Here is a 62,412-nt window from a genome sequence, read left to right as displayed (position 1 = left end):
AGGGAGCAACCACCCGGGGCCGAGAGTACCAGGGGCCTAGCATGGAGCAGTGATACATGGGAACTGGTCAAGCCCTTTTTAAATTATACTGCAACAAAAATGGATGTGAGCATGCCTCACTCGGCTTTTACATTTTCATGGGGTTTGCTTGTGTTTGTTTGTTTGAGACAGAGTAGAGTCTTACTATGTAACTCTAACTGTCCTGGATCTTACTACATAGACCAGGCTGGTCTCAAAGACACAAAAATCCACCTGCCTCAGCCTCCCAGGTGCTGGGATTAAATGTATATATGCCACCACCATCCTGCTCAGTTTGTTCTTCATTTTAGCTTTTATTTTATTTCTATGAAAGTCACACTATGGTACCCATGACAGTACCAATTTCCTGGGCTCCTTCAGCACATTCAAGTTATAGGCACAGAGTTTTAATCACTCCAGCCCGTCATATTACTGTTAGTATACCATTTTAGGTAAGGCACTTGCTACTAAGCTTTACAGCTTGAGTTCAGCTCCTCAGACCCATGTACTAGAAGAACACTGTACTGACTGGTTTTGTGTGTCAACTTGACACAACCTGGAGTTATCACAGAGGAAGGAGCCTCAGTTGAGGAAATGCCTCCATGAGATTCAGCTATAAGGCAACTAGTGCTCAAGGTGGGAGGGTCCAGCCCCTTGTGGGTGGTGCCATCCTGGGCTGGTGGTCTTGGGTTCTATAAGAGAGCAAGCCGAGCAAGCCAGGGGAAGCAAGCCAGTAAGTAACACCCCTCCATGGCCTCTGCATCAGCTCCTGCTTCCTGACCTGCTTGAGTTCCAGTCCTGACTTCCTTTGGTGATGAACAGCAATGTGGAAGTGTGAGCTGAATAAACCCTTTCCCCCCCAACTTGCTTCTTGGTCATGATGTCTGTGCAGGAATAGAAACCCTGACTAAGACAAATTAGTACTAGCATAGTGGGGTATTCATGTGACAACCTGACCATGTTTTGGGGAGGGCTGTGGAAGCAACTTTGGGCTAAAGAGCCATTGGGTGTTAAGAGCTCTGTGGGATGTTCTGTAGGAGCTTGGAGGATAGTGTTGAGAACAGTGCAGAAGATGGAGACCTGGCTGGTGAAATTTCAGAGGGAAGATTAAAGACTCTTTTGGGGGCTGTTGCTGTTTTGATTGTGAAGATTCTGCGGTTTTGGTTAGCTGGGGCTGAAGAATCAGCTGTGATTAACAAGATACCAGAACTACTAAAGTGAAACCTCTGTACTACTGGGACTGTTGATGCTGTCAGCTGGAGCTAAGAAATTAGCAGTGATTAAGAAGAGACCAGCATCACTGAGGTGAAATCTTCTGGGAAGTGTTTTCTGAGAGCACAAAGAGGCAGTGTTCCAGAGATAGCCAAGGTTGTAACTCATGTTGTGGCTAGACTTGGTAATGTATGAGTCACTCAGGTGGTACTGTTTTTTGAAGGCATGACCAATTTGTCTTAGTCAGGGTTTCTATTCCTGCACAAAACCCCAGGACCAAGAAGCAAGTTGGGGAGGAAAGGGTTTATTTAGCAGCTGAGGCTCAGCACTGTGAGGGGCCATGGAAGGCCATTGGTGAAGGTGCAGCCTCAGTTGTAGCTGATGGCCTAAGACTGAAGGACTCATGCAAAGAAGCTGAGGCCTGACACCATGAAGAGAGCCTGTGAGAAGCCTTGTTGCAGCGGAAGACAGCAGCGTTTGGAAATGCCAGTGCCATGAGATGACCACAAGAGCAGCAGCAGCAGCAGTGGAGAACAGGCAGCTGGAGCCTAGAAGACAAAGTGTGTGCTACAAAGGGCAGAGCTGGGAAGTGACCCAAGTCCTTGGAGGAGCCCAGAAGACTGTGGGTGGATCTCACACAGGATGGTTAGTTTGATTTTGCTCTGATTGTGACTGAACCCTGATATTTTTCCCTCTTGAAGGAAGAAAGTATTTTAGTGGAGTCCACAGTTAAGAGACTTTGAATTGAAAAAAGACTTTGAATTTTAAAAGATATTCGATATTTTAAAGGGATTGAAAATTTAGTATGTAAGAATTTGTAAAGACGGGCTGGAGAGATGGCTCACTGGTTAAGAGCAATGACTGCTCTTCCAGAGGTCCTGAGTTCAATTCCCAGCAACCACATGGTGGCTCACAACCATCTCTGATGGGATCTGATGCCCTCTGAAGACAGCTACAGTGTCCTTATATACATGAAATAAATAAATCTTAAAAAAAAAGAATTTGTAAAGACTATGGGACTTTTAAAGTTATTTAGATCTTGGGGATGAATAAGGAAGGGTTGAGGCTTCATAGTGATGTTTGTGTGTCAACTTGACACAAGCTAAGTTATCACAGAGGAAGGAGCCTCAGTTGAAGAAATGCCTCCATGAGACCCAGTTGTAAAGCATTTTCTCAACTAGGGATTAAGAGGGTAGGGTCCAGTCCATTATGGGTGGCGCCATCCCTGGGCTGGTGGTCTTGGGTTCTATAAGAGAGCAAGCTGAGCAGCAGGGGAGCAAGCTAGTAAGTAACATCCTTCCATGGCCTCTGCATCAGCTCCTGCTTCCTGACCTGCCTGAGTTCCAGTCTTGACTTCCTTTGGTGATGAACAGCAATGTGGAAGTGTGAGCTGAATAAACCCTTTCCTCCCCACCTTGCTTCTGGGGTTTTGTGCAGGAATAGAAACCCTGACCAAGACAAACACTCTCACAAGTTATTTCCCCCACATGAAAAAGAATAGAACGCAGGTGCTGGAGAGATAGCTCAGTGGTTAAGAACTTTTCCAGAGGACCTGGGTTCAAATCCCAGCACCCGCATGGCGGCTCCAACTCTCTAACTCCAAGACCCGACACCCTCCCTAGACACACATCTAACTCCCCTAGACACACATCTAACTCCCCTAGACACACATCTAACCCCCCTAGACACACATCTAACCCCCCTAGACACACATCTAACTCCCCTAGACACACATCTAACTGCCCAGACACACATCTAACTCCCCTAGACAAACATCTAACTCCCCTAGACATACATGCAGGCAAAACCAATGCACATAGAAAGAAGAAAGAAAAAATAGAATCTTCAGCTAGGCATGGTGATGCAGTCTCCAGCACTTGTGGAGAGGAGGAAACCTCATAGCTCATGGTCCTGGAGGCTGGGTAGTCCAAATGCCTACTCAAGATAAAGGGCCTTTTGGGATGGCACAGGGCATCACAAGGACAGCAGATGGAGGAGCTGCTGAGTCTCTCCCTCTTCTTATGAAGCAGTTCATACCACCAAGAGGAACCTTCATGAACCTCTCAAAAGACCCCACCTCTAGACACCACTGACATAGGAGCTTCAGGATCTTTCCCTTAGCATGGAGAGCGGCACATCCTCAGCTGTGTTGTCTGCTGCAAGCAGCTGGACTCTGCTGCCTGCACTGCTGTCCAGCCCTTCTTTTACTCCTGCCCCAGTTTATAAGAGTCTTCCCGTGCCCATAGAGTGTAAGGACTGGATACCCATTCCAAGTGCTAAATCTGCTGCCTCCAAACACTAATCTGGCCCAGGAAGCAGTGCTGGACTACTTCCTCCTGTGGAAGGCGCCAGGTACAATAATGTACCTTTTACTTCAGCAGGCCTCACTCAGAAGGTCAGATCCATAAGAAGATGGCTCCTGATGGTTCTCGCTGTCCTCTGGAGCAAGAGCATCTTATCCCATCTGCTCATCAGCTCTGTCCAACAGGACACCATGGTACAGTGTAGCAGTGTGCTGTCTTAGATAGGTCAGGTACCTTAGAGATTCGTGACGGAGAACAGAAGCATAGCTCTGCAGAAGCTGGATGAATACTGGTGCCTTCTCCCAGGGACCTATGGGTGAGCAGTGGGGCAGAGGCCTCATGGATTGGCAACGAGTCCACCTGCCAGTGCTTCATTGGACCCCTTCTGGACCCAACTGCCTTCACTCAAGTTCCTAGTAGTGCTTACAATCAAGACTCATTATATATTGCTGTCACGAGAAGGTATATAAGGAAGCAGGATGAGGTCAAGGAAAGTTCTAAGCAGAGCAGCTGTGAGGGAGGAGGGCCATACTAGTCAGAGTTCTATAAGGGAACAGTGCTTACAGTATGTATGTATGTATGTATGTATGTATGTATGTATGTATGTATGTATGTATGACTTACAGAATGGCTTCAAGCTGTGGTCCAGCTAGTCTAACAATTGCTGTCTCCCAACAGAAGCTCCAAGAATCCAGTTTTTCAAGACCAGTTTTCAGCTGGTCTTCAATATATGCTGAAATCCCAAAGAAGTAGGTTCTAATGCCAGTGATAGGAAGCAGACAAAAGGCAACAAGCTTTATTTCTTCCATGTACTTTTTATAGGCTGCTAGTAAAAAATGTGGCCCAGCTACGTAGATTTTCCACCTCAAAAGATCTGGATGAAAAGTGGATCTTCCCACTTCAAGTCATTTAATTAAAAAGTCTCTCACAGATATACACAGCCACTTGGGTTTTCGTTAATTCCAGGTGCAGTTAAGTTGACAACCAAGAATCGTCACCACAAGGGCCACAGACTTAATTCTGTAGGGGAGTGCAGCTTGAAGCCAAAGAAGGGGCTGGAGTGTGTTCTGAGACCACCGTGACCAATGGTGGAAAGAAAAGTTCCTTTGAAGGAAATCCCAGGGAACCTTCAAGCGACCATTTCCCAGATGTATTTCCTCAGATTCAAGCTGTGCTGGTTCATGTTGTTTTGCCAACTGGGGTATCTTGGAAGAGGACGTTTCAGTTAAGGAACTACCTCTATCAGACTGGTTTGTGAGCAAGTCTGTGGGGCATTTCTTTGAATTGTGATCGAGAAGGCCCAGCCTGAGGACAATTAAGATCCTCAGTCTTTGGGAGTAAGCCAGAGAGCAGCAGTTCTCCATGGTCTGTTTTAGTTCCCACCTCCAGGTTCCTGCTTTGAATTCCTTACATGTTGAACTGCAATTGGAACAAACTGAGACACACCCTTTTCTCTCCAAGTTGCTTTTGGTAATGATGTTCTGTTCTGTTCTGTTTTGTTTTTAGATCTCAATTCTTGTTAAAAAAAAAAAATGATGGCATTGAGTTATTGTAACTAAGAGGACGAGAATGCTTTATTTCATTTCTGACCATGTTGTTCATCCATTGATAGCAGCTGGTGTCCTGTTTTTTTGTTTTTTTTCTCTATTGCTGTGATAATGTTCTACCAAAGGACCAGAGTCCAGTCTCCAGAACTTGTAACAATTGTTTCACAGCTGAGTGTAACTCTAGGCCTGACACCTTCTGCTCTCTGCAGCCACCTGCACGTATTAACACACATGCATACATACAAAATTTTACGAACTTTTTAAAGACAGGATCTATGTATGTAGTCTTGATGTCCCCGAACTCATTCTGTAGCCTAGGCTGGTCTTGAACTCAGAGGCCTATCAGCCTCCTGAGTGCTGGGATTTAAAGTATGTCACCATGGTTAGCTGAAATTAAATTTAAAAAAATTTTGTATTTGTGTCTTTCTGCACATGAGTATGGTACCTATGGAGGTCAGAGGCCAGTGGCCAGCAAATCCCTTGGAACTAGAGTTACAGGTGGCTCTGAGCCATATGATATGGGTGCTGGGAACTGAACTCTGGCCTGCTACAGTCTGCTCTTGATTTTTGAAGACAGGGGTCCTTCTATGTGGTTGACTTATGTCATCCTATGTTACACCTATGCAGACCTGGCTGCTCTCAAATCCACAAAGACCTCCTGCCTCCATCCTGGCCAAGATTTATTTAGGGGTGTTTTGCTGCATTTACGTGTGTACATAAAATGCATGAGGACAGAGGTGGTTGAAACCCCCTGAAGTTATGGACGCTTGTGCACTATCACAGGTACTGGGTGCTTGTTTCAGTTTTGGTTCACCAGGTGAACACTTCTACACAGAACTCACACATAGTAAACCCTCACATCTTCACTGTATTTAACGGTTGTTAACTTTTTAGCGGGTTTGTAGTGGCATTATTACTGGGCATGCTCCTGGCCCCTTATAAGGTTTGTACAGTCAACGCTATCAATGATTTCTAGGAAAAACATTCCCCTCCCCACCACTCCTGACATAAGGCACATAGCACCTTTTCTGATCAGTGAAAGTGAAGCAGGGGACTATAGTGGGAGCTCTTCCATGGTTGTCTGCTCCAGTACTTGGTCTTATGGCATTCCAGCTGAGCTTCAAAAGGTTGCACATGGGTTACTACCCCCATAAGGTACATGGAGGTCACATTCCAGGTTAGGTTTTAGGTTCAATTATTGTTCAGGCCCAGCCAGCTCCTTGCTGGTTATTACAAGAACTACCACTGCACCTTTAATCCCAGGGCTATAATCTTGAACATTCAGCACTTTTTACTTACAATAAAATCAAAACATACCTTTTTAATATTAAAGCAGACAGAAATTTAATTTTATAACATTGTTTTAATCAAGTAATGTAGCTGTTTGAAACAGGAAACTTTTTAAGACACCTCAATAGAGCCATGAAGGATTACTCTTACCAGGTTAACCTCCATGAATAAAAACCCAGATTGTGTGAAATTTGAATCCCACTGGTTTGGCACCAGAATGAACAGAAGCCCAAGACCTTCCTAAGTGTCTAAGACCTGACCATTTCCCTTTAAAGCAACAGCTCTAAGACAAAATCTTGCCAACCTGAGGCCGAAATGTGCTGATCTACTTGAGAATCTCAAAAAGTAATGACATATGGATGGGCTGCCCATGCAACAAAGAGTCTGAAACCCAGGAGACAAGTGACTTTCCAAGTCCCACTTCTTTGGTGTGACACAGCACATTCCCCTGTTACCATTCCAGGTATATGGCTCCTGTTCCACGCCCAGCCTCCTATCAAGGTTTTAATTTTACCAAATGTTTGGTATGATTTTAACGCATACTTTTTACATTAATCAAAGTCTTATAATCTGTGAGATGGATGACACAAAGAATAAGATCCAAATAATGTATGAGCTAGCACGCCACACACAAATCAACCACATGGGTTCTTAACTCCAGAATGTACTTTTGTAGAAAGAAAAATGTGCTATGTTTTTTAATATTGAAGACAAGTATTCAAATATAGTCAGGACCCCAGATAGAGTTTACACCAGCAAGTGGGTAAGAAACTCACTTTTGTGTCTGAAGTCCAAGGCTCTGAATGGGCTGGTCAGGCCTTAGCTAGCTGCACCCACCCAGTGGCCATCACCAGACTTCTCAGGTATCCAGCTATATTCAATGTGAAGTAAAAAATATCCCAAGTCTTAACCAAAATACAGGCTCTGACTCAGAAGTATGAGTTTAACTTTCTCTTTAAATAAGACAATCAGGGAAGGGGATCAAGCTTGAAAAACAGTAACACTTATTTTGGCAAGATAGCAACCAAAATCTAAAGTACAAGCTATTATATCCAAATTAAAAGGCATTAAAGAATAAACCATAATATTAGGGAGGGGGAACACATCAAACACAAGATACAGTATGTCTAAACATCTTGAAATTATAATTTAAGGGTAAAAGTTGAAAACTTATGCTGTTTTAGATTAAGTGCACCTTTTTCCTGTTTCTCCCAAATAGAATCAGAGTTTACGATTTAATCACACCTCAAAGCTTTTCTCTCAGTACAAAGCAACCACTAAATACACACAAAATACTTATTTGTCATTTCCCTGGCTTATCCAACGTGCAATGCACATGACTCAATAGACTACAATTTGGGGTGAGTGTACACAAACTGAAAAACCACAACTCCAAGTTTCAAAATTTGCTCTTAAACCATAGGACACACAGGTCATTTTTACTTCTCATGAGGATGTCACACTGTCATTAAATCATCAAATTTCCTTAGAATGACAAGAATTGTCAGTTGCCAATCTCAATGGACTGGAGACACAACTTTCAAAATACTTCATTTCTTAATGGCTGAGTAAGGTCATTATAATTGTTTGCATTCTTCAAGTCTTCAGTACCTAACAATCTACCAAACTTAAGAAGTCTAAGTTATTAAATGGTGTAACATCCTAAAAGTAGCCAATTACTTCAGCATAAGCCATTCATAGCCCAAAGTCTGAAGAATGACCAAAATCAAATCTTTATTTTTTATAACTGTATAAATGTGATCCAAATGTGTCCACCACTAGTTTTTCCGAAAGAAACATGCTATAAATAAGCAAACTACAACTGCTCACTGATATGTATGGACTCCCTAGATGTCTCATTGGGCTTAATTATAGACCACTCACAGTAATAGCTTTTTAGTATCAAGTGTAGCATGATGTTAAACCACTTTAGCTCTTGCACATACATGTTGCACTTCTGGCTGATAATGGAGAAAAATTTGCAGCATTACACTGTTAAGCTAAGTTGCATCCATCCTTTTAAATGGCATCAATATCAATGTCGTCATCCTTGTTGTCAGACTTCACAGTTTCAACTTTTGGTACACTGGCAGTCTTCGAATATACCACCTGGCAATACAAATACAGGATTATATTATTTCCATTACAATTTTTTCACCTGAGACAATTACAGTATTTTCATTTCCCTTTATTCCCTTTCCAAGCCTTTTGATGACCTTCAGATTCATTTTTTTTTCTTTTTTTTCGGAGCTGGGGACCAAACCCAGGGCCTTGCGCTTGCTAGGCAAAGGGCTCTACCACTGAGCTAAATCCCCAACCCCCAGATTCATTATTTAAAGAAAAAAAATTTTTTTTGATTTTTTAAGACAGTGTTTCTTTGCATAACACCTTGATTATCCTGAAAATCAGGAGATCCTCTGCCCGAGTGCCAGGATAAAGGTATATGCCATCATATCCGGCTTTATTTACTTTGATTATGTGTAGGGAGAAAATGTCATCATTGAAATTGAATTAGTATTTCCAGGGCTCAAAAGGGCTCAAGGTCAGATAATGCTTGTTTACCTAGTATGCTCACTTTCCAGAACTACATGCAAAAACTGTCTCCCCCACTCACAGAAAGATTGCATTTTGTTGTATCCTTAAACTGAAATTTGGAACCATCCCAATTGTCTAGTCATAACTACCCTTCAATCTCTACTCCCTCTCCCCAGAGCAGCGCACACCTTTAGCTAGCACTAAGAGCAGCAGGCAGCTGAGTTCCAGACCAGCCAGGGACACACACACAAAACCCTATTCATGTGTGGCAGACCTGCAATACCCATTGACAACCAAGTACTCAATAACATTTTTTAGCATTTACCTCAATATTTTCATCTTCGTCTTCTTCCTCACCACCAGAAGATTCCTCCTCCGCTTCCTTCAACCATTTAATAAATGGCTCTGCTTTGACACGAATCTCTTTGGCAAGTTCTTTTGAGACATATTTCTTAGAGGCCTAAAAAAAGCCCAGAATTTTCTTGGTGAAGATTTGAAAAATGTAATTTAAGTCACATGTACAATGAATTAGCTATTTAAAGGGCTTGGTTCACACCCTAACCTTCAGTAGACAGAACACACATACACATTACCCAAGTATAGAATTCAACATCATAGAGAAAACTGCGTCTATTAGACACAACTTCCTCATAACATATGCCCCAATAGCCATTCTGATGCTTCTGAAGCATTTTAACATAACTTATGTGGTTCCTTACCTTTTCTGACCAGCTGATAATGACCTCTTCCTCTAAAAGGTCTGCATCATACATCTCCTTCAAGATATGTGGAATCTTGGAGATCAACTGAGCTTGATGCATTGCTACCACACATTCCAAACCATGAAGAAGGTACCGCTGGGCCTTTTTGTTGTTATGACAAAACTGCAGGTAGACAACATCAGCAATTATCTGCCTGTTCTATAATTCTTACCTATGTACATTCATTTTCTTAAAGCATAGAGTATGAAAGAGTAGCCCAAAAAAGTCAATGTACCCTTACCCTTTGCAGGTGCTCCCAGACTTGGTAAAGTGGGGATTATCTATTTTCAGGATAACAATAGTTGTCTGAAGCAATTTAAAGCCACAGTCCTAAGGTGACAATCAAGAATAATAAACCAAAATCTCTTACTCTTAAAAAATGGCGCCTGTATTTCTTGATTTGCTCTCTTATCTTCTCATCAAAGAGAACTTCTGTCAAAACGAGAGGGCCCATGGCTTTTACATCCAGTCTTTCTGCCTCAGCCACAATGTCTTTATCAGATGAATCAATAATGCCCTCTTCTTTCTTTTTCTGGAAATAAAGGATTATTTCAATATAAAATACAGGCATATTTTGCTATGTGTGAGAACAGTCCTTCTCCAGAATTTATACCCAATTTATCACAGTTCAACACCCATTGTACTACTTCTAGTACATTTCTTGCATAATCAAGGAAGTAAATACAAGCATTCCATTAATATTCAAAGAATGGTGTGGTGGGACATGCCTTTAATCTCAGCAGGCTCAGGTCTCTGAGAGCTTGAGGCTAGCCTGGTCTATCAAGTCCATGAAAGTCAGGGCTAGAGACCCTGAAAAAATGAATTCAAAGATACCAGAGAAAATGTTAACTATAAAAAGTTACCTTGGGGGGTTGGGGATTTAGCATAGTGGTAGAGCGCTTGCCTAGGAAGCGCAAGGCCCTGGGTTCGGTCCCCAGCTCCGAAAAAAAGAACAAAAAAAAAAAAAAAAAAAAAAAAAGTTACCTTAACAAAATCAAACAGGATGTTAACACGCTCTTCTACAGTTCTTTCCAAATCATCGCTAAGTGTCAGACCTTTTGCATGGTCACTGATTTCATCCATTCTGCGCCTTTGAGCTTCCTCAGTTGTATCCTCCCCCCAATCATCATCTTCCTCTTCTTCCTATTCACACAAAAGATCACAAAGGAATTAGTCATCTTGACAAGATCAAGCAAGCACCTTTGCCCACAAACCAGAAAATATTTATCTTTCACATCAGAGCAAACAAAAACAAAACAAAATGGCAAACAGGGAAAAAGGATCCTAAAAATAGTTTAGTTTAATTCAGTTTATCCACCAGCCAATAGCACAATGCTACAACTATATTAATACATTTAAAAATTTAACCAAATATCAGGGTTTTCAACACTATTTGAAGAACACTAAACTCACCACAGCATGTGGAGGACTAATTTCATTTGGTGGTGGAGGTGGTGGTGTCTCACTGGTGGATACAGAGCCATTTTCCTTGTCCTTGCCCTTTCTATTTTTCTTTTCTTTCTCTTTCTTTCCTGTACCAATGTCACTATTCTCTACAAGGAAGTAAGAGTTAGCTTACTTAGTCTCATGGTTTATGTATTACTATCAGACTTAAATTCCACCCTCTCACCATCGTAGTTCTCTGCAGAAAAAGCCAACATGATAAAACACAACTTCGAATTCTGGAGGGAGTGGCTGGTAAACAATAAAGAGGACTTGTTCCTGCATAAGAAGGAAGTTCAGGGGTTGGGGATTTCGCTCAGTGGTAGAGCGCTTGCCTAGGAAGCACAAGGCCCTGGGTTCGGTCCCCAGTTCCAAAAAAAAAAAAAAAAAGGAAGTTCAGATTCTCAGCACTCATATGGTAGCTCACAACCATCCATAACTCCAGTCAGTTCCAGGGGATTCATGCATGTGGTACAGACATACCCACACACAGAACACCCACACAAAAAAATACACTTCAATAAAACAACCCTGCATGCCTTTCATCCCAGCACTTGGGAGGCGGCAGCAAGCAGGTTATCTCTGAGTTAGAGGCCAACCTGGTCTACAGAGTAAGGTTCAGGACACCCAGAGATATTACAGAAAAACCCTGTCTTGCTTGAAAAAAACAAAAAAGAATTCTGAAGGTATTCAGACATCAAATAAATTCACTAACTACATTGTGCAGGCTATAAAATAAGGTGAAGCAGTACTGATACAGTATTGGAGCTATTAAAGATTAGGAGGTTTATATTCTGTAGTTTTCCCCATGAATTTAAACAAAACCACATCTAAAACCAAATCAGCAATTAAGAGTTTGTTTGAGCCTATATAACGGCTTGTCTCACAGAGAAGAGAACACCGGAATAGGTTAGACTTATTTGCTATAGCAAGCTCAAATTGTGTCAGACAGTTTTGTTCATCTGCCACAGAGTGTTGCTTGCAATGCTTTAAGGTCACTGTAGTGTAATATACAAGCCTTGACTCTCAATAACAGACCTCTAGTTTAGCACCCCCCTTTCACTTTTATAAGAGGACAGACATTTTTTAATGTCTTATAGTCAGTTAAAAGTCAATAGAACAAGGGATGGTGGTGAATGTTTTTAATCCCAAGATGTAAAATATGCAGAGACAAAATATGTAGACAGCCTAATCTACAGAGTTCCAGGAGAGCCAGAGCTATATAGAAAAACCTTGTTTTGAAGAACATACACGTGTGCGCACACACACACACAATAAAACTCACTTAGGACTAAGAGCTCATACTGTGTACTGTACAGTAACCAAAATCTTAATTTTTTAAAATTCTACTAGTCAATTTATTAAAAAGACTTACCAGGTGGGTTTTTGAGAATGAATGTACAGAGTTTATGATGTGTGTCAAGCATGCCTCGGTACCCACAGGCTTTACAAGAATTACCTATTGTTTGCTTCTTTGGATTGACATGCTGTCAAGAAAAGTAAAAACAAGAGTCATCTCTAGTTAAAGATGGAAATTGTACCTAAGTTTTGGTTACATTATAAAAGTGCCAGACGGCATCTAACACTAACTAGTTTTAACATAAATTTTCTTCATGGTAGTCTTGAAAAAAACCTTGAAGGAACTCACCAGATCTGTTTCAGGATTCTCACACTCAGGACAGAGAACAAATTTTTTAATGAATCCATCCAACATGTCTTGCAGCTTATTCGCCTCATGAGATCCATTGACAATGTAACGGTCATTCTTAACATCAAACTGGGTCTGTGCTCCCAGCTCACAACCAAAATATTTGGTGGGATCTATATAAAGATGAGAAATTTCATTATAGTTAACTAAAGCACTGGCTGCACACGAACATTTATACAAACTCACCGTGTGTTAAAATTACAGGGCAACTGAAACACAGCCACGGCGGTTTAATGACACCCAATCAATAGGTCCACGCAGTGTTCCACACTTGCTAATTAACATGACTGAAGAAAGATGTATAGCTTAAAGACTGTGAAAACTATATCCATAAGATACCTTTTCAGGCTTCTCCAAGCTTTACTTACACGTTGGAGGCCGATTAAGCGCCTTTGCAACGTCAACCATGTTGACTATAACTGTCTTGATTCCATTTCCTTTGCCCTCAACCTAAAGGAAATAAGAATTTCAATTTTGCACTGTCTTCCCTGTAAAATGCATTCTTTCAAAACCTATGAAGAGTGTGTGGGACCAACAGACTACTAAAATTGAAAAAAAAAAAAAAAAAAAAAACCAGCATTACCTTAGCAATCAAACGGGGCATCTTGTAGCGATAGAACTGGTCTGACACGCTGCGGTTGACGTTGACAGACATTTTGGCTTATTAGTGACTTTATCAATAAGATGAACAGATCTTTGATTGCAACTTTTTGGTATCTTCTGTCTGGAGAAGAAGGGATGACATAAACGACTGCAAGAGTTCTCGGTCTCTGACATGAAAAATTTTTCGCCACTGAGGCTGTAAGCTTCTTGCTTGTATGCTATGTTTCCCCAATACAGGTACCAATGGCTGCGCAACAGCTCTGAAAGAGAAAAGCAGAGAACACACAACAACCCTACGGGTTTAGTATCATTCCTACCTGGAATAACTTCCTACCCCCCGAGTAGCTCACAGATTAACACCCCTAGCTCTAAAAGTCCGAGTTCCTGTGAGAAAAAAAGCTGACATTCCCATGTAAAGAAGCACAACTCCGGGAACCCAGGAGGCCACCATTTTGACAAGAGTTGTGACTGTGGCAGGGAACTGAGAACAACACGAAACACAAACCCTGCTCCCTCAGCGGCTGTGAGTTTGTCAGCTCAAAGACCACCGGCGAGTCATGGGCTGCCCCTGCCGAGCGACCACGTTGTAACTGCCGAAAAGAGGATCCGGACCCTTCTCTCCCTCAGTTCAAGCCTGTGGGTCACCAACTTCTCCAATGGCGCCTTCCCTGGCTGCCATCGTTGGAAAACGGGAAACGTCGAGCCGGACCTGCCAACCGCGAAGTTGCGGCTTCGGCGACTCCAGTGGCTTCAGGGCGGCACGTCCAGGCCAGGAGCCATTGGCTCCGTCGGAGCACGAGGAACGCGGCCGAAGCCGCGCCCGGGCTCCCTTCGCTCGCTCCCTCAGCGCACGGCCGACCTTCGCCCTCGTCCCCATGGCTACGCGACAGTCAAGAGCCTATCGCCTGGCCTCCCTCTTCCGGCGGCCGGCGGGGCAGAGGTGCGGCCTCCCTGAGTCACAAACGCGCCCCGGGCCTGACTCAGCCCGGCCACAGCGCGCGCGCGCGCGCGTCCCCGCAGAGACCGGCCCCCCCAAACTGCGCCACACGCGCGGCAGGTCACGCGGCCGCGCCGCCATCTTGCCGCCGCCATGGCCCGCCGCCCGCGACTCACCGTTTTCGTCAAATAAAGACATAAACCCAACGCGGCTCGCCCGGGACTGGGAGGAAGAGGCGCTGGAAACCGGGTCCGGAGCGACGGGGCCGGCGGCGAGCGGAGGGGCGGCTGGGCAGGTGCCGCCGCCTAGCAGCGGGAGGGACTGTCCCAGCGACGTCCGCGTCCACACCAGCAGCGCCGAACCTGGCGACCTGGCGGGGACACAGCTGTGAGCCGCGGGCGGCGCCTGCCCCCGCCGGCGGCCCGCGGGGTGGAGGGGCGGGAGCGCTGGGCAGGGGCACGGGCCACCGCCCCCCGCGGACTCACCTCTGGAATGTTCTCGCTCTGACTGAACAACGCCGCCGCCGCGCTCAAGCTACCCTCGGCCCCGGGTCCCGCCCCCTGCAGCGGGCCGCAACTGGTTATTGGCCACAGACCCTCCCTACTTGTCTTGTTATTGGATTGGAGGCACGTCAATCTCACAGTTCCCCGCCCTCCACTTCCTGGGGCTCCACTCCTGGTCTCGGCCCGCCTCCCGCCTGTCCTAGCTTCCTTCCTTTCCCTTCCCCCTCTGTCCCTCCCAGAGGTCTTTGCGGTCTCGCGATAGCCCGGCTCGCTGTAAGTTTAGGTATTCAGGCAATATGGCGCTTGCTCATTCCCCCGGCGGGGCGGAGCCGATCATATCCACAGTGTGTTCCTGTCGACCACGCTGGACCTAACTGCGCTTCCAGACCTCGCCAGGAGCTCCCGAAAGTGCCGCTCCCCCTGCCTCTTCCCTTCCACCCTTTCCACTCTCTGTCCGGTGTCTGTCATTCCATATGGTGCCTCTCTTCCTGAGCTCGGGAAGCAAGGCCACCGACTAGCCGAGACTCAGTGTTTGAGGTTTCCCACGATGGAAGCGCCACTTTTTGTGTGTAACTTGGGCCCTCGTGCATCGTGGTGTGGTCTCGACCCCAGTAAAGTCCGGCTGTGCCTCGGAGTTTGGCTCGGTGTTCAGCCGCCACGTAGGGCCACTCTGTCCAGCACAGCCCAATCTGTAAAGTCCAGGCTAGTGACTGTGGCTCCTGGCAGGTGTACCCGATGAGGAAACAATGTTGTATTTACCAACAATTATGTTCTGAAGAAGAGCCCCGACTTTTTGGTCTGTAGACACTCTCCCATTGTTTTAAAAAAAATACTTAGGTTGGTTTTTTTTTTTTTTTTTTGTACAAGTTTCAACTGAGACTTGAAATCATACCAGAGTCCAACTAAAATAATATAGAAATACCTGTTCCACCTTCCTAAGGCTTCTGAGAGCAGCAGCCTGGTGTAGTCAGCAGCTGCGTGGTTTTCTGGATGGGGAGAAAGCAGTGTTATGGAAGAGGGACTGACTGCCCTTTGTTCTGAGCCAGTCGAATTCCTAAGAAGGTTAAAATGGAAAGATCAATTTTTGTTTTGCCCAAATCCAAGGTTATTTCCCCATGACTTATAAGCCCAATAAAGCTAATTGACTGTGTCCGTGGGGCAGAAAAAAGACCCGATGCAGAATTGAAAGATTTGTGTCACTTCTGTAGTTTAATTTCACAGGACATGGTTGTACAGCTTTTAAGCTAAATGCATACTGCTCTGTGCTTATCCTGGTTCCCCCTCAAAGTGGAAAGATAGATCTCAGGCGTACTTCCGTGAACCATGATCATGACTTAGCAGTATTGGAACAGATTGAATTTTTGCTTGGTTGAACTCAAATGGCAATGTTTTAGAAACTCTCAGAAAATAAGGATGTGAAACTAGTCTGAGGTAAGGGTCTTGTCTCAGAAAAGTATTTTGGGCAACGTTATACAAAGTGGTCTTTTCGGTATGTTCGTTGGCCTTGTGTAATTTCAATGTAAAAGCTTGTAGTAGCCAGATGTGCTGACACCTTTAATCTTAGCACTTGGGAGGCAGAGGCAGGCAGATTTCTGTTAAAGGCTAGCCTAGTTTATATGAGTTTCAGGATAGCCACAAGTTAAACGAAAATATAAAAGCTTGTATGAGTTTTGACTTTAAGTTTTAAGTGTATGCTACACTGCTATATTTTTATGGACAATTTCTAAGAACAACTCTGACGCTTTCTCACTATGTAGCCCAACTTGGTCCCAGACACATAGCTATCTTCATGACTCATCTTCCCTAGTGGGGAAATTATAGACAGGCTCTACTACACCTAGCTAAGTACTTTAAACATTTTTTAAAATTAATTTTATTTATTTACATTAAGAAATACTCAAGTCAGGGGTTGGGGATTTAGCTCAGTGGTAGAGCGCTTGCCTAGCAAGCGCAAGGCCCTGGGTTCGGTCCCCAGCTCTGAAAAAAAAGAAAAAAAAAAAAAAAAAAAAAAAAAGAAATACTCAGTCATGGGTTCGGTCCCCAGGTCCGAAAAAAAGAAAAAGAAAAAAAAAAAAAAAAAAAAAAAAAAGAAATACTCAGTCACTCCCCAGCTCTGGAAAAAAAAGAAAGAAAAGAAAAGAAATACTCAGTCACATCATGTATCAGATTCTTAAATCCTACAACTTTGATAAGATTTTGAACACTGAGGACTTTTTTTTTTTTTTTTTTTTTTTCCCGGAGCTGGGGACCGAACCCAGGGCCTTGCGCTCACTAGGCAAGCGCTCTACCGCTGAGCTAAATCCCCAACCCCCACTGAGGACTTTTTAATCCCCATTTTACAAACAAGAAAGTTGAAGACCGAGGAGTGGGGGGCATGAAGCTGCTTTTCCAAGGTGGCTTTCTCTGTAACTCACAGAACTAGCATGTGTGCTCAGTTCTCTTGTCTCTCAGAGGTTCCCTGGGTCAGCCCATGGCATAGCCCTCCCTAGTAAATACAAAAGGTACAACTAGGCAGTTTACATGTAACCGACTAATCGTCTGGTAAGGGTGTTGTCACACCTATACTTTACAGGTGATGACAACCCTTTAATATTTGGTAGACAGCTTTTGAACGCCAGCTTGTTTGACGCCAAGCGTATTGCGTCATTCCCCCCTGCTATTTCTGTCCCCGCCTCATTTGCATGCTACTTCCTTCAGTCAGGTACTTACAGTTTGTTAAGTAGTGGACACTTGGTGCTTATGAAATCCTTGTCCATGGGCTGTGCATTTTGACCCTGGATAGCTGGCATGAATACCTGTAAACGAGTGAATTGGCCGGCTGGTTGTTTAGACATTGGTGTCTCTGAGTCTGTTCAGTTTGAATTAGTCCCCTGAGTTTTAAAATCAACTCTTCGTGGACTAGAACTGTGTTTCTGAGTAGTAGGCCATTGAGGGGACTAAGGTAGAGCCACTTTGAGGAGTCACTTGGTCAGCTGCTCTTCCCCCTTTATGACATCTGTCTCTCAGTTTTTAAGGCTGCACATGGTTAATTCAGTCACCAACTCTTGCTGGAGGAGGAGCTAGAGAACAGGAACATATTTTTTCCTCTGGCACACTAGCCTATACCTCGGTGTGCACCGAGAAGACAAGGTGTCAAAGATGCTGGAAGGGAGTGAACATTATCTGGTGAGTACAGAAGTCTTGGCTGCCTTAAGGGCTGGTACCCTAAATCACAGCTTCTTAAACGGAGGGTTGCAATGCCATATGGGATTGCGTAACCGTACAGAGATATGGCAACAGTAAAAGGCACCGACCCCTAAAGGTCCAAAATTAATTCAAAATCAAATGTAACTGAGGTGTTGGTACAGCATTGCTCAGTTTCACTGCAGCCTAGGCTCTGAGCACGTGACACGTGCAGTGTCAACAAAAGCTGCCCGAGTCACCGCTGCTCAGATGAGAGGACAGTGAGTTATGAAGGGCAGCGTTTTTCACTGTAAACACAAAGTTACTGCTCTTATAGAAACAGTTACTTATAGAAACACAAAGTTACTGCTCTTATAGAAACAGTTACTTATAGAAACACAAAGTTACTGCTCTTATAGAAACAGTTACTTATAGAAACACAAAGTTACTGCTCTTATAGAAACAGTTACTTATAGAAACACAAAGTTACTGCTCTTATAGAAACAGTTACTTATAGAAACACAAAGTTACTGCTCTTATAGAAACAGTTACTTATAGAAACACAAAGTTACTGCTCTTATAGAAACAGTTACTTATAGAAACACAAAGTTACTGCTCTTATAGAAACAGTTACTTATAGAAACACAAAGTTACTGCTCTTATAGAAACAGTTACTTATAGAAACACAAAGTTACTGCTCTTATATAGAAACAATGGCTTCTTTCTGGCACAGTAAGGTCATTCTTCATCATGTGTCAAATCAGTATATATTGTGCTAGAATGGGTTTTTTTTTTACATATTTATTTGAGAAAATGTCTCTGTATAAAGTCCCGCTCAGCCTGGAACTGACTCCTAGACTAGTCTGGAACTCACAGAGATTTGACTGCCTCTTTGATTTCCGAGTGCTGAGATTAAATGCGTAGACAGGCACACCTGTCTAGAATGCTTCATTCATTTATTCTAACTGCTCTCTGGGAGCTACTGAGATGGCTTAGGAGGTGCTGCCTGCAAAGACTGATACCTAAGAGCTCATTCCTGCACAGCGGCACATGAGGGTCACCTCCATAAACTACATAAATACATACACACATAGATAGATAGATAGATAGATAGATAGATAGATAGATAGATAGATAGATAAATGTGATACTAAACTTGAAAATTGCCGTTTGACTACGAGTGAGTCTGTCTTTAAACAGATTGAGGCTGGGTGAGGTAATGTCACCACTGGGAGTGTGTGGTTGGGGAAGGCAGGCAGAGCTCTGTGAGTTCAAGCCCAGCCTGGTCTATAGAGTGAGTTGCAGGGCACCCAGGGCTACCCAGAGAAACCTTGTCTCAAAACAAAACAAAACAAAACAAAACAAGACAAAACAACACAAAACTACACAACTCCAAACCTAATTGAGTTGTTTGTCTTTCCTAAAGCACTGTACAGTGAGCTGCTGGCGCACACCTTTAATTCTAGTGCTCAGGAGGCAGAGGCAGGCAGCTCTGAGTTTGAGGTCAGCCTGGTCTACAGATCTGGTCCCAGGACAGCCAGGGCTACACAGAGAGACCTTGTCTTAACCCCCCTCCCCCATTGGCTTGGGATTAGGACGAAATTTCCAAGTTTAGCAATTGCCGTAAATGTATTTCTGCCATTTTGTACTACGAATGTATGTAAAGTAACATTGTTAGCAGTTATGGTTATCAAAATATTGGTCATCCAGGGGTTGGGGATTTAGCTCAGTGTTAGAGCGCTTGCCTAGCAACCGCAAGACCCTGGGTTCGGTCCCCAGCTCCGAAAAAAAGAAAAAAAAATATTGGTCATCCAAATAAATGCGGAGGCTTTATGCCTACGACGTCAAATATTTAGCTGAGATTTAGCTCTTTAAGCAAAAGTAAACAAGCATATCCACTTCCTTAAAATGCAAATTTGCTTTTCATTTTATGTATTTGGTGTGTGTGTGTGTGTGTGTGTGTGTGTGTGTGCTTGATTGGTGAACACCCCACTGAAGCTAGTCCACTCTAGCACAGTGGTTCTCACCTTCCTAATGATGCGACCATTTAATACAGTTCCTCATACTGTGATGACCCCAACCATGTTGCTGCTTCTTAAGTATGAGACCCCAAGGGGACCACAATTCACCGGTTGAGCACCGCTGCCCTAGCAGAATGCCTTCTGCCTTTGTGACCCACCTACTCCACCCTCCCCATCCCACAACTGCTGGGGTGCACATGGATTCCCTGAGGGTTCTGCTCACTTGTCCCTGCCACTCATCAGTCCTCACAGTTTCAAGTCAGGGACCTTGCTCTGGAGAAGAACAGAAGAATCTGGTTTTGTGGAGACCTAGAACAGACGCAGGAGTGTCTGGGGAAATGTGAGCATCCAGGTGAAGGAGTACCCTTCTTCAAAGCAGCCCTGACAGCAGAGGAGCCTTGTCTGCCACTCCTGGACAGAGGAAGAAGAGCTGAGTGGTGTGAGTCAGCCCGCACCTTCTCTGCCACACAGATGCTGGGACATCAGGGGTGAGAATGTTGTCTCTGTTCTCGCATCGGCTGTCTCAGAACAGGGAAGGTTGCTGGCTTGATAGTTGCTCACTGGGCCGGGTACTGCTGCCAGTATATGGTCCCTGGACTGAATCCCCACCCCCACACTGTGAGTGGCCATGAGGATGCTTGGTGTGAGCACTGCAAGTGCTTGTGGAGGTGTTGCACAACGCTTGCTCCTCCTGCCTGAGTCCCTGGGATTGCTACTTTAACCCGGATTAAAGGCACCACCACCGCCTGACTGAGAGGAAGTCTTTGACTGAACTGGAATCTTACTTGTTTCTGCCAGGCTGACCAGCTGTCAGTATCTGCCCATCTCTGCCCTTTAATGCTGGGGTTACAGGCAGATACAGCCATGCCTGGATTTTACGTGGGTGCCTGAGACCAAATTCTGGCCCTCGTGCTCACATAGCAAGCACCATTATTCCCTGCACACTTCTCCAGCCTCTTGGATTCATTCATTTCTTAAAAGAAAGCTCTCCTGTTTATCTTTGTGGGACTTGGTTTCCTCGGGGCAGAAGCTTATGGAACCACAGACTGGGAGGCTAGCGAGATGGCTCAGCGGCAAAGCGTCTTGGGCTTACTGCGGCTTAGTTCCATCCCAGTGTCCAAATGCTTGGAGGAGAGAACTGAATCGCTCAAGTTGTCACCCGGGGTGGTGTGTCCTTCCCAGGCACACTGTAACATGTACACGCCCATACATACTACTAAACAAATATAATTAAAAAATACTTTTGGTTATTTTTTTTTTTCGGAGCTGGGGACCGAACCCAGGGCCTTGTGCTTCCTAGGTAAGTGCTCTACCACTGAGCTAAATCCCCAGCCCCTAAAAAATACTTTCAAATCAACGAATTGGGCCTTGCAGAGGCTGTTTCTCCAGGGCAGGATGGGAAACTGAGATCTCTGGCAATTTCCCAGAGGCCGCAGGTGTCGTGCATCCCGGGACAGCCCTCTGCATAAAGCTCACATTCTTTAACTTTGGATCCCCAAAGACCACAGCCTCAGGAGCTTGCTTCTAGGTATCTCAGGGCAGTCAGCGTGCAAAGGAAAGCAAGAGCAGGCCCATGACCCAGTATGTTCTGGAAGCAAGCCCTGGTTCAGCAGTTTGTTAGAATCAGGGTGACCTTGTGCTCTGGTCACCGTGCCCGGAGAGGTCCATGCGCACATCTCCCTTCTGTTGCTCAGTGTGCTTAGCACACCCCTGTGTGGGAACTGCAGCGCTCTACCACCCATTTCCGGGTTCTCGTTACTGCTAGGGACAGGGCGTTTGGGGCTCAGTGGTTAAGGGACGTATTGTTCTTGCAAGGTCCTGGGTTTGGTTCCTGGCACCACACAGTGGCTCACAACTACCCTTAAACTCCAGTTCAGGGCGTCTAATGTCTCCTCCAGCCCCTGAGGCAGTGCTTCTTGTTCACCATTCATAACAGTAGTAGAATTACAGTTAGAAAGTAGCAACAAAAATGATTTTATGTTCGGGAGTCACCACAGCAGGAGGAAGGTATTACAGGGCTGTAGTGTAGGAAAGTGAGAACCACTGCTCTAAAGACAAGCATGTGGTACACTCACATGCAGGTAAAACACTAACACACATAAAATAAAAAAATAGTGTTAAAAATGGGGGATTTTGGGGTTGGGGATTTAGCTCAGTGGTAGAGTGCTTGCCTAGCAAGCTCAAGGCCCTGGCTTCGGTCCCCAGCTCCAAAAAAAAGAAAAAAGAAGAAAAAAAAATGGGGGATTTTACACATATATATATTTATCTATATTTCTGGCATTTGGAAAATTCGGACCCTCAGCACAATGGACATTCTCAAAAGACAACGTGTGTAGTCTTGTCTTAGCCAGATGATCAGAGCCCTAGTTTAGGTCCTTAGTGCCCATGAGTAAGCACCACTGTCCCATCCAGGTGTGTATGAGCTCTGCCCAAATATGTACACTGTCCCCGTCCAGATGTGCATGAACCCACACCTGTGTTCTGTTCCTGTCCAGATGTGCGTGGACCCACAGCTGTGCACTGTCCCCATCCAGGTGTGCATGGACCCACACCTGTGCACTGTCCCCGTCCAGGTGTGCATGGACCCACACCTGTGCACTGTCCCCGTCCAGGTGTGCATGGACCCACACCTGTGCTCTGTCCCCATCCAGGTGTTCATGGACCCACACCTGTGCTCTGTCCCCATCCAGGTGTGCATGGGCCACCTGTGTACTGACCCCATCCAGGTGTGCATGGATCCACACCTGTGCTCTGTCCCCATCCAGGTGTGCATGGGCCACCTGTGTACTGACCCCATCCAGGTGTGCATGGATCCACACCTGCCTCATCATTCACTGTTTCTTGCTTTACCTCTGCTCATCTTTATTCATTTTATTCAAACATTTACATGTCCTCTGTGTTCCAACCTTACAGAATCTGAACATTCAACATACTATTTCAGTCTGTGAGATAGTATACTATATTCTTGCAATATAGTATACTATATTCTTACTATATAGCATACATATTCTTACTATAAAGACATAGCTGAGGAGGGCTAGCTTTTTTTTTTTAAGAGTGAAGAGATCTATTTATTGTGCAGTGTTGGAAACTGAAAACACAAGTAGTTCCACCAGTTCAGCGTCAGGAAGGCAACGTGTAATTTAAGTGATCCCCACACGTGGTGGGATTAGCAGGCTGCACCTCGGGACAGGAAACCAGAGAGCCAGGGGCACTGCATTAATTTCCTTTCCTGTTGCTGTGATGGACTCTCCTCCCAGAAGCAATATAGGAGAGGAAGGGTTGGCTTTGGCTCGAGGTTCAGAGTACAGTTTATCTTGGTCGAGCGGGCGCGATCACAGGAGCGTCAGTGGTAGAGCGCTTGCCTAGGGAGCGCAAGGCCCTGGGTTCGTCCCCAGCTGGGGGGGTGGGGGGAGCGTGGTAAGTCTGCAGTGGGCGGGGCTTCTCATTGTATCAACCTCGTGAAGATGCTGGTCAGAGGCTTGCTTCCCCTGTGATTCTGTTTCTCATCAGCACGTTGGCAGTTGAACTTAAGCAGCACAGGTGACAAAGCACCACGTAGTGCTGGAATTAAGGCACCAGAAATGGACTTTCTCAGGCCAGAGTTACTGTAAATAAGTGGTAAGTGGGTCCTAGCTCTCAAGGCCATGCTGTCTGTCCTGCTTCCAGTGGATGCTGGCAGTTTTCGGTGTCCATTGCTTGTATTTACAAAGCTCCATTTTTCAAGTTATATTTTATTTATTTACTTGTTATATGCACACACACCACACACACACACACACACACACACACACACACACACACACACACACACCACAGCATCAAGTAGAAGCCAGAGGACAACTTGAGAGAGTTATTTCTCTCCTACTTTGGGGGTCCTGGGAATCAAACTCAGGTCTTAGATTTGGTGGCAAGTACCTTTAACTGATAAGCCATCTTGCTGACCTATGCAAGCTCTATCATATTGTTGTTGTTGTTGTTGTTTTTGTTATTGATAGAATTTAACTATGTAGCCCTGGCTGACCTGGAATCCACAGAACCACCTCCCTCTGCTCCCCATGTGCTGGGGTTAGTGGCATCCACCGCCACGCCTAGCTAAAGTTCTAATCTTGATGGTACATACCTGTGATCCCGGCACCAGGGAGGAAGAAGAGGGACTGAGACTAGAAGGCTAGCCTGTGCTACAAAGCAAGACTGTTTTGGAAAACAGATCAAAATTATTAAAAAAAAAAAACCCACCTGCGATGGGCACATAGGCTGTCTCGATGTTTGTGTATCCTCACATATTCTCTCTGAGTGAACCTGTCTGTACCTCATCTTCTTAAAGAATGCCACAGCCACTGGGGCAAAGGCTGACCCCATGAAGGCTGCCCTTGTCTATATCAAGTTAAAAACTCGAGTAACCTCCAGTGGGCTAGTGCTTCAGGGGGTGGCTCATACTTGTCAAGCTTTCGTGTCAAGTCTGGGCTCGGTGCTTCATGTGTTACCTCATATACTCCCTGCAACAGTCCTCCCAGGTGTAGATTCTCTTAAGGAAACTGAAGCACAGAGATGTTAGGAGGTTTGACCAAGGTCGCTTGGTGTGAACAAAACAGGTGGCCTAGTCTGAAGGTGAAACCTGGCGAAATGCGTTCTTTCCCATCAATCATGCTTGTCTGTTGTCATAGTGACAGCAGGAAACCACCCTCAGGTCTGGTGCTCACAGTGGGATCGGAACCTCATTTCCAAGCACCCCTGTGAGGTAGAGCAAACCTCTTCTGGGCGAGCAGCCTCCCAGGGTCCTGCTGAAGGTATGGTGCACAGGCCATAGCTGACTCCCGACCTGGCCAGGGGGCTGCCTTTAAATGTCCTCTTAGAGCCCACTTCCGTGTGTCTGTGATAGTCGCCAGTAGATGCAAGGAGCTTCGAGAAGCTCTAACAACATGCTCTAAATAGCCTTTAGTTTTTGGTACCGCTCTGAGTAAATATAGCAAGTACCAGATGGGACTGCAGATTTCTTAAGGAAAGAGTGGGCTCACTTTGAGTTTTCTTGAATTAGGTGAGCTCCCACGTCCAGCTCTCCCAACGTGACTTTCTTGTGCTATTAAAGGGTGAGTGGAGCTTTAGGCACTCAGAGCACTTCTTCGGGTCAGTTCAAAAGGCTGAGTGTGTACTGGATGTTTTGTGCAGAAGGAAGTCTCTCTTGCTAGGGATTCACAAAGTTCATGGCTGCTTTGTCATTGTTCATGTATTAGTATTCTTCCCTTAACATACAGAGTCAGGCCCTTTAAAACATTTTTTTTAACGTTTACTAGTTTGTATATGCGTGGGTGTGTAGGTGCCACGGTGCATGTGTGGAAGTCACAGGATGACTTCTGAGTCTACTCTCTCCCACCACGTAGGGCCCAGGGGTGGAACTTAGGTCACCAGACCTGGTGGCAGGTGTCTTTACCCACTGAGTCACCTCGGTGGTGGTCCATCCTTACTGTTTTTAACACGTGCTTTGGCTGCCTTAAGATCCCAGTTGGTTGTGAAGCCATGGCAGGCTCCTTAGCAGGCTCTCTGAAGCTCACCCTTCATGCCAAGGAATAGGGATTATGAAAGGACCCAGAGAAATCTGCCTGAAAAAAACCAAAAGCCTGTCTCGTTCAGATGAGACAGCAAACTTGTGCAGTGGCCAGGGTGATGGCCAGGGTCTGGGCTGTCCTAACTGTCTCAGAGCGTTGGTTTACAAGATGAAAAACGGTTCAGGAAAGGAAATGGTGGTTGGCACATAGCAGCGCTAAAAAGGTAAACTTGGTAAGTACAGGAGGGCGTTCTGCATCTGTATCTCTGTGTATCCCCATCACAGACCCTGTCACCGCTTTACAACAGTGGCCAGAGTGATGATAGTCACATTTGCTCAAAGGCCAGGAGTGAAGCTCATCTTCCTACACTGTGCACGTGTACAATCACACTCCACACATGTACAGTTATACTCCACACATGTACAGTTACACTCCACACATGTACAGTTATACTCCACACATGTACAGTCATACTCCACACATGTACAGCCACACTCCACATATGTACAGTCACACTCCACACATGTACAGTTACACTCCACACATGTATAGTTATACTCCACACATGTACAGTTACACTCCACACATGTACAGTCACACTCCACACATGTACAGTTATACTCCACACATGTACAGTCATACTCCACACATGTACAGCCACACTCCACATATGTACAGTCACACTCCACACATGTACAGTTACACTCCACACATGTATAGTTATACTCCACACATGTACAGTTACACTCCACACATGTACAGTCACACTCCACACATGTACAGTTATACTCCACACATGTACAGTCATACTCCACACATGTACAGCCACACTCCACATATGTACAGTCACACTCCACACATGTACAGTTACACTCCACACATGTATAGTTATACTCCACACATGTACAGTTACACTCCACACATGTACAGTCACACTCCACACATGTACAGTTATACTCCACACATGTACAGTCACACTCCACACATGTACAGCCACACTCCACATATGTACAGTCACACTCCACACATGTACAGTTACACTCCACACATGTATAGTTATACTCCACACATGTACAGTTACACTCCACACATGTACAGTCACACTCCACACATGTACAATCACACTCCACACATGTACAGTCACACTCCACATATGTACAGTTATACTCCACATATGTACAGTCACACTCCACACATGTACAGTTACACTCCACACATGTACAGTTACACTCCACACATGTACAGTTATACTCCACACATGTACAGTCACACTCCACACATGTACAATCACACTCTACACATGTACAGTCATACTCCACACATGTACAGTCACACTCCACACATGTACAGTCATACTCCACACATGTACAGCCACACTCCACATATGTACAGTCACACTCCACACATGTACAGTTACACTCCACACATGTACAGTTATACTCCACACATGTACAGCCACACTCCACACATGTACAGTCATACTCCACACATGTACAGTCATACTCCACACATGTACAGTCATACTCCACACATGTACAGTCATACTCCACACATGTACAGTCATACTCCACACATGTACAGCTACACTCCACATATGTACAGTCATACTCCACATATGTACAGCTACACTCCACACATGTACAGTCACACTCCACACATGTACAGTTATACTCCACACATGTACAGTCATACTCCACATATGTACAGTCATACTCCACACATGTACAGCCACACTCCACATATGTACAGTCATGCTCCACATATGTACAGCTACACTCCACATATGTACAGTCACACTCCACACATGTACAGTCTTACTCCACACATGTACAGTCACACTCCACACATGTACAGTTACACTCCACACATGTACAGTTATACTCCACACATGTACAGTCACACTCCACACATGTACAATCACACTCCACACATGTACAGTCATACTCCACACATGTACAGTCATACTCCACACATGTACAGTCATACTCCACACATGTACAGCCACACTCCACATATGTACAGTCACACTCCACACATGTACAGTTACACTCCACACATGTACAGTCATACTCCACACATGTACAGTCACACTCCACACATGTACAGTCACACTCCACACATGTACAGTCATACTCCACACATGTACAGTCATACTCCACACATGTACAGCCACACTCCACATATGTACAGTCATACTCCACATATGTACAGCTACACTCCACATATGTACAGTCACACTCCACACATGTACAGTCACACTCCACACATGTACAATCACACTCCACAGTGTACAGTCACACTCCACACATGTATAGTTATACTCCACACATGTACAGTTACACTCCACACATGTACAGTTATACTCCACACATGTACAATCACACTTCACAGTGTACAGTATACTCCATACATGTACAGCCACACTCCACATGTGTACAATCACACTCTACAGTGTACAGTTACACTCCACACATGTATAGTTATACTCCACATGTGTACAATCACACTTCACACATGTACAGCTATACTCCACACATGTACAGCTATACTCCACACGTGTACAGCTATACTCCACACATGTACAGCTATACTCCACACGTGTACAGCTATACTCCACACGTGTACAGCTATACTCCACATGTGTACAGCTATACTCCACACGTGTACAGCTATACTCCACACGTGTACAATCACACTTCACACATGTACAGCTATACTCCACACGTGTACAGCTATACTCCACGCATGTACAGCTATACTCCACGCATGTACAGCTATACTCCACACATGTACAGCTATACTCCACACGTGTACAGCTATACTCCACATGTGTACAGCTATACTCCACACGTGTACAGCTATACTCCACACGTGTACAATCACACTCCACAGTGTACAGTCACACTCCACACGTGTACAATCACACTTCACAGTGTACAGTACACTCCATACATGTACAGTCACACTCTACACGTGTACAGCCACACTCCCCATGTGTACAGTGTACAGTACTTTGCATGTGTACAGTGCAAAGATAATTTGTACAAAATTTGCTTTGTCTTGGCTTTTTTTTTAAGATCAAATAACTGTTCTTTGGCAAACAGCAAAAATACCTCTGACTCAACTGTGTTTGTGAAGGGCCATGTTAGCGCCCTGTTTGTGAAGAGCTATGCTAGTGCTCTGAGCTACTGTTAGCCAGCGCATGCCGATGCTAATACTCCAAAACCTTTTTTGTTTTTCAAGACAGAATTTCTCTGTGTAGCTCTGGCTGTCCCGGAAATTGCTTTGTAGACCAGGTTATCCTTGAACTCATAGAGATCTGCCTGCCTCTGCCTTCTGAGTGCTGGGATTAAAGGTGTGCACCACCATGCCCACCTCAAAAATCTTTAAAGAATGTATGCATGTATGTATGTATGCATGCATGTATGTATATATATGAGTGTTCTAATTGCACGAATGCCTGCATTGCAGAAAAGTGCATCAGATCCCTTTATAGATGGCTGTAAGTCACCATGTAGTTGCTGCAACCTTTGGAAGAATGACCAGTGTTCTTAACTGCTGAGCCGTCTTTTCAGCCCCTCAAAAATGGTTTTTAAAGCCATGAAATTTGGTCCGGAGAGATGGCTCTGTGGTTAAGATTATTCGTTACTCTTGTAGAGGACCAGGGTTCAATTCCCAGCACCCACTTAGTGGCTCACAACCATCTGTAATCCCAGTTCAAGGGGATCCAACAGACACACACATGGCACTCATACATGCATACAGGCAAACCATTCATACACAGAAAGTAAAATAAACAAATCTAAAATAAAGCCGGGAAATTTACTCAGCAACACAAGTAAAACACAAGTAAGTTAAGATCAGTTGTAGTGGTATAGATGAGACATGTCTCCCAAATGCTGAAGAAGTTCAACACTTAGTGTCACCCCCACACTAGTGAGGGTGTTTGGGGGAGGTCATGGAAGCTTTAGGTGGTAGAGTCTTGCTCACTAGAGGTGAACTTTTAGTGTTTATAGCTTGGCCCCACTATCCGGTTGTCACTTTGCTTCTAATGTGTGTGTGAGATGTGATCTCTCAGCCTCCTGTTCCCACTGCCACACCTCTGTCATCATTACAGACATCTAGCCTTCTGGAACTGAACGTAAAAATAAAGTCCCTTAAGTTGTCTCTGGTCTTCGTGTTTTATTGCAGCGATAGAAGGCGGCTGGTACATCATTCTCCAGCAAGGTTTAAGTGAAGCTAGAAGAGGCTGACCAGGTCTTACCACAGCCTGTGGTTACCTCACAAACATTCACTTGCTTTCTACACAAACCAAGTAAAACCGGTCTTTCCTTAGCCCGAGTTTGGCCGCGGGGAGAGGGCCTTGGTTAGTGGCCTCCTAACCTGTCCATTGTGTAATATGTCAGGAACAGCTTGTGGGCAAACTATTTCATGATGAGAACAGCCCAGAAAAAGAATGGTCTTTACTCCTGAGAAGTGCAGAGCTCAGAAACATTTTGTGCCTGGGCCATCAGGATCAGATGTGCATGATTGGCTACGAGAAGGCACCGTTCTGGAGGTGTAAATTTTTCTCAACCTACTTTAATAAGGGTTCAACCTCTCCTCTAGCCCATCACCCACCAGAGGCAGTGGAAGAGGAAAGTTATTAGGACACAGGGGAAGTAGACTGGTTTAGAAATAGTTCTTTGAGGGTGAGTCCAATCTTTGTGGTCAGGATGTCATCGGTTCAGCCGGGTAGCAAACACTAAATACAAATCGGCAGCTCTAGTCCAGTCCACTCAGCCATCACCGCACACCAGCCAGCAAGGGCAGTTCCATCCAGAAGAAACCGCAAGGCTCACCAACCTGCCTGAGTCCGCAGAAGCAGGAAGACACCACAGAAGCCTTAGGTGGCGAGTTTCTAAGTCATCGCCACAAGCAGAGCTCAGCAGCGCACTGTAAGCTGAACCAATGCACGAGTGTCACTAGCGAAGGACAACAAGGCAGAGCAAACCAGTGCTCCAGCTCCCGTCGCGTGCGGGGTCATATCTATATTCCTTCTGAACGTCACGCGTCCTTTCACGGGTTTGCTACAGCAAAACATCTGTGTCTGCTCTAGCATGACATCCTTTCTCCTGGGTGCCCCAGCAAAACATCGTTTGACATAACCGACTTTCCAAAGAAGCCAGAAGTTTCCACTTCACCCCTCTGTCAGTGATTACTCAGAAAACATCTGCAGATCAGCTTCCTGGCAAGATGACTCTTTGGGGGGGGGGGATCCCTGCCATCATTGTCAGCTAGTTCATTGCAAGATAAAGCTCTCTGTCAGATGCTGCTGCTGGCTTCTGTCAGACCTTGCTGCTGCTAACTGGCTTTCATCAGACCCTGCTGCTGCCTTCCATCAGACCCTGCTGCTGCTAACTGGTTTCCATGGTGAGCAACAACAGCTCCTTAGAGGGCAGGTGCTAGAAACTCAAGTCCTTCCAGGTTTGGGCAGGTGGTGTCAGAGTGAGACAGATTGGGCATAATGGTAAGAATGGCAGGGACAGCAGCAAGCTGGAGGACTGATTTAAAGGCCTCGCACTTGCCAGGACAAGGCAGCACATACCAGTAACCTCGGCACTCGGAGGCTGGTACAGGAGGATTGTGAGTCCAGGGGCTAGCTGAGCTGTTAAGACTAAAAACCTCTAACTTGGTAAGACATCACGTTCAGTCACTGAAGATAAACCCTAGATTAAAGAAACACAGACCAGGGCTGGAGAGATGGCTCAGTGGTTAAGAGCACTGACTGCTCTTCCAGAGGTCCTGAGTTCAATTCCCAGCAACCACATGGTGGCTCACAACCATCTGTAAATAAAATAAATAAATCTTAAAAAAAAAAAAAAAAGAAACAGACCAAACGAGGTGGGCAGTCTCTAGCTAGTGGGTACCAGTTTGCAATTTCTGCTGTGAAATGGGAAAGGGGAACAGGAGCCTTCAGTCCCAGCTCCTACCTTTCAGAAGAGAAACTTGACTAAGACAGCCCGTTGAGCCAGGGTGGGGAATTTCAATTTTAGAGACAGTGGGTGAGCCATGGCTGGTAGGGAATCTCAATTCAGACAATTTAAGGACCCTCTTTCTACCTCACCACTAGCTAGCAATATTTCCCTGCTCAATTAAAAAAAAAATGCCTTCCAAGTTTGAATTTAAATCTTTAAAAAACAGATAAATTTATTTTATTTCATCTCACTGCCTATCATAAGCCCGATACTTTTCTATTTTAGTAATAACTGCCACTTCACAACTAAACCCCAAACTATGTTTGGCAGACGCTTTGATCTGTGTCTTGCTAACTTCTTAGAACTGCACTCCTTCCTTCCTTCCTTCCTTCCTTCCTTCCTTCCTTCCTTCCTTCCTTCCTTCCTTCCTTCTTTCCTTCCTTCTTCTTCTTCTTGTTTCTCAAGACGTTTCTCTGTGTAGCCCAGGCTGGCCTTGAACTCAGAGTTCTGCCTGCCTCTGCCTCCTGAGTGCTGGGATTAAAGGCGTGCTCAGCCGTGCGTTTATTTTCCTTTGTTCTTTGGGTTAAAATGCCAAAGGGATTTGTTTGTCAGCATTATGTCGAAATCATGACCCTGTGACCTTTTGTGAAATTTAACATGTCTTAAAGAAGCCAAAAGTTTCTTTGGCTCTCAGCATAACATCTACCACGAGTCTTGGAGTAACATGCTAGCGACTGCGCACGAGCCTACCCACACTCTGTAACTTACCTTAGGACTCAGTTTAGTTTTATATATTCTGTGCAGAAGAGCACTTTTTAAATTGTTGCTTTTTCTTTTTCCAAGACAGGGTTTCTCTTTGTAGCCCTGGTTGACCTAGAACTTACTCTGTAGGCCAAGCTGGCCTCAAACTCAGGGATTCTCCTGCCTTTACCTCCCAAGTGCTGGGCTTAAAGGTGTGCACCACCACCATCTGGTTCAGAAGAGCATTTTAAAAAGATGTATGTAGGGGTTGGGGATTTAGCTCAGTGGTAAGGCCCTGGGTTCAGTCCCCAGCTCCGAAAAAAAGAAAAGAAAAAAAAAAAAGATGTATGTGAGTACACTGTTACTTTCTTCAGACACCAGAAGAGAGCATCAGATCTCATTACAGATGGTTGTGAGCCACCATGTGGTTGCTGGGAATTGAACTCAGGACCTCTGGAAGAGCAGCCAGTGCTTTTAATCACTAAGCCATCTCTCCAGCCCCCAGAAGAGCATTTTTTTTAAAGCAAGTGAAATAGGCATAGTCAGTGTGTGCTTTGCATGTGGTTACAGTATTGTCCTGTAAAACCTTTGATTTAGACTGCCCACAAGACTCGGTGACAAGGAAGACTTCCTTCACTGTGGGTAGGGGTGTGTGACATAACATTTATAGACAGCATGGCAGTCCGAGGGTTGGTGTGGGAGCTCAGGAATTCTCTGGCAACCTAGGAAGACAGAAGAAGGAGGGAGGAAGCCAGGGAAGGCCCAAGAGTATGGGGTAGGGGTTGTAGGACAGCAGGGGTATGAAAGGCATAGGAAGGATGGACAATGGGCATGGGTGGAGGATGGGTGGCCAGTTCTTAGATTTCATTCTGTGGCGTGATAGTTCATGTGTACTGTCAGTTTGTTTGGATTGAGGGCTGAAGAGAAGATTGCTAGGCACCTTTTGGGTGTGTTTCAGTGCTTCCAGGGTTTAACTCATGGATGGATTAAAGTTTAAGTGAACCTTTGGGAGGTAGTAGAACTGTGGCAGGGGCGTCTAGTTAGAGGGAGAGGGCTGTTGGAAAGGCCCTCACTCCTCCCTCTTTCCTCTCTGCTCTCTGACTGTGTGTGGTAAGCAGTCTCTGCCCTTTACACCTGCTTCCGTGATGATCCCTGCTTCACCACTGGAACCCGAAACGGTAGTTCCGGATGACCTTGAACTGAACCCGGAGCCCTAGGGATGGAAAGTCTCAGCATGCATGTGGGGTGCTGTGGAACCACAGGTCGGTTTGGAGGGGTGGCCTTTCTCTGATCCCAGTGTATTACTAAAGTCCAGTAGAGAGGTGGGACACCAGGAACCTACCAGGGCAAGCTGGTTTGAGCATCAGCCGAGTGAATTTCTGAAACCCTCAACACAGTGCCTGAAGGGGAAGAGGACACTGCAACTCTGCTCTTATTATGGTCTGGCTTAAGAGTGACAGCCATCTATAGCCTAGCTTTGGGAGGGCAGAGATGGGGTTCACTCAGAAGGATGGCTAGCCTGGGGTAGTAAGTGGAAGATGTTGGATAGCTTTTCTTTCTTTCTTTTTTTTTTTTTTACAGTGTTCCCTGCAAAGGGACAGCATCAACTGTTGCACAAGACAATCTTTGAAGTCAGACAGACACCATCTTCAGGAGGGCGGCTGGGCCTGTGTGCAAAAGATCATCACAACTGGGCTCGTTGACTTTTGGGGTTCCCTCATTAGAGTATCCCAGCTGGCTGTATGCAGTTCTGCCCTGGTTGCACATGGTTGAGGTTCAGGGAAAGGAAGGGCTGAAGTGTAGGGAGGGAGGGACTAGAGTGGGAAGCGCTGTCTATGATTTTGTGGGGGAGACATCATCCACACTGGCCACACTTTCCAGTGCGGCCTCTTTAAAGCTTCCCTTCTCCTGCCTGCAATCTGCCCCCACCCCCTGACCTTTATGTAAGTCTAATAAAGTCGCTCGGCCCAAGGGTGAACTTATTGGAACTGAACTTTGGTTTGTCACTGGGACCTTATAAAGAAAGCGGTAGATGTTTTGTGTCTCCGCCAATCCCCTGCCCCTGGAGAAAGTTCCAGAACCCACAGCACCCCTGTGCTTACTGTGCTGACACCCTTCACCCTGTGGGGAGGTTTGCATGAATCTGTCACTGGTGAGGGAAGAAAGGGAGGGGCTGTGAATGCTTGTGGCCAGCAGGAAGACTCACCCTCCAGCTCCCTGGGTCTCCTGCCTGGCTGCAGACACTAACTGTGCCCTGTTGGGTTCTCAGGACCCACTACTGTCAGAGTACTGTCAGAAGATGGACCATCTTCATGGTTTCAGGGAGCTCCCCACCATGTACCTGACAGCGTCCTGATTCTCCCTTTGAAAACACAGACACTGAAGTGCTCTCCCAACTGACCCATGAGAATGCAACATTTTAGAGACCCAGACCTGTGGAACAGAAAAGTCAGTATCATACGCCTACCCTGTCTAGGACAAGACAGGGACTCCATGAACACTTTTCTCTGCCTTGTGTATGTGTGCCTCTGACTTGGGACGCATTGTTGGTCCTTTTTGACTAGACACTGTATAAGCAGTGTACTCAGGGCAGGGGTTTTACCCCCCAGCTACCCGGGCGTGAGGTGGAGTATAATGGAGACCAGGGCTCATGGGAGACTCCCTGCTCACACTGTGCAATCCCACTAGCTGCTTTTGGGCATTTGGGGGAGTTCGTGTCTTGGGATTAGCTATGATGAGGGATCTGTGGATGAGGAATGGTATCTCGGGAACCCTCTCTGGGGAGACATAGGCAAGTATCTACACCTTCCTTACGTGGCATCAGTGACAAGCCAATGTATGGTTCCACAAAGTCTTACTTGGCAACTAGTGGGTTTACTGGATTTACTTACAAAGCATGGGGGACCCCAAGGCGGTCATCTGAAAGTCTCACTCAGCAGGACATAGCTGTGTGAATAGAGTTGTCATCTGTCCCCATCTGTTAACTGCCGACAGCCTGAACCTCCTAAGAGCACGAGGCTGCAGCAATTAGGGAGGGGTTTATGCACAACTGATGTGTGCCTTTACTCTCCTGACTTGGGAGGCAGAGACAGGCAGATCTCTGTGAGTTCGAGGCCATCCTGGTCTACTTAGTGAGCTCAAACTCATAGATATTGGCCTGCCTCTGCCTCCCAAGATTAAAGGCATGTGTCACCATGCCCAGCCTGCATAATGTTATTAAATAAAAAAGTTTAAAAGAAGCTGCACGGTGGGGTTGGGGATTTAGCTTAGTGGTAGAGCACTTGCCTAGGAAGCGCAAGGCCCTGGGTTCGGTCCCCAGCTCCAAAAAAAAAAAAAAAAAAAAAAAAGCTGCACGGTGTCTGGAGTCTGGGGGTGGGGGTGGGGGTAGTTGCCGGGCATCAAGATGCATTACTGAGGCCTGAGTTGGGAAGGTTTCTGGAGTGCGTTTGCCTATTGTGGATTCAGGAATTACCCCTCACCAAGACTAGGGTTTTTAATGTGATTATGAAACCCAAAGAGAGTTCTAGGCATATGGGAGGCATCACCACATTCTGTCTGGGTGCAAACCAAACAGAGGGGAGAGTCTTCTGGCACAGAGACCTGGTGGTCTGTGATTACCCCAGGAGCTCACCTGGGCACAGAGAAGTCTCACGGTCACTTGCAGAGGCCTGTGCGTCCTGTATTGGATGATAGGAGTTTAGCTTGGTAGAGCAGGAAGGAAGGTTGGTTTCTGTCCCTGGAACAAACTGAGAGCCGGAGTCCAGAGCCAGTGGCTGTACTCTGGAAAGAGTAGTGGGAGCCCACGGACCTCCACCAAGGTCTGAGTTTGTGGGCAGTGATGGGGCAGCTCTCGTGTTGGGACACGTTCATCCAGTGCTGTAAGTGGCATTGCCATCCAAGGCCTCATTTTCACACCACACTCAGCATCTAATTGCTGTCTGTTCTGGGTAAGGAGGAGGGGCTTGATCAACTCCCCTTGCTTGGAAAGAGGCTGGTTTGTTTATCCGAGCTGCGTCCAGCGATGCGCTGAGCTGGGTCTTTGAAGGAGCTGGTGATTTTCTTCTGGGGTTGGAGCCTTGCTGGGCTGTGAGTTCCACGTACCTTGGGAGAGCCTCCGGTGCGGACCACTTATCTTTCCATGACAAACATGTCAGATACTGTTACCAACCCCCTAAACCACTCATATCAAAGCCACACATGCCAGAGAAGGCATTGGCGGGAGGAGGTGGCTTTTCTGGTGCTAAGTATGCGTAATAAACATTTTATCTGTATGCCACCAGGATGATCCCAGTGAACTCTCTCTTCCTAAGAACAGGACAAGCATTTCCGGCCGTACCGGAACACAGTCTCTGTCCATTGGTAGAGTGGAACACAGGGGATTAAAGGCATGGTCCAGCTCTGCAGAGAGGGTTTAAAGTTCGCCGTTGTATTGGGAACAGCTCATCTAGTGGCACACGATCTGAGCTCATGTTTCCCCGTCAGATCTGCTCTTTGCAATGTGAGATTTGGTTTTTGCGACATGTCAAGGTCCAGGAGGCTCAGGGCAGGGTTTTGAAAGCACCTACTGTGTGTGTTTCTTTGTGGGTTTTGAGATTCCCTAGTGGCAGGCACACTGTCCTGTGCATTTCAGATATAGTTTCTTGATTATAAAGTGTTCCGAGACAGGGTCTCACTACATAGACCAACTAGGCCAGACTGGAACTCACTGAGATCCTTCTTTCTCTGCTTCCCAAGATCTAGGATTAATGTGGTATTATACACCTTTAATATTAGAATTGGTGTGATGTTTGAATGACTGATATTTAAATGTTACAGAATGTTCGGGTTTGACCCATCACACTACAGTAGAAATAATGAAGGCATTGTGGTATGAAGTGTTGACATCTAAACCAGGTGGAGTGGCTCACCCCCATAAGGCTGACATTTCAGAGGCTGAGGCAGGAAGATCCTCAAGTTCAAGGCCACCCTGTGGCCACATTGTGACTTCCGAGCCAGCCAGAACTGTATAACTACTGTATAACAGCATTGGAAACCAAATAACAAAACCAACAACCTCCCACTAAGTGATGGCCGTGTCCGCCGGGCCCTCTTGCTATCCATGTAATCGTGAGGCTGCGTCGCTGGCTACATACTGATTCTAAGCTACCTCGTTGTCTCATCAAACTCCGCCAAGGTCTCTTCGAGCTGGCATTGCTTCCTGTGCTTAGCACCGACTTCTTGCTGATTCAGAACTGTTCATTCCCCGTACGCATTCGTCACTGCTTTTCGTGTGTGTCTGTAGCTAATAGCATAACTGCATCCGGAGATTACAACACGCAGTGTGTCTGTCTGGGTCTGTGGCTTAGTCTCCTGTAATCATTACAGCATTTCCACTTCTCTACCACATTGGCTGTTGGAGCCGTTCGCTCTTACCTTTTCTGTATTTCTTTCTGGTTTTTGGTTTGTTTTTGTTTTGAGACAGGGTCTCCCGACATAGCCCTGACTGTTCTAGAGCTCGCTCACTGTAGAGACTAGGCTAACCACCAACTCAGAGAGATTCGCCTGCCTCTGCTTCTTGGGGTGCTGGCACTAAAGGCCTGTGTCACCACAGTGGGCTCCTTTTTGTTTGTTTTGAGGGTAATGTAGCCCAGGCTGGCCTTGAATTCAGAGATCCACCTGTCTCAGTCCCCCAAGTGCTGGCATGGCCAATGTGAACCATCACATCCAACTCTTTTCTGTCACTCTTTCTGGTCTTCTGGTGTCTAACCTGTGGGATAACCCATGCAGAGCAAGAGAGACAGCTGCCCACAGACTTCCTGTTTGCTCAGTGCCTCAGCTTCTCAATAACATCCAGATGTTTCTCCTTTTGGCCTTGGCTAGGGTTTTTCTGTGTCTTCAGTTTAGTCTGTGGGTATGATGGTTGTTCTGTCAGCTTGACCTACAGACACCTAGCATTAGTGAAACTCCCCTGTATGTCTAAGGGGGACAGATTCCAGAGGATCGACACAAGGGACAGTGGCCGAGAAGGACGGTCCCATACTGAATATGAGTGGCACCTTCCAGCCAGTGGCCCAGATAAAGAGTTCTAGGAAAAGGCAGTGCTATGGGTACCCGCCTTTACTGCTTCCTGATTGGCTGGGGTTGTAGGTACCCGCCTTTGATGCTTCCTGATTGGCTGGAGTGACTGACTATTTGCTGACATCAGACTCTAGCTTCTTCAGAGGTCTAGTGTGGACTCAAAACCGCTGGCTCTCCAGGGAGTAGCTAGACTTTCGGCACCTCAGCGGGAGCGCTGAGGCTTCCAACTTCCCAGGATGAGAAGCTTCTGGGTTCTCTGCGTCTTCAGCGCACAGACAGCCATTGCTGGATTCTTCAACCCTACTATATAAGTCAACCTAATAAATCCATTTACTTACTTCTTTATTTATTTTAAGATCACATCTTAACCTAGCCCAGGCTGCGCAGTGTAAACTCATTTGTATGACTTTAAAAGGTTTTGCAATTTGCAATTGCTGGCTGTGGTGGCTCACACCTTTTATCCCAGCACTTGGGACATCGAATTTCAGGCCAGCCTGGTCTACTTTGTGAGCTCTTGTCTCAAAAAAAAAAAAAAAAAAAGCGACAACAAAAAATTACAACATAAGGGCTGGAGAGATGGCTCAGTGGTTAAGAGCACTGATTGCTCTGCCAGAGGTCCTGAGTTCAAATCCCAGGAACCGCATGGTGGCTCACAACCATCTGTAATGAGATCTGATGCCCTCTTCTGGTGCGTCTAAAGACAGCTATGAACGGTGTACTTATATATAATAAATAAATAAATCTTTAAAAAAATTACAACATAAAGTCTTTACCTTAAGGATTGGTAGAGGGTTGGAGCAATGGCTCAGAGGTTAAGCATTTGTTGCTCTTTCAGAGGACTGAGTTCGGGTCCCAGAACCCACATTAGGTTCACAGCTGCCTCTTAAGTCTCTCTCCAGAGGATGCACTTGCACTGCCCTCTTCTGGCTTTGGTGGGAACTTTCACATTTATCACACACACACACACACACACACACAGACACACACACACACACACACACACACACACACACACACACACACACACCCCTTAAAAAGGATTGAGAAAAAAAAATTCAAAATAACGTCCCTAATGGAGCTAGACTGGCCTGGAACTTTCGATCACCTGTTCCTGCCTCCCAAGTGTGGGGATTAGAGGTGCACTCCCCAATGCCTGGCTGGGACATGTGTTCCTTCTCTACCACCTTTCTCAGCACTCCCCCTGTTTTGGTGTTGTCTTGAGATGGGGCCACTCATAGGCCAAGCTGGCCTCAAGCTCTACTGTCACACCATGTGTGAGGACAGCCTGGGTCACTTGGTGGGCACTACTGCCCTTCTCTCTCCATCTCTCGCTTGGCGCTTTCAGTTTCTGCTTTTGACTTAGTCCTCCTTCTAGAAAGCTTCCTCCATGAGATCGTCCCTCCATCTGCTGATGCGTGCCTCTGCTGTGTTCAGTCGGTCCTGTATTTACTATGTCCTGAATTCTCACGGCTGAGCTTTTTTGCTTGGTCCTTTTTCAGGCAAGGCTTTCCTGTTGTTATTTGTGGGTCGATAACATCCCCCTTACCCTGCCTGCTCTGTTTAGCAGTCTGGTCCTGACATTCCACTGCAGCGGGTAGAGTGTGGAACACGGTCTGTCTCCTTCAGATTAGTCCTGCCCTGTGTGGGCTGGGTACTTGGCTTTGCACACACTCAGAGACATCAGCTACTCTGCTAGGCTTGTTCAGTGGGGTGGGCGGTTGAGCCCAGACTATGCCTGCAGGGTAAAGCCTGCTTTCCCTAGGGAGGAAGAGTAGGTCAGCCTCTAAGGAAGGATAAAAGGTTGGCAGTATCCTCAGGGGTCAAGCAGCCTAAGCAAGGCCACTGAGGAATTATGGGACCAGGATTGACCATCGTGACTCCTCACGGCTGCTAGACTTAGTATTCTTGCCACACTAGGTCACTGGCTGTGGGAAGTGGGAATTTCCTGGGCCATTTACATTTCCTGGAGCTTGGGAGGAGGGAGGTGAATCTCATGCCAATGCACACCCTTAGATTGGACAGGCCTGGGCCTGTCTCTGTCCCCATACCCCATTTCCACGGTGGTAGATGAAAGGCCAAGGGGACAGAAGCCTTGCCGGCTGTGTCTGTCACAGTCTCCTTCCTACTTCCCGACATGCCTGTCTTCTGCTTAAGGGTCAGGACCTCATTTGATGAGTGCTATGATTAAAACAGAAACTTCTACTTCTACCTCGTAAGTCTCTGAGGATAGAAAAAGAATCAGGTCACGGGGACTGGATAGAATGCAGGATAATTAAGGTTTAAAGCGTCCATCCTTCTGCAGATGGCCTGGAGCTGGAGGGAGAGGCCATGAGCAGACTGGGTACTGCCAGCTTGGGGCTGTGGCCTTTGGAGAATGCTGGCACCGATATCCTCACCCAACCCCCGCCCTTGGGAAAAGCAGCCTGACCTTGCTATCATGCCTTTCTGCTTCTGAGAGTAACATTTAAATTCATCCCAGCACTTCCTCAACTGCCTGGGAGACATCCTCTGTCAAGTCAGGAATTTGGGTCAGCTGTTCATAAACGTGCTATTTGCTCAAAGGCGCTTGTAGCTCCGGCAGCAGGCAGGCTGATATTTGAGGAGGGTGTCAGGGGTGCGTTTGGTGGCAGGGGTGGGCCTGGAGAGGATTTGGCCACAAATTTAGGATCCCCCCCCCCAAGACAGGGCTCTCTGTGTAGTCCTGGCTATCCCAGAACTTGCTCTGTAGACCAGGCTGGCCTTGAACTCAAGAGCTCCACCTGCCTCTGACTTTTGAGTGCTGGGATTAAAGGTGTGTGGTGACACTGCTGTTAGCAGGAGTTTAGGCTTTTGGTATTTGCCTTTTAATCTTACTTTATGGTGAGTTATACTGTTTATTTATTTTTTCGTTTTTGAGATGGAGTCTCATGTAGCCCAGGCTGGCCACAAATTCACTATGTAGCCGGGGATGATTTTGAACTTCCTGATCTTCCTCTCACTCTCTCTGGTGTTAGGATTACATACAGTGCAAACACACCTAGTTTATGTGAAATGCTAGAGACCAAACCCAGGGACTTGTACGTGCTTGGTGAACACTATATCCGCAGCCCATTTTTTTCTTAATGGGGGGGGGCAGCTAAGACAGGGTCTTTCTATGTAAGCCAAGTTGTCCTCAAACTCATGGTGACTCTGCTCCTGAGTGCTCAAATCACAAGTATGCAGCATTACACCTAGCTTGTTCCAGCCTCAGCCTCAGGCGAGCACCTACCACTGAGCTCCAAACCCAGCTCTTGGTGTTCTGGTATGTGGTTGCTGTGCTATGTTGCCCAGGCTGGCCTTGAACTCTTGACTCCCCTTCCTCCACCTCCCAAGTGTTGGGTCTTTAGCTATATGCAACCCTAAGAGGCTTGGTATCTGCTCTCTCTGTGTTATCTGAGCTCTCAGAGTGGCATGTTCTAAGCACTACCATCGCCAAAGGCCATGGGAAGAAAGCCACAGTAAGGTCTGGCATGTAGGAGGACTTCTGTGACAGTTACATGTCACACAGGTTACTTGGCCAGCATGTACAGCTCTGTGGTCTGTCTGCACCCCTTAAACTCGTTCATGAGTCCAGGCCTTCATCCCCTGCAGACATATCTTCAGCCCAGTGTGTCTGCCTTCCTGGATAAGGAATAGAGGCTGAGCTGGGTCCCGGATTTCCACATTTCCAACTGACCTGGAAGAGGGGACCCCCATAGCTCTAGGTGGGAGGTTGCTTGGGTCCCAATGTTTTCCTTCCAGAAAATTGGCCCCTATTCATAGAATGTCACTGTGCTGTTGGCCCTGGTAAGAGACCCAGTTGCATGACCTCAGACCCCTGTCTGCTGCTGTCCTCATGGCCTCAGTGGGGATGTGTATACACAGTTCTTGATCAATACTGTATAGTACACATCTTACAGTGGGTCACAAGTCTTTGAGAAAGCATTAGAGGGACTCTGCCGTGACCCTTCTGTGTGCATGGCGAGGTGTGTGGATGCAGCCACATCTGTCTTCCAGCAGAGAGCTTCTCAGGGGGGAAGAATCCCTTGGGGCTGTTGCTCCTTGCTTATAGGACATTGCTCTTAGCTGGGTGCAGAGCTAGCTGGCCCCTCTAAAGATTTATTTATTTATTTATTTATTTATTTATTTATTTATCAGTACACTGCAGCTGTCTTCAGACACACCAGAAGAGGGCATCAGATCTCATTACAGATGGTTGTGAGCCACCATGTGGTTGCTGGGATTTGAACTCAGGACCTCTGGAAGAGCAGTCAGTGCTCTTAACTGCTGAGCCATCTCTCCAACCCTAGCTGGCCCCTCTAGAAGGGCCTGAGGGCCAGGTCCATCTGAAGGGAGAAGCAAAGCCAGTTCCCGCTGTACTGCTTGCTGTCTTAGGTCGGAGCCTTAATGTCAGGACTCCTGGAAGATGCTCTCTTCTCATGAGGTTGAAGTCAAGGAAGGGGCTTAGAGCAAGAAAGATTTAGCTCATTGGCGCCATCTCTGGGCACCTGTTTTTCCTTTCCCCTGGTGTGAGGCAGTACAGAAGGCTGTGAGGAGCCGAGGCTGGTGAGCAATGTAAACACGTCCTGTGTGGGAATTGGGGTTTGGGGGTGCCGTGTGTGGGGAGACGCACATTTCACATTCCTAGGTGTGTGTGGACTCAGTCTTTTGTTTGCCTTGTGTGTGTGTGTGGAGGATAGAGGTTGATGCCGGGTGTCCTCCTCCGTTGCACACCACCATCTTTTTTTGATACAGTATCTCTCACAGAACTTACTGATTTGGTGATGTTATCTAGCTAGCAGGCCCCTAAGATCCTCCTGGCTCCATCTGGCAGCCCTGGGGTTAGAAGTGTCCGCTGCCACATAAGACTTTTTATGTGGGTGCCAGAAGGTCCTCACACACAGCCATTCTCCCCAGCCCCCTGTTTATTTTTTGAAGGAAAACTGTTTGTTATGGAATCGGGTTGGACATTCACAGGAGTCTAGCAAACAGATGTACTGAGTCCTTTGGTTGTCATGGTCACCTTCTCTTGGCCTGGCTTGTCATTGAGTCATGGAGTACCTGTAGTTCCAACTATTCTTAAAACTGAGACAGGAGACTCAAATCCAGTCCGCAGTGGGAGACTTGCTCAGACAGTGCTACCATACAACAAGTTTTAAAAAGCAAGAAAAATAAAAAGGTGCACTTCAAGGAAAGTCACTCTTTTGGCAATGCTGCAGTTGTACCTGGAACTCACTCTGTAGACCAGGCCGGTCCCAGACCCTGAGATCCTCCTGCCCCTGCCTCCCGAGTGCAGGGATTAAAGGCGTGGACCACCACCACCCAGCCACACTCTTCCTCCTTAGCATCCCCCTGCTAAGGATCTGAAGGGTCCTTCATGTTTCTCATGGTTCAGCCATTTTAGAAACAATTTGCATGGACTGTGGAGACAGCTCAGCAGTTAAGAACACTTATTGTGGGTTGGGGATTTAGCTCAGTGGTAGAGCGCTTGCCTAGCAAGCGCAAGGCCCTGGGTTCAGTCCCCAGCTCCGAAAAAACGAAAAGAAAAAAAAAAAAAAAGAACACTTATTGCTCTTGCAGACAGCTGGGGTTGGGGTCCCAGCTCCAACATGGGAGCTCACACCTCCTTGAACTTCTGTTGGAGGCATTCTTCTGTCCTCCTGGCCTCCATGAGCATTGTACCTATGTGGTACACCTATAGATATTCAGGTGACACATACATACGTACGTACATACATATACATCATACATATACATACATATACACATAAATACCTACATACACATACATGCGCACACACACTCCATATATCAAGAGAAGGGTTTTTTTGTGTCTCTCTAGCTGTCCTGGATCTCACTTTGTTGACCAGGCTGGCTTTGAACTCACAGAGATCCATCAGCTTCTGCCTCCTGAGTGCTGGGATTAAAGACATGTGCTACCACTGCATAGCTACATATATATATATTTTTAAAATCTGTAAAACACACACACACACACACACACACACACACACACACACACACACACACAAGAAAAACATTAAGGAAGTAAAATGAAGGGAGAGTGACAACCAGGGTCACCAGGGTCACTGATGTCTTAATAAGAATGTGAACATTTGAGACACCGCCGGAACCTGAAGGAAACAGACCGGATAGACAGTTCTCTGCACCCAAATCCCGTGGGAGGGAGAGCTAAACCTTCAGAGAGGCGGACACGCCTGGGAAACCAGAAGAGACTGCACTCTGTGCACATCCAGACGCCAGAGGAAAACACCAAACGCCATCTGGAACCCTGGTGCACGGAGGCTCCTGGAAAGAGCGGCACAGATCTTCCCGGTTGCTGCCGCCGCGGAGCGGACTTAGGCAGTACCCCACGAGTAAACTTGAGCCTTGGAACCGCAGGTAGGACCAACTTTTCCCCTGCAAGAAACCTGCCTGATGAACTCAGGACACACAGAGGCAAAATTCCTCTAGGACCGGGCACTTCCTGTGTTTACCGGAAGTCCCACACCCGCGGATCCCGGCCCGGAGCAGCTCTCTGCTCCCAAACCCCGTGGGGGAGAGACCTCACCGCCTGATCAGGTGGGCACTCCTGAGGCTGCAGAGCGGAGAAGACCACCAACACTGCCCACCCCTGCCCACATCCCTGGCCCAAGAGGCAACTGTATAAGGCCTCTGGGTTCCCATAGGGGAGGGCCCAGGAGCGGCAGGATCCCTGCCTGAGACACCACCGGAACCTGAAGGAAACAGACCGGATAAACAGTTCTCTGCACCCAAATCCCGTGGGAGGGAGAGCTAAACCTTCAGAGAGGCGGACACGCCTGGGAAACCAGAAGAGACTGCACTCTGTGCACATCCAGACGCCAGAGGAAAACACCAAACGCCATCTGGAACCCTGGTGCACGGAGGCTCCCGGAAAGAGCGGCACAGATCTTCCCGGTTGCTGCCGCCGCGGAGCGGACTTAGGCAGTACCACACGAGCAAACTTGAGCCTTGGAACCGCAGGTAGGACCAACTTTTCCCTGCAAGAAACCTGCCTGGTGAACTCAAGACACAGGCCCACAGGAACAGCTGAAGACCTGTAGAGAGGAAAAACTACACGCCCGAAAGCAGAACACTCTGTCCCCATAACTGGCTGAAAGAAAACAGGAAAACAGGTCTACAGCACTCCTGACACACAGGCTTATAGGACAGTCTAGCCACGGTCAGAAATAGCAGAACAAGGGCTGGAGAGATGGCTCAGCGGTTAAGAGCACTGACTGCTCTCCCAGAGGTCCTGAGTTCAAATCCCAGCAACCACATGGTGGCTCACAACCATCTGTAAAGAGATCCGATGCCCTCTTCTGGTGTGTCTGAAGACAGCTACAGTGTACTCATATACTAAATAAATAAATAAATCTTTAAGAAATAGCAGAACAAAGTAACACTAGAGATAATCTGATGGCGAGAGGCAAGCGCAGGAACCCAAGCAACAGAAACCAAGACTACATGCCATCATCGGAGCCCAATTCTCCCACCATAGCAAACACGGAATATCCAAACACACCAGAAAAGCAAGATCTAGTTTCAAAATCATATTTGATCATGATGCTGGAGGACTTCAAGAAAGACATAAAGAACTCCCTTAGAGAACAAGTAGAAGCCTACAGAGAGGAATCGCAAAAATCCCTGAAAGAATTCCAGGAAAACACAATCAAACAGTTGAAGGAATTAAAAATGGAAATAGAAGCAATCAAGAAAGAACACATGGAAACAACCCTGGACATAGAAAAGCAAAAGAAAAGACAAGGAGCTGTAGATACAAGCTTCACCAACAGAATACAAGAGATGGAAGAGAGAATCTCGGGAGCAGAAGATTCCATAGAAATCATTGACTCAACTGTCAAAGATAATGTAAAGCAGAAAAAGCTACTGGTCCAAAACATACAGGAAATCCAGGACTCAATGAGAAGATCAAACCTAAGGATAATAGGTATAGAAGAGAGTGAAGACTCCCAGCTCAAAGGACCAGTAAATATCTTCAACAAAATCATAGAAGAAAACTTCCCTAACCTAAAAAAAGAGATACCCATAGGCATACAAGAAGCCTACAGAACTCCAAATAGATTGGACCAGAAAAGAAACACCTCCCGTCACATAATTGTCAAAACACCAAACGCACAAAATAAAGGAAGAATATTAAAAGCAGTAAGGGAAAAAGGTCAAGTAACATATAAAGGCAGACCTATCAGAATCACACCAGACTTTTCACCAGAAACTATGAAGGCCAGAAGATCCTGGACAGATGTCATACAGACCCTAAGAGAACACAAATGCCAGCCCAGGTTACTGTATCCAGCAAAACTCTCAATTAACATAGATGGAGAAACCAAGATATTCCATGACAAAACCAAATTTGCACAATATCTTTCTACAAATCCAGCACTACAAAGGATAATAAAGGGTAAAGCCCAACATAAGGAGGCAAGCTATACCCTAGAAGAAGCAAGAAACTAATCGTCTTGGCAACAAAACAAAGAGAATGAAAGCACACAAACATAACCTCACATCCAAATATGAATATGACAGGAAGCAATAATCACTATTCCTTAATATCTCTCAACATCAATGGCCTCAACTCCCCAATAAAAAGACATAGATTAACAAACTGGATACGCAATGAGGACCCTGCATTCTGCTGCCTACAGGAAACACACCTCAGAGACAAAGACAGACACTACCTCAGAGTGAAAGGCTGGAAAACAACTTTCCAAGCAAATGGTCAGAAGAAGCAAGCTGGAGTAGCCATTCTAATATCAAATAAAATCAATTTTCAATTAAAAGTCATCAAAAAAGATAAGGAAGGACACTTCATATTCATCAAAGGAAAAATCCACCAAGATGAACTCTCAATCCTCATCTTCGATTGGTTTATATACAAGTGTGCAATTTCTAGGCTTGAAAGTAAAATGATGCTATCTGGTGCTGGATAGAGGAGCCTTATTTTTTATTATGGCAGCTTGCTATTTTTGTAACATGGTGATTTGGTTGAACACATTAAAGTACAGTAGTAACAAAAAAAAAAAAAAAAAAAAAAGAATGTGAACATTTCATGGGCTGGAGAGATGGCTCAGAAGGTAAAGTCCTGACTATTCCCCCAGAGGTCCTATTCCCAGCACCCACATCAGGCAGATCAATCACAAGAAATGTGATATATTCCACACCTGCACTGACACACACATATTCACATACATCTACGTCTAATTAAAAATAAAAATTTTAAAGCAATTAAATAAAAAAAATTAAACAATGAAAGAACATCTCAAGCCTAGTGTTGCATTCCGCGTCTGGATTTGACAGCCGTGACCTTCGGACGCCACTCTTTGCTCATCACTTGTACGAACCTGCAGCCCTCCATCCTGTGAGTGCCCATCCCAGGCCTCCACACGCTTCTCTCCACTCTAGCCCTGCATTAGCGCTGTCAAGATGTGACATCCGGGAGAAGCCTTTGCAGTCTTCGGCCTATACTTCTGTTGCAGGCGCTACTTTTCCTGCTTCACAATCAGACATTTCCCCTTTAAGGTTGTTTGTGCTATGGTGTGTTAATGGTCACATATTAATTATTCTTTTTTTTTCTTTTCTTTTTTTCGGAGCTGGGGACCGAACCCAGGGCCTTGTGCTTCCTAGGCAAGCGCTCTACCACTGAGCTAAATCCCCAACCCCTTAATTATTCTTAATAATGGGTTGACTATGAGATGCTAGCAGACCTATGTGATGTTTGTTATCGTATCCGCACTCTTCATTACCCTTTATTATCACTCCCACCAGCCCCCTGTTTCACACAAGCCAAGTCCTCTGGGAAGAGAGAGCTTCACCTGAGAAAACGCCTCCAGCAGACTGGCTGGAGAGCCCAGTCTACAGGGCATTCTCTTGGTTAATGACGGATGGGAGGACCAGCCCATTGTAAGCAGTGCCGCCCTGGGTGGGTGGTCCTGGGTTTTGTAAGAAGCAAGCTGAACAAGCCGAAAGAAGCGAGCAGGTGAGCAGCTTGGCTCCAACGTTCTGCTTTAGTTCCTGTCTCCAGGTGGCTGCCTCAGATTCCCGCCTTGACTCCCTCTTATAATGGAAGTGAGATGCCGGGTAGAACAAACCCTTTCCCCCCAAATTGCTTTTGTTACAAACTAAAACAGAACTGGTACATGCCCCGAGACACACACACACACACACACACACACACACACACACACACACACTAATTGGGATATTGCTGTGAAGGCCCTGGCTGTGTGTTCTGGGAGAGGCTTGTAGAAGGATTTCAGAGCTTAGGGCTGGAAAAGCCCTTGAGCAGCTGAGGTTAAATGACCGCTCTGTGGAAGCCAGGAGATGCTCCGTGGAGAGCAGCACAGATGGAGGCAGGGCTTTCGGTGTTTCGGAGGGAGGCTTGAGAGTCCCTAAATGACTTTCGTCAAGGTCGTTCCTATGATTATCTTTGAGTTAAGAATCAGTGGTCTCTAGTCAGCTTGGGCAGAAAAATCAGCTGCGATTAACCTGAGACCAGCACCACTGAAGTGAAACCTTCGCCTCTTGTAGACGTGAAGCCCATCCTCGGAAGGTGGAGGAAAAATGATTAATTGGGTCTCGTGTGTTTGTGATTTGAGGGATATAGGAGGATTTGGCCAGTGTTTGAGGACTTAAGATCTATCCCGGAATCTAGAAAGATGGCTCAGAAGCTAAGAGTATGATCAAGCCAGCTCAGTCAGTCAACCGGGTCTCAGGGAGAGAGTGAGGATTGAAAAAAAAACAAAACACAATTAGACAAAATTATGACTCCAGCCAACGCTGAGGCTGAAGCAGGCTTGTTTTTCTCCAGCCTGCTTTTATATCATTCCAGGTACATCTAAAAAACCATGGTCAGCTCTTAGACGAAAGACAAAGTAATCGAGCAAAGTAGTAAGCAGAGAGACCACACCAGGGAGTAGTTAAGCGAAACCCCGCGGCGGCCACTGTTTCTAATATTCTTACCTGAGCCTGCTTCCTTGTCCGAGCCCAGTGCCAAATTCCTGGAAGCAGCACCGAAAGCTCTCGGAAGAGTGCTGTGTGTTCCTGCAGGGGACCTGAGTTTGGTTCTCGGCACCAATGTAACTGAGTTTGGTTCTCGGCACCAACCCCACCACCTGTAACTCCACCCGTAGGGAGAGCTGATGCCTCTGGCCTCGAGGGCACTTGCACTCAGGTGTACACCCCTCCTCTCAACACGCATGTGAAAACTAATATAAACGAACCTTCCAAATGTATTCTTCTTTCATTTTTATACGAGTGAGTGTCCCCCCCACCCCCATGTGTGTTTGTGTACCATATGCATGCAGTGCCGACAGAGGCCAGAAGAGGGCGGGAGATCCCCTAGCACTGCCGCTACAGATGGTTGTGAGCTCATAGGTGGATGCTGGGAATTAAGCCCAGGTCCTATAGAAGAGAATCCAGTGCTCTTAACCATTGAGCCAAACTCCCAGCCGTAACGATAAATACTTTTGTTTTTTCAAGATAGTTTCTCTTGGTTGCCCTGGTTGTCCTGGAACCTGAACTGTAGGCTGGCTGGCCTCAAACTCGGAGATCTGCCTACCTCTGCCTATCACCTGGTTAAAATACATTTTAAACACAATAGAGAATATTTTGTCAGCTGTGTTCAATTGTATTTAAAGCAATTACATATACAAAAAGATTTTAGAACAGCTGGCAAAAGGAGACTGAACCCCCTCATAAAAATCAACTGGACTTATTTTTTAAAATGTATTTACACGAGTGCTCTGTCTGCATGTACACCTGCACACCAGAAGAGGGCATCAGATCCCATTACAGATGGTTGTGAACCACCAAATGGTTGCTGGGAATTGAACTCAGGACCTCTGGAAGAGCACACAGTGCTCTTAACCACTGAGCCATCTCTCCAGCCCCTCACACTGAACTTATAAACAGAATAACAAATGTATTTTTTGAGACAGGGGTTTAAAACATGAAATCCTCCTGCCTCAGCTTCTGAGAGCTTGTGTTACAGGTTTGTATCACCTCATCAGCATAAATTATTTATTTGTATGTGCGTGACATAGTTGTGTGTGTGTGTGTGTGTGTGTGTGTGAGTGTGAATAACTGTATGTTAATGTTTCTCAACCTGTGGGTGGAGACCCCCTTGGGAATCACATACATATTTGTATAACATTAATCACATCAGATTGATAACAGTAGCCAAATTATGGTTATGAAGTAGCAATAAAACAATTTATGGTTGGGGTCAGCACAACACGTATGGTAGCTGTATTAAAGGGTCGCAGCATCGGGAAGGTTGAGAACCGTACTCTCACTGAATCCAGAAGAGGGATGATATCCTCCAGCCCCCTTCACTAATTCTTTGTGGCAGAGTCTCTTCCTGAACGTGGGCTCTGAGTTTTCTTGGGTAGGCTGGAAGTCGTTAAACCCCACCAATCCTCCTGCCGCCTTCCATCTTGCAGATGGGGTTGCGGGCTTTCAAGGGATGCTCAGCTTATGTGGGTGCTGGAGGCTGAACTCTGGTCTTCACGGCTGCTCAGCAAAGCTCTCAAACGCTGACCCCCTGTATAATTTGTATTTTTGAGACAGGGTCTCCATACATAGCCCTGGCTGCGCTGGAACTCACTATGTAGGCCAGGTTTGCCTTGAACTCAGAAAATTGCCTCCCTCTGGCTCCTGAGTACTGGGATTAAAGTAGTGAGCCACCCCTGCCCCCCCACACCTAGCAGTTATTTTTAAATGATTAATATAGCTGTTTGGTGTGATACACACTTAAACACCTTCAGAGGATCCGTAAGGGTGGGGGTCTCATTGAAATTTGTGGGTATGTATTGAATCACAGTTGATAAATGTGTACCTGGCTAAAGGTTGGAGTAGGTGGTGAGAAGCCACTGTACTAGTTGTCTGTGAGGGTTCTCGTGAGACTATGGTTTTCTGAAGCCTCCCAGTGCCAGGGAGTGTCATTTCTGTCTTTGTTCTTTCCCAGAGGGTTCTTCTGGAAAGAATTTCAAGTCTTTTAATGTCCACTGTCCTGTTTCTTTAAAAATGTTCCCTGCTACTCCCGTTCCCTCCAAGCCCAAGACATAGCCCTGGTTTCCCTGCTTCAAGTCCTGACCAGGTTGTGAGTGAGCCAAACCCCACAGATGCTGCAACCCATCGCCACTAGGTGGCGAACGTGGCTGCGATCTCTGTGATCTCTGAATGCCGGTGGTTTCTAGCTACTGCCGCCTAAGCAGCCAGGGGACGAAGGCTCTTCCCTGGGTTTATCTTCCAGGAGTCGCGTCCCAATTCCGAGGGTAGGTGTAAGAAGTCCTTCTGGGCTGGAGTGTGAGACCAGGGAATGAATTCCACTTCATAGTCCCTCTGACAAAGTCAATGCTGCGTTCTTGAGACCCGGTCAGTGCTAACTAGGGGTGCTGTTACCGGGCGCTTGACTCCAGGACCCACGGAATGAACTTCAGGAGCTTTGGTTGATCGTGACCCCAGCCGTGACTGTGGGAGGCTCAGGGATCCTTAGAGGATGTGAACATTGCTTACCTACCTACACCCACCGGAACTAGAGTGTGAGCTTGTGATCCGACTTGTGATAACCTGTCAACGGTGGCCCAAAGGGCGACTACAGGGAGAGCGCCGCGGTACTTTTCTGTTTTAGATCTTTAAACTTCATTTTATGTGAGTGTTTGCATGTATGCTTGTGTACTACGTCCGTGAGCCACCCCTCAAGCTCCCAAGGCCATTATTACTAATTACACCGGAGTACTAGACCTTGCTGTGACTGTCCCAGGTGACCAGGTTGGGAGTCACAGGTCCCTGCCTCACCTCTGTCTCAGAGATGCTACGCTGAACTTTCTTGGGAAGCGTTGGTCCTGAGGATTCTCATGTGAGTTCTGGGTGGTTGTGGGGAGAGAGGCACTAACCTCAGCCAATCTGAGGCCCTGGCAGCCGTTTCCTCCCCACCAGGTAATTTCCAGATAAACCATCTTCTGCAAGGCTGCTTCTGTTGCCTGCTTCTGAGCATGCTGACAGGTCAGAGCATACATCGCTCACTGTCTCAGTGGTGTGTGTGTGTGTGTGTGTGTGTGTGTGTGTGTGAGAGAGAGAGAGAGATGGCTTCCCTTCATTCCACACATGGGGAACTTGGGCATGCACTGTAGAGAAAGGATGGTTGGCAGCTGAGGGACCTGGCAAAGCAGCTGACTTTGTGAATGTCAGGCAAAGGTCTGGACGGTCAATGGGGAGACCGTAACCTGTGGGAGGGACCCTGAGTGTGGAGGATCTTAAGACCAAGCAGAACTCAGTGTGCTTCCAACTTGCTGTATAGCTGAGAATGACCTTGAACTCCTGACCTTCCTGCCTCTCGCTCTTTAGTACTGGGATTACGATGTACCTGGCTCTGTTCCTTTTGTTTTGTTTCCTTCCTTTCCTTCCTTCCTCCTTTCCTTCCTTCCTCTTTTTTTTTTTAAACCAAACCCAGGAAGTACAAAGAAATTGAAACGACCTCGTCTTTCCCTGTTAGCAGCATATTGGCACCTAAGGGAACTTAATTAACCCACATGGTAGAGTTCAATAGTGCAGAAAAGTCTAGAATGAAAAGCTCGGCTTTCCTTCTTGTCTTTTACCCCAGAGCTAAGCTCTGTTCATGAGTGAATATTTCCAGAAGGGCTTGCCGCAGACCACAGTGTGTGCACGGCTAGCTGGTCACTGTAACTTGCTTAGGACAGCTTTGCTCACAGCTGTGGGCCATGCAGACTCAGCGCTTGGTGGCTGTTTCATCAAGGCATCTGTGCTGGGGACACACCCCATTGTGTGCAGAGGCTGTGCTTGCACTGTCTTCAATGCTGTAAACAATTCACTAGAGTCGTTTCCTCCTGATGTATTTTGGGCTTCAGCTTTTGTGAGCCTGGCTGGCAGAATTAGATCTCTGAGCTTTGAAACTTCTCACCCCCCTACTTCCTGCTTCCAGTTCTGCTGTGACCAAACCATGGTCCAAAACAACGCCTTTGGTAACTACTGCCCTGTCTTTCAGTTGTCCATTTAACTCAGGCCATTGAAAACCACTTAATGCAGCATTCTCAATGCTTCCAGGGGGTCCAATTGTCAAGTCTATCCCCATAGCCCCAGAACCACCCCGACTCACGTGTCCACATCAGCCTCCTGCTCCCACAGCCAGTTCTCACTGACTATTGAAATTGGGTGTGGGCTGGAGAGATGGCTCAGTGGTTAAGAGCACTGACTGCTCTTCCAGAGGTCCTGAGTTCAATTCCCAGCCACCACATGGTGGCTCACAACCATCTGTAATGGGATCTGATGCCCTCTTCTAGTGTGTCTGAAGACAGCTACAGTGTTCTCATACATAAAATAAATAAAATAAAAAAAAAAGAAATTGGATGTAAGAAAGGTCTTGAGCCAAGTAGTACTCATCAGTAACCAGCATGTGGGAAGGTGAGGCAGGAGAGTTGCCACAACTTCAAAGTCAGCCCGGTCTACACGGAGCGTTATAGAACAAGGGATCTCAAAAGACAGCAGACACATAAATGGAAGGTGGAGCCTAGCTGGGTGTGGTAGGTATCCCTTATAATCCCAGAGCTTAAGACGCTGAAGCAGGTTCTGTCTGTTTGTTCTCGACGTAGCTGCCAAGAATTCCCTCTGTAGACCAGGCTAGCCTTGAACTCAGTGATATGTCTGCTTCTGCCTCCTGAGTAGTAGGATTAAAGGCATGTGCCACCATGCCTGGCTTTGAGGTAGTTTGAGGCCAGCCTGGGCTACCTAGTATGTGTGAGGCAATCCTGTGTAACAGCAAGGCATGTCTCAAGAATACCAAACCAAAGGCAAACAAAAGATGTAAAGTCCAAATTAACGTCTCACTGACGAGGCCACTGGAACCTGCACAGGCTGTTCCTAGATGAAATTCTACTCACCTCCAGGCTGGCAGATACACAGAGTAAAAGGTGAGGGCCTCAGGCCCAGCTCTCCTAGTACACGGGAAGGCTTTCTAGGGTCCATGACCACAGGCTGGTCTCTGGCTCAATGTGCTAGGTGCATACTGTCAGGCAAGGCTCTGAGCCTTGGGCATCCTGAGTGGGTCCTGGGAAAACTGAGTTACCAGCACTGTGAGGAGCAGGCCCTGCAGTCCAGCAGAGTGGGAGGTGTTAGAAGGTACCGTGCAGACCTTCTGGGCCCTGGTGACTCTGGAGTCTGGGATAGGAAGCTACGGTTAGTATCTGACCTGTGGATATGCTAGGAAAAGGGGACCACGATCAGCTTGAATGTTTTCACTAGATCCTGAAATTGCTACCCTGGGTCGTGATTTGTCAGGAACTGATCCGTTATTATTTTATATTTTAGAAAATTCTAAAAATTTATTTTATGTGTTCGAGTATTTTTTCTGTGCATGTATGTGTGCGAGTGTGTGTGCATGTGTGCATGTGCCTATGAGTGTGTGCCTGTGTGTGTGTGTGTGCGTGTGTGCGTGTGTGTGTGTGTGTACCTTTAATTTTTTCCAAAATCCATTTTTTTTAGGTATATGAGTACACTGTCACTGTCTTCATGCACACCAGAAGAGGGCATCAGATCCCATTACAGATGGTTGTGAGCCACCATGTGGTTGCTGGGATTTGAACTCAGGAGCTCTGGAAGAGTATTCAGTACTTCTGAGCCATCTCTCTGGCTCCCAAAACCCATTTTTAGTGGTAGTTTTTAAATGCTTTAACCTCCCTTGTAGCCCACCACCCACCAGAGGTAGTGAAAAGAAAGGGTGCAGGGGAAGTGGACCTGTTTAAAAAGATCCTTTGGAACAACTCCCATCTGTGTGGTCTGGAAATCGGCAGTTCAGTTCACAGGGCAGCAGCAGCTTGATCACTGGCAAGCACTTCATGGATGCCCCCGCAGTCAGTCCAGTTGGGTAGAGTCAGGAGACCAAATACAAATCAGCAGCCATGGTGCTACCCAGCAGAGACAGCCAGGCCTCAGGCTTGATACAAGTCAGCAAGAGGGGCCAGGGCCAACAGGAGCACCAGGAGAAGTTCTCAGCTGTGCCTCTCTCAGTGAAGACTTGAGAGCCACAAGCTCTATAAGCAAGTCAGGCTCAGCCACTGTCACTATCCTTCAAGCCCTATTTATGCTCCCTGTAAACATCATGTGTCTTCCATGTGTCTTGCCTCAGCATGTGCGTCTGTCTCAGCTGACATCACTCTGCCAATCAACCGCAGTACGAGGAAGCAGCAACAAGCTGCAGCACGCCACCAGAATTTTTCTGGCAAGTTTCTCTCTATGGAGTCCTGACAAATGCAGTTCAACTACAGCAATGTAAGGAGGACCAATACATGTGTGTTATTAGCGAAGAATCCTTTTATCACGTGTCCTGTTACGTGCTTGCTTTAGCAGAACATCCTCTCTCCTGTGTCTGCTTCAGCGAAACGTTCCTTCACGAGTCTGCCTTAGCCTTTCCCCTGTGTCCATTTCAGAAAAACACACCTTCATGTTTTGCCCTAGCAAAACACCATCCAACACAACTAACTTTCCAAAGCACCCTTAAGTTTTCACTTTGTGTGTGTGTGTGTGTGTGTGTGTGTGTGCGTGTGTGTGTGTGTGCGTGTGTGCGTGTGTGCGTGTGTGCGTGTGTGCGTGTGTGCGTGTGTGTACCATGTGCACACCTGATGCCTAAGGAAGTCAGAAGAGGGCATCAAATCCCTTGATGGCTGGGAGCTATGTGGGTGCTGGTAATAGAACCAGGTGGTCTGAAACAGTAGCAAATGCTCTTATCCCCTGAATCACCTTTTTAGCCTCACTGATCCACTGCTCAGAAGCTGAAAGAAACAGCAGAGCCCCTGTTGGTCTCCTCTTGCTGCTGCTGCTGCTTTTCCCATTTCTATGTGTGTATTCAAAGAGTCAGAAGTCATTAAACGAAAGTGCGCGGTCCCCTGGGTTTTAGCACAATGTCATTGGATATTATTTGTTGGATAAAAAGGGAGCTGGGTGGTGGTGGTGCATGCCTTTAATCCCAACACTGAGTTCAAGGCTAGCCTGGTCTACAGAGCAAGTTCCAGGACAGCCAAGGTTGTACAGAGAAATCCTGTCTTGGGGTGTGTGTATGTGTGTGTGGCAGAATAAAAGAAAGGGAGCCAGTGCTTGTGGGGGTCATTCTGGCATGCCGGGTTCTACTCCCTTTGCAGTCTATTGTTGGGGGGTCTCTAGGGTCCCCTTGGTGGCTCATGGTAGTGCTGTTTGAATACCTTAGTCACACGGGTGTGAGGAGAGGAGGGCCTACCTGTAGGGGCATTTGAGGTGTGTGCCCTGCGACTTACCTGTGACTTTTTTAAAAGGCAGGTTCTTGGGCTGGAGAGATGGCTCAGTGGTTAAGAGCACTGACTGCTCTTCCAGAGATCCTGAGTTCAATTCCCAGCAACCACATGGTGGCTCACAACCATGTGTAATGAGATCTGGTGCCCTCTTCTGCTGTGTCTGAAGACAGCTACAGTGTATTTATATATAAATAAATAAATCTTAAAAAAAAAAGGCAGGTTCTTACTTTGTAGCCCTGAATGGCCTGGAACTCACTATGTAGACCAGGCTGGCCTCAAACTCACAGAGATCTACCTGCCTCTGACTCCTAAGTGCTGGGATTAGTGACATGGGCTACCATACCTGGCTACCTGTGCCTTTAAAAAAAAGTCTGCGGCAGGAGAGATGGCTTAGAGGTTAAGTGGGAGGTACTGCTCTTCCAGGGGACCCCAGTTTAGTTCTCTGCAATACTTCTGTTCTGCCCCGTCTGCTTTTACTCAGGGACTAGGCCCATTCTGCAACCAGCTGGGCCAGGGGGAGGGTGCAGGTGAGTACAGTGCAGGATGTGGGTTGGGCAGTGAACGAGTTTGGGAACAACTTCAGAGAAATGGTTCCATTTATTGAGGAGGGGTATTTTTTTTTTACAGGAGGACAACACATTCAGTTTTATTTCAATCGAGTCACAATACTTGTCCAGCTGTTTGCAAAGTGCACCCACAGCCTCCCATTACAGACGCACTGTACAGGGTTCCTGGGACGGTACAGCAAGCCTGTGTTCAAATAGGACCAGCCCCAAATTTCCCTCAAAAAACAAACTCCATTCCAGTAAAGGGTAAATACATGAAATTACAGCAAACAGACACTTAAAAGGACAGCCAAGAAATCTTCCAACAGTTTATTAGAAAGAATGTAGACATTAAAAAAAATCCCCACTGTCATGAACATAAATTGAGGTTTTCCAGCCAGGGCATAAGCTGAAATCAAAACAGGAAATAAAAAATCCAATAGTGTATTAACATTTTCCACTGGGGAGGTGGCAAGGGTCTCTGGGGCAAGATTTATGTGGCTATGTATGTACCTTTGGCCAGGGCAGGGCAGGGGTGTTGGAAGAAGCTTTATCTAATACTCAGGGGCTTTTATTGTGTGTGTGAGAGAGCGAGTGTGTTGTCTATGCGTGAAGCTTGATAACCGTCAGGGTAATAAATTCTTACCAGGGTTGGGGGTGGGGACTGGCTTTATGGAATCAGGTTGGGAGGCTGGAGGGAGCCAACTCCTGCTGTCCTCAAATCTGAGGCATCTGAAGTTGAAGCCCCCTTGACCCTTCCTCTGTAACCCTGGGCCACTAAGGTCCCTCAGCTCCTCCCTTTTGAGGGAGCCAACTCCTGCTGTCCTCAAATCTGAGGCATCTGAAGTTAAAGCCCCCTTGACCCTTCCTCTGTAACCCTGGGCCACTAAGGTCCCGCAGCTCCTCCCTTTTGAGGGAGCCAACTCCTGCTGTCCTCAAATCCGAGGCATCTGAAGTTGAAGCCCCCTTGACCCTTCCTCTGTAACCCTGGGCCACTAAGGTCCCGCAGCTCCTCCCTTTTGTTTTATAAAGGGGCAGTAACGTCATAGTCAGCGTCCATGTTGGGGGTGGTTCCATATTGAACCAGACCCTGACTGACAGTGGGTTTTGCAGTGCTACTTCTCTATTGTTTAGAAAGTGGATGAGGCAAGGTGCCTGGCGGAGAAGCATCCCAAGAACCGATGCAGGGCTAAGGAAGGGGAGGAGCCAAGCCATCAAGGGATTTGAGTGCCATGGGGTAGGGGTGCTGGGTGCATAACATGCCCAGAGATCTTCCTGGAGATCTTTGAGCGTGTTTGTTTTGTTCTACCAGCCCAGCTCATCAACGTAAGAGTCATATTCTTCCCTCAGCACAATGCAGGCCACATTCCTCCCTGCTCAGCAGTCAGTAAGTCCAGAGTTCTCCAGTTCTGTAGCACAACCTCTGCTAGGGAGGAGCTCTGTCGATGGAAGGACTCGAGACTGTCCAAGGTGGAAGGCACAGCCTGGTGCAGCTCATCCTGGCAATCGCTAGCCAGACGGTGTGTTTGCACGGACACTGCTCCAACGGTTCCCATGGCACCCAGTGAAATGGTGAGAGCCAGTCCAGTGAGCAGATGGACGAAGACCTCCCTTTTTTTTCCGGTCCCCTCCCAGCTGTAAAGTGTGTTCTTTGGTCTCATAGAGAAAAACTTGAGGAACGATCATTGCAGGGGTGCAGAAATCTTGGAAAGGGGAGTTTAACACAGCAACTGGTAATGCTATTGCACCGGAGAAGAGCAAGGGGGAAGGGCTAACACATATTGGCCCTGTGACAGTGATGTTATAGGAATGTGTAGGATGGGACCTTGAAGACTCTATGAGGCTAAGGGGGAGGGTAGATTAAAAGGAGGAATGGTTTTTAAGTTTTGTATTGCTAAGGGCCCACGGAGTTTAATGAAGTGAGCGGTTAATGGGAACAGCTGCCGATAGTGGGTGGGAGGGGAAGCGGAAGCGCAGAAGAAAAGGCATTGAGAGAGTTAGGGAGGGGCTAGAGAGAGGAGACTGGCTGTGTATTGGATACATTGTAGCCAGGAGAGGAAGGTTTGAACCTCCTTTTGAGTTTGTTTCTCCTATTAAAGAATGTTAACCGGGTTGGGGATTTAGCTCAGTGGTAAAGCGCAAGGCCCTGGGTTCGGTCACCAGCTCCAGGAAAAAAAAAAAAAAAGAATGTTAACCTGGGTGAAGACAGGGACAAGCAGGCGGGAGATGTGTCAGTCCGCTACTGAGTATTTGGTGTAGCTGTTAGGGTAGAGCATACCACAACTCCCATTCATCATCATCCTTTGTCCCAGGGATCACCAATGGAAAGCTGAAAACGAGGATTAATGTTAGTGAGCATGAGCCACCATGACGGGTGGATTCAATTCAGCAACTCCAAATCTGCAGCCTCCATCTATGGGGCCTTCTGGAGGCAGTCACCTGCGCTGTGGTGAGGAAAGCAGAGGAAAGGGCTGAGGAGATGGAATCAGGGTATAGCGGAATCTCAGTCTTGGTCCGGCACCCTTCAAGTGGGCAGGCCTGGGTTCCTATGATTTTGTTGTGTCCATTATAGGTCTCCCTAGCAAAGGATCTCCGTTGGTGGGTATTGGGAGGGTTAGGGAGAGGCTGGGTGTTAGAGGAGCTAGAATGAAGGAAACAAAGGCAGCCATTGGAGCAGAGGAGAGGGAAGCCTGTGGAGGGCGTGTGGACTGTAGCTGCTGCTAGGCCATGGATGTCCTGCCAGGAGATCTTGTTCTATCAGTGGCGGTGCCTCCTCTGCTTCCTCAGTCCTTCACCTGTCCCCGAGGGGTGGGCCATCGTCTTGGTTGGTAGGGTGGTGTCCAGCATTTCTGGTTGGAATCCAAATAGGCCTGGATGGGACTCGTGGAAAAACACAAACAAAACTCATTCTGGTAGTGAGGAGGGGGTCTGGCCCCTTCCAAATCCCATCCAGGGGATCTTGCCATTGTACTAGGATGAGAGGAGTTACTTCTGGTGAGTGGCAGTGGAGGGAGAGGAGGGGTTGTTTGCCTCTCTTGTAAACATGAAATGTATTTAGGATAGTCATAGCCAGCACTAATAGTATGTTGGGTGGTAAGTGTTTTGGTTTTTTTTTTTTTAAGTTGGGCTTTTAGGGTTTGATGTGTTCTTTCTGTTTCCCCCTGGCTCTGGGGGTTGTAAGGAATCCTTGTGTGGTAGGGGATTTCTCATTGTGAACAGAAGGGTTTGAGTTGGGAGCTGGTAAAGACAGGGCTGTTATTAGTTTTTGTCTGTTGAGGAATGCCCGTCATGATGAAGGTGGAGAGTGCACGGTGGATTATGGCCATTAGGGGCCCACACTTCTGGTAGCACAAATCACCCCCAGATCCATTTTTAGGGATCTAATGCATTTTTCTGATGTCTATGGATACCCCCTACACACACACACACACACACACACACACACACACACACACACACACAGAGAATCATACATACACATGCACAGATATAAAATCAAGTGTTTGCTCATTTATTTGCTGGTTTTGTTTTGTTTTGAGACAGGGTTTCTTTGTATAACCCAGGCTCTCCTGAAATTCTCTCTGTAGACCAGGCTGGCCTCGAACTTGGAGCGTCTGCCTCCTGAGTGCTGGGATTAAAGGTGCAGGCCACCATTGCCTAGCTTAAAAACAAATCTTTAAAAAACAAGCCAGATCGCACGAGATTTGCCTGCTTCTTGTCATGAAGATCGTCTCAAGCTTCTGCTCGTGATAGTTTCCACATCTCGAAGCGTTGGCCAAAGCCTTTGAATGGGAAGCAATGTCCTCTCAGGAGCTTGGTTATCTCTGGAGTCAGTTCTCCTATTCCAACTTTAAGTGGTTCTGGTGACTGCGCTCAGGCTGTCAGGCTTTGTGTAACAAGTGCCTATACGTGCTGAGTTATCTCATCACGTGCACATGTGTATGCATGTGCGTGTGTGTGTGTGTGTGTGTGCATATGTGTGTATTTAATATTTAAAAACTTTAGTTATGTTTATTATATGCACATGAGTGTTTTGCCTGCATGTATGCAGTGTCCACAGAGACCAAAAGAGAAAAGCTGATCCTCTGGAACTGGTGTTAGAGATGGTCCTGCAGGAGCGACAAGAGCTCTTAACCACTGAGCCATCTCTCCATCAGCTCCCCTAATTATGTATGCGTGTATACTTTTATTATTATTTATTATTTTAGTTTGTATTTTAATATTAATGATGTTTATGTTTCCTTTTACTTTATGTTTGAGCCTGTATGTCTGTGCCACATAGATGCAGTGCTTGAGAAGGCCAGTAGAGGGCGTTGGATCCCCTGGATCTGGAGTTACTGACGCTTGTGAGCTTTAAGCCACGGAGCCATCTCTCCAGTGCTTCCAATTGTATTAAGTTAATTCAGAAAGTACTAGGTTTCTATTCTGTTTTTCCACCCACCCTTAGCTTTGGTTATTTTCTAGTGTTCTAGGTTAGGCGCAGCCAGGAAAGTGCTGCTGTAGAGTGAACTTGAACTAAAACCTGATTGCAGCTAAAGCAAGCACAAAGCCAGAGCCGAGATCTTTCAAGATTACAGCTTTTTGAGAGTTTTTCTAGGAGGTTCTCCGATATTATTACACAATAGTTTAATCAATTTTCAAAATTTAAATCCTGTGTGCATGCCTGTTGCCTGCGCCTCCCGCAGCGCCCCCCTTCCCCCCCACCCCCCCCCACCCCCCCACCCCCCACCCCCCCCCCCCCCACCCCCCACCCCCCCACCCCACCCCACCCCCCCCACCCCCCCCACCCCCCCCCCGCCCCAGGAGCGGAGACCAGGCAGCTGGCAGGACCAGGGGAGGAGGGTTGGAGGAGTCTGCACAGGAGCGAGCAGGTTGCGAGTCCTGAGCGACCAGCCCTACAGCGGACAGAGCGAGCCAATCCAGCAGGTTAAGGTCTGAGAAAAAAATGTTCATGGAAGATGTTTGAGATTGGTAAACGCAAATAAAGAAGGTTAGAGGTAAAAGAACTTGGATGATGATTTAGAAAGAAAAAAAGATTCAGATGAAAGATGTTTAAAGTTGTTAAAGTTGGTAAATGCGAGTTATAAATAAATGGTGGAGGGTCTAAGATGATGTTGTAAGGTATATAAGTGCAAGTTATAGAGAAATGATTTGAGGTATAAAAAGGGGGGGAATGTTTCATAACCCCGCCCCCCCACCCCGTGCT

The 62,412-nt window shown here is 46.6% G+C and overlaps 2 protein-coding genes and 1 non-coding gene across 8 annotated transcripts; 1 reads left to right on the top strand and 2 right to left on the bottom strand.

Moving 5' to 3' along the window:
* Positions 1 to 6,398: 6,398 nt before the first annotated feature.
* Positions 6,399 to 14,893, bottom strand: Eif5 (eukaryotic translation initiation factor 5). 3 transcript variants are annotated; one of them, NM_001329879.2, is made up of 12 exons: positions 14,843 to 14,893; positions 14,534 to 14,727; positions 13,401 to 13,680; positions 13,186 to 13,267; positions 12,758 to 12,930; positions 12,485 to 12,596; positions 11,080 to 11,219; positions 10,651 to 10,809; positions 10,037 to 10,198; positions 9,625 to 9,789; positions 9,231 to 9,365; positions 6,399 to 8,479 (listed from the first exon to the last, which is right to left on the bottom strand). In NM_001329879.2, the coding sequence occupies exons 3-12, from the start codon at positions 13,470 to 13,472 to the stop codon at positions 8,390 to 8,392; spliced, it is 1,290 nt and encodes a 429-aa protein (NP_001316808.1). In that variant the 5' UTR covers positions 13,473 to 13,680; positions 14,534 to 14,727; positions 14,843 to 14,893; the 3' UTR covers positions 6,399 to 8,389. The 3 variants fall into 3 exon arrangements, with proteins under 3 accessions (NP_001316808.1, XP_038967530.1, XP_006240671.1); XM_039111602.2 differs by lacking the exons at positions 14,534 to 14,727; positions 14,843 to 14,893 and adding an exon at positions 14,130 to 14,289; XM_006240609.5 differs by lacking the exons at positions 14,534 to 14,727; positions 14,843 to 14,893 and adding an exon at positions 13,926 to 14,276.
* On the bottom strand, positions 11,965 to 12,090 carry Snora28 (small nucleolar RNA, H/ACA box 28). The gene has a single exon (XR_005486481.1). It is a non-coding gene; the product is annotated as a small nucleolar RNA SNORA28 (small nucleolar RNA).
* On the top strand, positions 14,077 to 39,372 carry LOC120103627 (uncharacterized). 4 transcript variants are annotated; one of them, XM_063262708.1, is made up of 3 exons: positions 14,077 to 18,025; positions 33,406 to 33,549; positions 33,869 to 34,269. In XM_063262708.1, exon 1 carries the CDS (start codon positions 14,077 to 14,079, stop codon positions 14,746 to 14,748), a length of 672 nt encoding a protein of 223 aa, XP_063118778.1. In that variant the 3' UTR covers positions 14,749 to 18,025; positions 33,406 to 33,549; positions 33,869 to 34,269. The 4 variants fall into 4 exon arrangements, with proteins under 4 accessions (XP_063118778.1, XP_063118776.1, XP_063118777.1 ...); XM_063262706.1 differs by lacking the exon at positions 14,077 to 18,025 and adding an exon at positions 23,484 to 31,001 and having other exon boundaries at positions 33,869 to 39,372; XM_063262707.1 differs by lacking the exons at positions 14,077 to 18,025; positions 33,406 to 33,549 and adding an exon at positions 23,484 to 31,001 and having other exon boundaries at positions 33,869 to 39,372.
* The last annotated feature ends 23,040 nt before the right edge of the window (positions 39,373 to 62,412 follow it).

Source organism: Rattus norvegicus, chromosome 6 (assembly GCF_036323735.1).
Source record: "Rattus norvegicus strain BN/NHsdMcwi chromosome 6, GRCr8, whole genome shotgun sequence".
Classification (NCBI taxonomy): Eukaryota; Metazoa; Chordata; class Mammalia; order Rodentia; family Muridae; genus Rattus; species Rattus norvegicus.
The sequence above is the reverse complement of the archived record's forward strand: the minus strand, read 5'-3'. Positions and strand labels throughout refer to the sequence as shown.

Coding starts and splice junctions, on each gene's coding strand:
- LOC120103627 (XM_063262707.1), top strand. CDS start 25,987: ATGTACAGTTATACTCCACACATGTACAGTTACACTCCACACATGTAC.
- Eif5 (NM_001329879.2), bottom strand. CDS start 13,472: ATGTCTGTCAACGTCAACCGCAGCGTGTCAGACCAGTTCTATCGCTAC. Junction 10,810..11,079: donor TTAGTCCTCCACATGCTGTG/GTGAGTTTAGTG, acceptor TTGTGTGAATAG/GAAGAAGAGGAAGATGATGA. Junction 8,480..9,230: donor ACGAAGATGAAAATATTGAG/GTAAATGCTAAA, acceptor TTGTATTGCCAG/GTGGTATATTCGAAGACTGC.